General features: G+C 34.8%; 3 protein-coding genes, 1 long non-coding RNA gene and 1 other non-coding gene across 5 annotated transcripts; 4 read left to right on the top strand and 1 right to left on the bottom strand.

Moving 5' to 3' along the window:
• Positions 1–983: 983 nt before the first annotated feature.
• On the bottom strand, positions 984–3,655 carry LOC139685741 (uncharacterized). Its single transcript, XR_011700218.1, has 3 exons — positions 3,542–3,655; positions 1,302–1,455; positions 984–1,219 (listed from the first exon to the last, which is right to left on the bottom strand). It is a non-coding gene; the product is annotated as an uncharacterized lncRNA (long non-coding RNA).
• A 113-nt stretch (positions 3,656–3,768) lies between these two features.
• TRNAT-AGU (transfer RNA threonine (anticodon AGU)) lies at positions 3,769–3,842 on the top strand. Its single transcript has one exon. It is a non-coding gene; the product is annotated as a tRNA-Thr (tRNA).
• Positions 3,843–7,375: 3,533 nt separating this feature from the next.
• LOC139695211 (uncharacterized) lies at positions 7,376–8,461 on the top strand. Its single transcript, XM_071594275.1, has one exon. The coding sequence runs from the start codon at positions 7,376–7,378 to the stop codon at positions 8,459–8,461; it is 1,086 nt and encodes a 361-aa protein (XP_071450376.1).
• A 1,546-nt stretch (positions 8,462–10,007) lies between these two features.
• Positions 10,008–46,545, top strand: pn (exopolyphosphatase prune). The gene is made up of 7 exons (XM_071582814.1): positions 10,008–10,208; positions 10,374–10,621; positions 15,400–15,677; positions 19,696–20,024; positions 25,483–25,719; positions 41,567–41,789; positions 46,269–46,545. The coding sequence occupies exons 1-7, from the start codon at positions 10,173–10,175 to the stop codon at positions 46,286–46,288; spliced, it is 1,371 nt and encodes a 456-aa protein (XP_071438915.1). The 5' UTR covers positions 10,008–10,172; the 3' UTR covers positions 46,289–46,545.
• An 8,888-nt stretch (positions 46,546–55,433) lies between these two features.
• Positions 55,434–60,920, top strand: LOC139691884 (uncharacterized). Its single transcript, XM_071589817.1, has 2 exons — positions 55,434–55,633; positions 58,363–60,920. Exons 1-2 carry the CDS (start codon positions 55,577–55,579, stop codon positions 58,780–58,782), a joined length of 477 nt encoding a protein of 158 aa, XP_071445918.1. The 5' UTR covers positions 55,434–55,576; the 3' UTR covers positions 58,783–60,920.
• The last annotated feature ends 11,169 nt before the right edge of the window (positions 60,921–72,089 follow it).

The following is a 72,089-nucleotide window of genomic DNA, read 5'->3' on the forward strand; positions in this document are numbered from 1 at the left end:
TTGTTTTTATTACATATAATAAAATCTGTGGAAAAGTACAAGTGTTTCCTTTTAGTATGGATAACTTATTTTTATTAAGCTCTACCCTTGCCTATTAAAGCGATCTGAAAGTTTCTCGTTAAAACCTCAAGGTTGACAACTAAAGTTTTGCACATAACTATAAGCTAATTCATCCTAGCAATATTTTCATATGACTATACATTTCTCAGTTCTGAATGGAGTCATTCCTGGTCACCTAATTTTTTCTAACAACTTGAAAGTTGAAATTTTCCCTCATGTTCGAGTCGTTTATTTGAGTGAGAAAAAATCACCTTGGTAGCATCACCTTTGGCAGAAGGGCTATTCAAAATTTTTTGCATACTTTATTTTTTTCTTAGTCAGTATGCATGTACAATCATTGCTATGGTTCGTTAGAAGTTTGGAGGTACACATTGAGGGATTAAGTAACGAGATATACTGCTAAAGTATAAGTAAATATGATTATGCACTCAAATACTAGAAAAGGATTCACAAGCCTTTATACTTTCTAGCTCTTTTCATTTTACTGAATGCTGTTATTCTGAAATGAAAAATTTTCTAAATCTATTTCTTTTAACTTATTTTTTATCCCCCCTCTAAATCTGTTAATTACAAAATGAACTTTTACATACATTTCATTGCTTTGTATTCCACATATAAACTCTGATCTTGTACAACTTTAATACAATATAAATAATATTCCTCATGTATAAATGAAAGTTTAGGCAGAAATATTGAGGCAGAAAATGGAGTCTAGTTCCTTGTGGAAAAAATTTTACCAATAACATATACCATGGCCATAAACAGCAATCAAGAGGAGTAAAACAGGAAACGACAAAACTGTCCTAAGATGAACTGACTAAAACCTCTGTGATACTGAAAATCTAGAAATGACTCCAAGTTCATCTTTAATGACTTTTATTATAAGACCACTTCTAAATATTATTTCCTACATTATAAAAATCTTGAAATTATAATGAAAAACCAGATTTAGGTATTCCAATCAAGTAACCCAGCAATCTTCATCCAGCTCTTCAAGTTTAAAGGCATTGGTAGTTGATTAGGCCACAAAACATATGAGTCTGCAAATACCTTTAAAAATTAGATGTCTTCCATATTACATCAAACTCCATTGTCTCATCAATTTCTTACTTCTTTCTATTTGTTTACAGGCATATATTCTTTAAAGGACTCCCTCAAACTAGAACTCAATTAGTTTTTAATGTAATAGTATCCAATTCAGTAATAGCAAGGAAGTTCATTGGGAATTTGTATTTATTAACCTGGTTATATAACTGCAGTAATAACCTAATGATTGGTTAGATAGATGATGTTAAAGCTCACACAATACTAAGCCCATCAGTGTGCGAATGTCACACAGCAGGGAATAGGGATAGGTTCCTTTCTCTATGCTGTTTTCCTGGGAAGATCTGGTACCTGAAAAATCACACAGTTTGGGTAAAGCTGAGGGTACCAAGAGGAGCGACTGGAATCAAACTCTGGCCCTCTGGTCAGTAGTCCAGTGCTCTACTCACTGGACCCATGGCCATGAAATTGGTTAAATAATACCACAACATTGAATTCCATTGAGAGTGATATTTCAAAATTGTACATTTGATGGATCATGGATACAGTTGAAGCATGGAAAAATGTAAAGGAAAAAGTTTCATACATTTTTCACAGAATCAATTCCCTAAAAAAGCTTCTAACATTACAATTAGGTAAGGAAAATTGGAGGCCTGAGTAATGACACCATCGACCTGAAGGGGTTCCTGTAATTATAATTGTAACTCCATGGCAACATTCTTTTATTCATGAGATTATCATGGAGAATATAAGAAAATAAAAGAATATAAATCATGAAATTCATATGACTATATAAATAACCTTTTTCTCATAAAAAGCACTGGGTTAAGTTGTGCTAAATCTCATGACTGCAAAAGCAGATGAATTTAGGGTGAAAAATTTCGTTTGTGTAAATGATTAAAATTCTATTCTGAAACATATGTACTTTCAAAAATGATTTACACTAAAGATTCCTACCTTCAAAAATGAAAGTGTATTTTTTAAATGGGGGTTTAATCTTCTAATCAATCTAGGATTTCACCATACACTTTGTTCAAATCTACTTTTGATACTGACAGCCTTTGGGTTAAGTCATTTCATTATTATTTCTATGCTAATTCTACTTCCCTGTTGCTATGTAAACATCTATTTAAAGCCAATCATTTTATCTTCCATTTCTATGAAATTAGAGAAAAGCATTAAGGAATAACCTTTAAACTAAAATTACAATCCGTTTGACAAATTATACCTAACACCTTAAGAGGGTCAAAACAATGAAAACTTATGTTAACGATAAATGGTTTTCCCTTCGTGTTGATATACTGCATTTCGATTTTTGATGACAAACATGAGACGAATTCGCACAAGGAAAAGTGGCTCTATTGCGTATGTACTTTTTTTATTTTCAATGTAAAAATATTGTAAGGTTTCGTATCCACGTGTTTATCTGACATCTTCAATTGTGCTTCATGAGCATTGGGTAATTGCCTGCTAAATGCCTGAAATGTATGACTTTAATAATTAGATAGCCTTTCTATTGCCATCGTCTCTAGATGGATAAATTTAATGTTGAACTTAAACGACTACCATCACATGAATAATAAGTACGCATTAAGAAGACTTTCCTAGTAATGATTATTTTGAAATAATAGCCCAACCTAACCCGTGGACAAAATAATGAGATGACATAATCTACTTATGTATTGAACGACCGATAGAAAGTCCCTCAGAATAATTTCATGTCTTGCTCTTAAGGCAGAACTGAGAAATTGCAAGATTAACGATAAAGTTGTGACTTTTCACAAAATATCCCTAATTACAAGATTTCAGCGATGAAATATATAAGTGAATTACCGGCCGTACCATGATGTGTATGGCCGTACCATGGACGTAAACAGCATAAGATCCATTTGCACCACTTACACAAACATTAAAATTATAAATTTACGTGACCATCCTCCACGATCCAGACGTGAACTACACGCATCATCATTTGTAGTGTGCTCAACTTAAATTTCTGCTACGCAAATATTTCTCTTTTTTATACTGATTTCAGTATTTTTATCACTGCATCTTATTTTGAGTTAAAGATAAGACCCCAAGGCTTTTCCTCTTAACTATTCCAAACTCTCCGAAGTGTATTTTGCTCAAATGGATATATAATTTGGATAATTATTTAGACACCCAATAATGCGAATCATATCCATTCAAATGTTGATTAAAATTCCGATTTGAGTTTCACTAAGAAGAAAAATTAATAGTATTGTCGCAAAACATTAGCTCGGTAAAATCGTACGTTAAAGTGAAGAAATACATGATAGAGAGGTAAAATAATATTATAATTGAAGTAAAAATTCTTATAGGATAATCTACTATGTAACTAATATTTCCAATGACAAAATATTTTCATATAACCTCAAATAAATTGGAACAAGTTGCATACTGACTACTTGCTTACTCAATATCCTCGCTATCGTCCATAACGTCCAGAATACAAGCGCTGGATTAAGTAACGGCTGTCTCATTGAAGATCATGCAACAGGAAACAAACTATGTTCGTGCTTGGCTATTACTTTCATCCACATAAAAGAAGTAAAATGAAAATTTTGCAAAAGAAATAAAAAAAAGGTTGTACTGGAATGATGACATTGGCTTATAAATTAAATACTCGCCCTCTCCGAACATGGCGCCGTGGCTTAGTTGGTTAAAGCGCCTGTCTAGTAAACAGGAGATCGGGAGTTCGAATCTCCCCGGTGCCTTTTTTTTTCCCTGTAGGCCCACATTGTGAAGATTACTTTAGCTGGCGGTAGGTTTTAACAAATTTGCTGAAATTTCATTTGCCATTAATGTTGAATTTTTATTTTGAGTTGAAATGCTTTTCCATCAGCGCTCTTATTAGTTATGAGTGAATTCGTTTACGCTCGCCGTAAGTCTTAATTTGACAGGAAGGTGGAATCCACAACATTGATAAAGATCAGGTTCTTTGGTTTAGCAATTTATTCACAGCAATGTACAAATATAAACAATAACATAAAAGATTAAAGAAACTATTCTATGACTTCATATTTACATAACAACGCGCATTGCCATTAATACTTCATAACAAGATAGAAATTTAAATAGCCTGGCAGTACGAATGATACCGCATTCTGTGTTCCGTTATTCCTGGAAGCGCCGATCAATGTTTCCTGCAAAGGAGAAAGTTTGAGGTTAAGAAGAGCCCCATTGGTTCATAGGGGTAGGGATGGAGTACAATCGAGCGACAGTGGCAAAAAGGGTACGATTGACTCGGAAATACCCGTACCACACTGTGTCTGGCGCGAATGATTCAACGGTGTTTCTGGGACAATGGCTATGAAGATCACAACCGTCTTTCAAGGGGCATTTGAAAGAGCATTACAAGCACGCAACCACTCATTACTTACCTTACCTTACTTAACCACTTACATTAAGCAATAAAGTAAGGAAATTGAACAGTACACTGAACGATGTAACATTGCAAGTTGATTTTATTACACAGAAAATATACCGTCTAAAAATAAAGTCCGAAAAAGGATTTTGTAATAAAAGATTACGATACATAAGATCATACCGCCGAATCAACTTCTAATTTTTCATGAAAGTAGAATGACTTCATCCGATTATGTATTTATATTCGGTTTAACCAGACCTTTGACTCTATGCCAAGATAATGATCAATAAATCGAGGAAACTATACTATTGAATTATGCGCCTACGACAATGAGTGTATGCCAAATACTTATAGTAAACTAAGTTCAGGTTACTATCTGAATCATGTTTCTCAGAACCGTCCTCATTCTTATTAACTTTATATTTCTATACTTTATTTATATTCAGAATATTTAATTATGTGAACTCATGTGTGATAAAATCCCACCTTAAATCAAGGTTGACGTAATATTATTTTTTTAAGTCTTGCGGCGTGAGCAAAAGCAAGAGTTCGCAGTGGTAACTTATTAGAACAAGATATGTAACATTTGACCAGACATGTAAAAAAATTTACAAGTGTTAATCGTGAGAATTCCATTGCATTAAAGCAATTTAGAATGTGACAAAAAATGTACGTATCAATTCGAAACCTTTCTTGCCGACCTAGAGAGGTCTAGGATATAAAACAAATTATTCGAAAAATGTTTTGATATTAAGATTGACATGTTAAGAATTAGCCTTAAAAGTAATATACGAAAACTAAATGAGTACTTTGCCACGCCCACCCGTGGGAAAATGAGAATAACAAGAGCTTTATTTTGTGCCACGGAAAGGAAATGCCCGCCCGGCACCACTTCTTGCTTGCATATCACTGAAATCGATAGTCCGCGTAGTAGCTAATACATGTAAGATGCTATTTAATGTGTGGCCATCACACGCATAATGCACACCGTACAACTATGGAACACGGATACTCATCATAATATCTGACGGACAAGGTGACAATAATCGGGGAGAGAAAGATGTCGAGGGAAGAGGTCATTGCAGAGCGAACAAGTACCAACCGAGTGACGTCCTCGGGACTACTCCGTACAATTTAGGCATTTTTCTCTGTCGAGTGATGAGTGAACCTGGTTGGCCAACATATCGATGGTAGAGAATTCTTTTTTCTATAACAGACTGTATTTAGACATACTGGAACTTAGACAAGCAAGGTATGGGGAGGAAAAGAATGGGCAATATGGACGGAATGAAGCAAGATAGAAATAATGCGGCATTGAAGAACAGTTAAATGTAGTTTCGGGTGCCAGGGTATTAATTATTAGACGGAGCTAATAAATATAGCCATTTAGAATCTCTGTGCCTGTCGGTCCACCCATGACCTGCCTGAAATGGTAGAACACCAAATTCATTCAGAGGTTCTAGGGGAAATTGACAGCCGATAGCCCACATATATAAGTGTATTCCAGTAATATAGCCATTTTTGGGCACCGCGATGAACTATTTAACGTAAAAAAGAAATTTGCCCACACGTTGGAAATAAAAGGCTTTTCTCAATCAAAATAAAGCAATCAAGAAATCAAGGTATAGTCTTGCGGGCACTAGACGAAGGCCAGCCAACCGGTACCATGAACTTGCACCATTAGATTTAATACTATACTTATGAAAAAAATAAACGTCTCTACGACGGAGTAAAATTGAATCGCCCTTCATCATAACTCAAGTGCAATTTGTCAAAATAAAACAGAATGGCAAATTACAAATGACGGAAAAGCAAATTATTCTCCTGGTGATGCAAAATCTCGTGTGTTTCTATAAACTGTCTTGAAAAATCGGGTGATTTTTTAAGACAGTTTAGACCGTCTAATCGTTTCTTGATGCGACGAAGCAAATTTCGGTGTGCATGTACATCTTGCTGTCATATTCGAGACTTTCACGTTTTATAGACTTCTAGAGTTCGTAGAAAGGGTTAATATTTGATTTCACTGTCGCAGTCATTGTCATATCATTGCCAAGGTAACTCTTAATAGCAACATTATATGTTTAAAATTAAAAAGTACAAGAAAATTATGGTAGCATTCCTGCCAAGTTAACTAAATGTTCTCTCGAACATTTTGCCAATAATTTTCAGAATTAAAAATATGGCAGCTCACTCATATTTACTATATGTAATGGTTTCCGTGTTCTCGTCATTGTACTGGCATAAGCTAATTTGCTAACGGATATACTGAGATTTAAATAAATAATAGGATTTTAAAAAGACAAATTTTGGCATTTTGGAAAGAAAACAAAATTAAGTAAATTCCAAGAAACTGCGGGAGGTACAGCGACAGTAACTTTTAACGGAATCATCCGCTAAAATGTGCTTTACAGTTCAACAGTTTCATAGCGTAAAATTCATTCACTTTGACCGGTTTTCGAAACCGGTCAATACGAATGATATTTTTCTGAAATTTTTGCATTAAAATTAAGTAACCCCTTGTTGTTGATAGCCCGAAAGAATTAAGTGAAACACCGACCAATGGCCTTTAACAATTATCTGGACAGGAGTTCTTGGAGACAATTTTTTTGTTTTCTCAAGTAAAAAATACACTGTTGACTTCATATTTATAAAGTTATTAATTTAAAAATAATCATTATAAATACCTCTGAATTAACAATCCGGGAGGTGAAAGTGCCGTCAGTTTTTATATTCACTACTCTTTTCGTGAGGGGTGCCGTAACTGAGGCTAAATTTGTATGCCGATAATTTTCCGTAGCCACTACCACTCTTTGCTCCGCCTTTTCCACTGCTGGCACCTTTGTAACTTCCACCGTACCCTCCTCCGTGGCCGCCGCCTCCATGGCCTCCACCTCCGTGACCTCCTCCGCCCCCTCCGTGGCCCCCGCCCCCGTGTCCTCCACCACCACCGTGCCCTCCGCCTCCCCCGTAACCACCTCCCCCGTGACCTCCACCCCCGTGCCCTCCGCCTCCTCCGTGCCCTCCACCCCCGTGTCCTCCCCCGCCGCCATGGCCTCCACCACCGTGTCCACCACCTCCGTAACCGCCGCCATGCCCACCACCCCCATGTCCTCCTCCTCCTCCCCCATGACCTCCTCCTCCCCCATGTCCACCATGCCCTCCACCCCCGTAACCACCTCCATGCCCGCCGCCCCCGTGTCCACCGCCACCATGCCCTCCACCCCCGTGACCTCCGCCTCCGTGGCCTCCGCCGTGTCCTCCGCCTCCATAACCTCCACCATGTCCTCCGCCCCCATGACCTCCGCCCCCATGACCTCCACCACCATGTCCTCCACCACCATGGCCTCCGCCCCCGTGCCCTCCACCCCCGTGCCCTCCACCTCCGCCTCCGTGACCTCCACCATGTCCTCCGCCACCATGTCCTCCGCCTCCGCCGCCGTGTCCTCCGCCTCCGCCGCCGTGTCCTCCACCCCCATGGCCTCCACCTCCGTGGCCTCCACCTCCGTGTCCACCACCTCCTCCCCCGTAACCTCCTCCATGCCCTCCACCCCCGTGACCTCCGCCACCGTGTCCTCCACCTCCACCGTATCCTCCGCCCCCTCCCCCATGTCCGCCTCCACCGTGACCGCCTCCACCGTGGCCGCCTCCACCGTGGCCACCTCCACCGTAGCCGCCTCCACCATGACCACCTCCACCGTGGCCGGCTCCACCGTGGCCTCCTCCACCGTGTCCACCTCCACCGTGGCCACCTCCACCGTGGCCACCTCCACCGTGACCTCCTCCACCGTGGCCGCCTCCTCCTCCTTCGTGACCCCCGCCGCCATAACCACCATGTCCCCCACCGCCCCCGTGACCTCCTCCTCCTCCCCCATGCCCCCCTCCGCCCCCATAACTGAAGGGCTCTCCGTAAGTCAGACTCACATGTCCATATCCCCGGTACTTGCTCCCACCACTATTTCCAGGTAGACCATACTTGCTACTCGTTCCGAAGCTTTGTGGACCGTAAACGCTACTTAATTGATGGCTTTCTCCGTCATTCCCTCCTAGAAAAAGATTTTAAAAAATATTACGTCAAATAATTACCATCATCATTTGCATCTTTATTCTTGATTTTAATACCCGTGACAAAAGACTGCGTTTTAGGAATTGGTACCTCCTGGATATTAAGAGATTGAGGAAATAGGCTTTTGCAGCAAGTTATCTATTAGTAATCAATGGAAGTCACAGATTTTTATTATTATTTCGTTAAGGGAGTAACACTAACTTACTATCTGAATATTTTAGATCTTGTCATCATACACATTTTAAGGGTTTACTGGGACAAGAAAATATTTCCGTTGTATTCTTTCTAATTTCGATTACTTCGTAGTACAAAATGGAGATGAATGCTGATATAGCTATTTCAACCTGTACACATCTTAACGACCCTGAAGTCATAAAGGAAACAAAAACACCTGTTAAACCTACCAAGAACCGGTGGTTCTGAGGCCGATAAAGTAAATGCAGCAAGTAGAATGCTCACTCGTAACATCATTATTTGCAACTGGATAACGCAGGACTTGTAATAAAAATATATATGCAGTACATCCAAAGAAAAAGGAAGTCTTCAATTTATTTACTACAATGCATAGGCGTTGTCACTCACACCTCTGTACTCAAGACTTCAAACGGTAGAGAGAATGCTACCTAAGTTGGTGTGAACCGTAACCGGTAATGTTTTGCCGGCTACTGATAGATGGATCTCCAAAGGGGAATATATATATATGCGGAAAAATTGGAAGGGAGAGAAAGTCATCTTCAACGAATCGGGTCAGCTACTCCGTCCATGTCGATTTAGAGGGTGCAGAACAATGCCACAAGATGCAGATCTCCCTTTGTTCCGCTCGGTAGGAAAGGCGGGGTTGCTGGATATAGCCAAAAAATATTTTACTTGAGGTCTCCCATGAAAGTCATCCAGATACAAAAAATCAACATGCTCTTAAAGCGGAGAGATTTCGGGTGTAGTACCGATGTGTACCTGACGGAGGTAGAAATGTTCCATTCACTCAACTTTCTCAAATCTTCGACAGGGAATCGCATAAGAAAACGATTTCACTCTCTACCATTAGTGATTGATAATTCACACCTATTATAATAGGTTGAATTGTTCACTTCTTCTATTCTTTTCATCCTGAATGTAATCGATACCCTAATAATTATCGGACTGAACTGTTTCAATTGACTATTATACCTAATGTATACAGTAAAAAAACAATCCCCAGCAGAGTGGTGAACTTTTATACTCGAGCAATTTTAAAATTTCCCGCTAAAATGGGCCTTTCAAAATATTTTTCCTATGATCGAATCCGCATTTCCAGTCTATTTTTATGCTAGTAAACCAACGTAAATTTGAACAAAGAACGCTCATTTTGCGGGAAAGGAAAGTTGTCAATAAAATCGATTATGAAATTCGCTCTCCTACTTTCAACTACTGGGGGTGAGGTTCTTTTTTAAAATAAATGAACAGTGGAAGCGTGTGAAGTCGTCATGTAGCGCAGAAGTTGCAATACCGTTGTTAAATTAATATCTTTCCTATAATGGGTACTTTAGTTTCGAAAATGAGTAAATATTCTGCAATAAGTTTACACTAATTACTTAACTACCGGCTATAGTGTCGTGTCTCACCATATGAGAAAACATGAATGAGTTTTTGCTTGGGGCTCGAAGAAATCTCGTGAGTTTGTGTTACACAACAATTTTGGGCTTATTATCTTAAATATTGATAAAATCCTTTCGGTTTGGCAGTATTCCTTTACTAAGGGCCACCTGGCAGCCTCTTAGTTCCCATGATTTGCTCTACTTCTTGGTAATGTGTTGAATCACACCTTCTCGATTACAGGGACGACTCGATGAATTTGACTCGGTACAAGTGGTAATGGGAAATGAATCCTGCGATCTGGATTCAGCTGTCTCAGCCCTTGTTTTCGGACTCTATTTATCTCGAACAACTAGTGTAGGAAATGGACCGGGCAAACGTGTTGCAACACTTCCTCTTCTCAACATACCCCAATCAGAATTGCCTTTAAAAACTGAGGTTATGTTCTTCTTCAACGAAAATGACATTTCTGTGGATTTGTTAATTTTCAGGTATGTTTTTTTTAATGCTTTCACTTTCGTGGATGTTTAATTGTGTACTTAATCGTGTGAGTTATGCTCTCTAAGAAATGATAACGTCAAGGTCGTCGAATATTGTTGCTAACAAAATTAAGGTATCTGCGGAAAAGTTACAAGCTCAAAAAATGTCACTGGACTAATTAGTTTTCCTTAAAAATCTTACTTGTCATATCTAAACAACAATACTGCCTTTGTGAGTTGTACGTTGAATAGCTGCATTGGCATGCTTTTATGCAGTATAGGTATTTTATATATTTGATTTTAAAGAGCCAGTTTACCAGCATTTACTCACTAAGAGACGAATCACACCTTTCAAAGTATTTTTCTTTGAAGGACCTTCTTTATGATCTGCCACCTGTAATGTGCATTGTATTGGCCTAAACTTTCCCAGGAAAAATTAAAACTTAACTATCTGATAGCTTGGTCCTTTCGAGCATACATCTATGTTTTTCTGATTACTGCTGCATTTAAAAAATTCTTCTTGAGAATGCGGTTAGAGTATTTATCTTTTAGTATTTTAATGTAATTCATATATTGTATCAATTTAATTACCGGTACCAACAAATTATGGTAGTATGCCCTTAAAATCCTCAGGACCCATGTGGATGTGTAATATTATTGTGTATTTGTCTGCAGCACATGAGTAGTGTCATTTTTCAGTAATACAATGGGAGTCATTTTGTTTGGCTCAGAAGTTAATTCAATCTCTCCAATAATAGAAAATCTTTAAATATGAAATACTAAGTGGAAGAATTTAGGGCATCAACTATAACCATGTACCTTGAACCGTTAATTTAAGTACCTTTGAATTAATTAGCTAATGTATGCTCTGTAAAAGTTTAAAGAAGCAATTTTTTTAATATAAACTATTTTTGCTTGTATTAATTTTATATTCAATAATAATTGATTAATGCTTTTTCAGTTATGAAAAATAAATTGCATATCATTTACCTTATTACCAATATTTTAAGCAGTGCATTCATTGCGTTAATGAGCATTTAATTTGAAATCAAACAATAAATGTACACCATGTTTTCAGTGACTTGTTATTCATTGTGATATTTTTGGGGTGTTGTCAAGTATTAGTAGCTGTATCATTGCATGGGTCGAGTATTGCATATTGATCATTACTCTTGGAAAGTATTCGCCAATCCCTGGATTAACTGGCCTTGGCTTGAATATTATCCAGCATTGTCAATGTCATGCTAAAAACAATTATGCCCTCTGTCTTGAATTTTCTTGCTATTCACTTGTCCAATATTTTCTTCAAACATGTAAGTAGTCTTCAATTTGAGTCATTAATGAATTTTTATATGTTCTTTATGGAAGAATTTTTTTAAGGTTGGTACTGTAACAGTCGATCTTCTTCAGACATCTTAACAGACACTACACAGCTTAGGGTTTGTCAAGACTTTGTATGTGAATGGCACCAGCTTGAAACAGCCTCTTCAAACAATGGCTGCAACTTGATGCGCCATAATGCGCAAGTATATTAGTAGGCAACATAAATTTTACTCATAAATGTAAAAGGCTTGGTCATTGCGGCCTTTATTAACTTGATTTGAGTGTTAAAGTTCTGGTGTATCTGAAAATGGTGATAGGTTTTTCTTTAAAGTCAGTACTGACATGGTTGACATGTTTAATGAATAAACCAATCACTGGGCAAAAGGTTTCATGAGCCAGAAAATGATGATGGCCTGTGGATGATGATTATGGTGATAAGCTGATGGAATGTATTAGGGATATGAAGCATTAATACTTTTAAAACTTGTCCAAGTTAGATTTATGGGAGTATTTCTGGGTTTAGGAGGTTTACTATCTTAGTTGAAATGTTGAACATGAATATTTGTGTGTTAAGTCATTATTATCTTCTGCGATTTCCACCCAAAAACTGGGTCCGATTGTAACATTAGCCTATCCATCTCTTCTTGTCTTCCCTCCAGTTCTCTGTTGTTGATCTTTCTCAGTCCTCTCCTTTACCATGTAAACACTTCTTGTGGCTCCATTTCTTGCATCCTTATGAGTATTCTCTTGTCTTCAAAATATAGTCTCAAGTGACCTGGGAGTGATATTAAAACTAGTGTCTGAAATCTTCAGATTAAGTTAAAAAAGTGGTTAGCCTAGAGAGGAAGTTTCTACGAGAAATCCAAAAAAGAATGAAATAGTGGGTGGAGGAATTGAATCAAATGAAAGTGGAATTTTGAAGGTTGTGGTAGCAGAAGGTAGAATGATAATTAAGCAGGCAGGAGGGAGACAAATGATTTTTGAACAACAATAAATGCAGGGAAAAGTTATGGCGATCTTAGGAGGTAAATAATGTAGAGAACACAGCAACCAACAAAAGGAAAATCTCACAATGTGTATGTAGAAGATCTTTAGGATCTGCCCTAATTACTTATTTAATAGATAAAATGTCTTGAATGAATGACCCCAGTAGAATCCCTTCGTGAGTTTTCAAATGAAGGATTGTCAAAAATGGTGTTTGAACAAACCATACCAATAAATTGTTTGGAAAAAGGCTGTTAGTTAGGTATTCATAATTATTCTTTGGATGTTACAGTTCACTTATTTACATTTGGAAGATTTTCCCTTTATCGCATATTTACAGTATGGCAAATACTTGAAAAAATGCCATATTACAACTAGGGGATGAAACTAATATTTATTTGCTTTTAGTTGGCATTCCCAAGAAAATGGAAAGCCCTCAAAATAACTGGAATGGAGAAGTCAAAAAGAAGTTAATTGTAATAAATTTATTGAATTAATGAATAGTCCATGAAAATAGGTTCATAAGAAGCTAACTGTTTATCACATTTAACAAGGAAACCAAGGGGGTAACTTTTCACACTCTTGTTCAAGATTTATTTTTGATATAAGCTTGTAAGAGGAGGAGAGAAAATGTGGATAAATGAGGGTACCCTTTGATGAAAATTAAATGATTTATAATGTGCTTTTTGGTGATATTAAATTTACCAAGGCTTTAAAGATGCTAATTATATAGTTAGGAAGTTACTTGAAGAATACAAAAAAGTGGGGCTTAAATATAAATTGGAAATAAGGAACTTGAACCCCTCATTATTACTAATAATATTGTTTATGGTGCAAAAAATATTGTAAAGTAATCAATAGATCTTCCCTTGGAGATGAAATGAGAGGAGACAAAAAGTGAAACAACAGAAATGGGCTATTGAAGAAGATTGTTGAAAAAACCATGGGATGAGAGTATTAGAAATGCAGCAGTTAGAGAAATAATGTGACCAAGGAAGTACATTAATTAGAGTCTAAAAAAAAGAAAATGAAGATGATGCAAACTCATCAAAAGATTGAAGGTTGTTAGAAATCCAAAGACTACTCTAAAATGGGAACCTTAAAGGAGGAGGTGAAGAACAAGAGATGATTGGTTAAATGAAGTAAGAGAGGAATACCTTGGATTGAGATAGATGGAAGAGAATTATAGAACAAGAAACTTAAAATTATTTTACAATGCAACAATTTCAGATTTTAAAAATTCTTTAAAATTATTTTGTTAAAATGACCTAATCTCAAAACTATTTCTCACATAATGACTGCTATTAAGACAAATATTTGTATAAAAAATGAAAAAAAGTATATAAAAATCAGGGTAACCCAAGGCATTAATTTTAGGTTATCAAGTACAAGCAAAAGGCATAGCACAATTCCCAGATCATAATATCCAATGTTGTTTGCCTTGCCAACAACACTAGAGTAGTATTTATGACTCTCCTTGCAATATTGTGATACTGTTTGCCTTGATTTTAAGGACCATTGAAGTTTCTACTCAGTATGTTTACTTCCTTTATTTACCTTTTGGTCAACCCTGTGCCATCTCCCTGGCCCTACTTTAGGATGCAATAATTTCAGGATGTAAAAATCATTTGCCTTGGCCAGGATTGAAATGCCTATGCAGTTTCTTTGTATCCACTGTGAAATGTTACCTTCAGTTTGTTTTTCTTCATATGGTTGCTTCTTTATGGTCATGTTTACATGTTTCCTCATTATAATCTACTAAGAAAATCCCAGAAGTATTTTGTCAGATGGATTATTTCAATGAACTATGGGATTTACATCACATAATTGCAAATGCCTTCTAGTCCTTAGATGGCTTGGAGTAAGGTTTTAGCTAGTGCCTGAAATCTTTTTTTAAACAGCATATTTTTTTATATTTGCAAAAATAATGCATCAGTAATAATCATTCATCACAGTAGAGTATAATTGAATGGGAAAATATGAGGAAAAATGAACTGTAATTTAAAATTTGTCTGGAGCAAAGTTGGTGCTAAGAATCTTCTACCAAACTAATAATGTGAAGGTCATTTTGTTTCCAGAAAAGGAAGTAAGAGAGGAATGAAAATGAACACATTTGTAATAGAAATTTGTTTATGATTGAAGTTGGGGAATAGATGGAGTTGATGGGAATTTGAGAAGAATAAAAATGAGCTTAGTTACCTTTTCCTTCACATGCTATAGACTAATTTAGTCTTTTAAAGGGCATTGTTCTTGATACATATATTACTTCTTTCCAACAGTAACCAGCTGCCACTTTTTGGCATTATGTTTTCTCCCGTAGCTATTATTTTACTCTAATTTAGTAGTAGTGTATGTAGGGCATGCTTTTAGTGCACTCCATCAAATGCTAGAAATGTATGTTTTGTTGATATGTTATCGACACTGCATTTTTTGACAAAGAGACCCTGCATTTGATGCACGTAAATGATAATTTTTTTTCATAGGGATGAATTGGATCTCCATGCACTACATGCAGGCAACAGATTGGCACTTGTTTTGGTGGACCACCACTCATTGCCTCCAGGTGACCGCACTTTGGCGCAAAGTGTGGCCGAGGTGCTAGATCACCGCCCACGAGATCCTCATGCTCCCCCATTTCCCCCTCATGCTCCAGTCGATCTCCGCCCCGTAGGATCATGCTGCACCCTTGTTGCTGACAGATTGACCGCCACAAAAGCAGGGCAAGCTTTGCTAACTCGCCAAGTGGCAATGCTTCTTTTTGGTAAGTCACCCAAATCCCTTGAATCTGCCAAATGAAGTGACAGTAATGACATTTCACAAGTGACATCAGGTCATCCATCGGGAGTTAGAATACATCGTAATTTTGATCCACACTGATTGATTTGTCTGGAAGCCGTTTTAGATCTATTTCTGCCTATTAACATATAGTCTCAATTCATTTTGACAAAAGCCAAGATTTCATTTTCCTCTTTTTACTCTATCGTGCTGTAAACCAGCTGTGAATGGGAATTCATCGGACGCTATTTCGTCAAAACGTGGTTTTACCTTTCCCTAGCCAATTTCACAAGACGTAGTGGTTCTCCTCGGTAAAACGCGGTTAAGATCACTATAGCTGAAACACTTTCAAATTTCACGCCGCTTTAATTCACGTCATTTCATGCTTATGAAGTTTAACTGAAAAATCCTTCGAATTCGCTCTGTTCGAAACGGGCTCATTATATCCTATGGCATTATTTATTTATAATGTATATGAATGTATAGCAATAATGTTGTTGTGGCTGGAAATTATTTTAATGTTCATGACTCTTAGACACTTTTCAAAATTTCCGGCGGGCAGTCTGTATTTGTATCGGTCGCCAAAGTGCGCTTTCCACTATTCTTAAATTATCCCAAAATCTACTTGAGGGCGTCCTCCTTGACCAATTGCGAGGCAAACAAGTGTTCTCACGGTCGAATACCTTGGTTCACAGTGTTCCTTCATAATTGCGTCATTTATTGAGTTTCGTAAGATATGTTTCAATCGGAACTTCTACAAACGATCAAAGCGATGGTCCACGCTCTATAGAATAATTTGTTTGCGTTCAATTCAGCCAAAAATAAGTCCCCCGTTTCCATGCATCCTTTGTTTCGCTGTCGAATACTTTTCCGGTCTCGAGAATTTCGCTAGGCTTCTCAGCCCACTTCACATCTTAAAACAAAGACAAGTCTCGGAAGAAGCGGAACACTGGGGAGTGGGGTGGATCGATTATAACATTTGTCGCAATTCTAAATGCCCCAGGGCGGAAAATTCATGTAGCCCATGGCTGTGCAACTTTTGACGTGGTAGAGCAGCTTTTGGAAGTAGTTAATCGTGTCAAACTTTATAAAATAAAAAAATCCCCGATCTTTTCGAAATGAAATTGAATGTTGAAAATTTACCGTAGATCAGGTGAAAGTCTTAAAACCCTGCCGATTAATACGTAATTTCCTGCTTAAAAACTTTCCTGGCCAGGAAATATATTATTAATTTATGTGTCAATACAGTAAACCCTTGCAAATCTGGGGTTATGGGACCAGAGGTTGCCCAGATTAACTGGATATTTTACACATGTGATTATGCACGATGAATATTTTTCCCCTCTACTCTTTTGTTCGCTTAATCCCCTTGAACATGAGATTACTTTAATTTGTGCATAGAACATCTTATATAAAGTTAATAAAACCATATTTGAATAAAACTCATCGCAGAATGGCCTCAGAAGTTTGCGTGGTTAATCTTAAGTAACATCAGTTAACACTTAAAAGGGTTATTAGCCTCATGCTCAATGTATTTTGGTCCTATTTATTTGGTCTTGCATATATCCAGTGGATTAGCCTGGTTTTTATTTAATAAATGCGAGTTTATCTTAATAAAATTGTACTCATTTTTTTTAATTTTAGCAGTGTTGATGAGAAGCTCAGTCAACTCTGTTCTCTGGTATGCTTAAATTATACCATCCACAGAAGAAGCATGCAAGTATAACTTATCTTGCTGAAATATTCAGCTGGCAGTTTTCTTTTTGACAAAATTATATGGCCAATAGAAATTTAATTCCTTTTGATTTTATCGAAGGTTGCAGGATTCTATGCATGAATGAAGTTGACCAAGCATACTGCTGTTGACAAATTAATAGTACTGTTGGAGAATTGGTTTTTATTCTTGTCATCATTGTGGTGTAAATTAATTATTAACAATTTCATCATGTAATCATTTAAAGTACTACGTATAATAATACTGAAACAATGTTAAAAGTATTTATTGATCAGCTTCTAGTACTAGATGACTATTTGATCGAAATTTGAAACCTAGGCACAGATGTCTCTTTTTATGAATGAATTCTATCCTTAAAGTAGAAAAATTAGATTGTATAAAATTATTAAGGAATTCATGCAAAGTAAAATTAACAACCACAATTTGAAAAAATAATTATTTTAAAACCACACTTAGACAAGATTTAACCATTATAATAAGGTTCAAATCCTGTTAAGTGGAGATAAACCTCATCTTCATGCAACATCTCTTCCACACATTTGCAATAGTATATTGTTCCACCTTTCTCAAAGAATCAGCCCTGCTTAGCCCAGCTCACAAATTATAGTTTATTAAAATAAATTATAATTTTTATGGTCAATATTGTTATTTAAAATAACTCCAATAATTAGGTATGTGCTTCAGAAGTTAAAAAAGCACATGGAAAGAATAACATCTGTCTGGCATGTGTGTTAAGATTATGCAGTATGCAGCATTTTGATGACCAAGTGAATTATTTGTTTCATGTAGTATTGGTAATATCTAATTTACAATACTACTAGAGAAATGATTTAATACTTACAAATGGGTTTCATTCATGTCCAGAGAAACTTGTTAGCAAAACATATTTTTCAGTGATGTACTGCAGTGCAGCCATCTTGTGACCCCCATAATAAATCATCCCCACTACATGGCCTGACTCTGTCTAGATGAACCGGGTCTGGACTAGCAAGGATTTACTATATTTAATAATATTATTTTGCTGCACTAACATGCCTGCTTCCTCAATGCCTTGGAAAGTCAAATAAATTCAGCCTATTGTGTAACCCATAACACATGCTGAGCTCCAAGTCAGGATTGTATCAAGTGTGAAATAATTCAATATTTCTATGGTTTCAAGGTTGGAATTATGCTGTTTTTACATACTCCTCAGTTTAAGGGGATTCTTGTCTTAAGAGTATGTAATTTAGCATCATAATTAGTGATTGTTTTGCTTTAAAACTCTTAGCTGCATATTCCATCATAATAAAAACTTCTAATAACCCTACAAGTCTCTAAGTCCAGTGTGCCAATCAGATTAAGGTAAATTTGTTTTCTACAAAAACACCCTCATGATGAAAACTTTTGTCTATTACCTGTAAAGGCAAGTGAATCTTTCTTCTCCCTCTACTGATTTTATTTTGAATGGTTACATTGGATGCATTCTTCTTTTTTTTACAATTATTATCTATTCCAAAGCTACTGTTCAATTAATTAGAAACCAAACTGATAGCCTGCTAGGTGTGACTCCATTTAAGTGTTCCCACCAATGACATAATGTTGAAACCATTTTATCGATGATCTTCTTGGAAGTTATTTTCTTAAATGATTTGCACAGTACTCTTTTTTGCTTTTAGATATGAAATAGATTTTCAGCAACTTAAACAATAACGCTCTCTCTTTAGTGTGAATTTCAGTGGGAAGTGTTTTGGAACACTGCTGGGATTAAAACATTATCATAATTTTCATGAATACTAATGAAGGTACAATTTATCAGTGGAGAATAAAGTTATTCGCAGATACTGTGAAGTATGAAAAATCAGTCCACAGCTTATTCCACTTATTTTTATTAGGAGTTGACTGTAATTGCATATTAATGAGAATTCAATCTTAATTTTAGAGCCAAGAATGAGAACTGAGATTTCTCAATTAAATTCCTTTGAAATAGTACTATTTCTTAAACTGTAGTAGTAGTAAACAATAATTTAAGCACTAATTGTAAGAAAAGGGATTTTCTGGACTGCAAATTGAATAATTCAATGGAGGCTGCCACTATGAACTATCATCCATGCAAATTTCAAGTGTACATTTTATAAATGTGCTCTATCTATTCTCATTGCACAATTTTTTTACATCACATGGCATCATTAGGCTAATGTAAGTGTACAAGCAGGTCTTTAAGTATTTGCATATAAGGTATCATCTCTATCATGGCATTAAAATTTTTATCAGGAGCATCTTTTCTTTGCAGGACCTATTCTTTTAGACACAGCCTGTTTGTCTGAGGCTGCTGGTCGTGCTACTCGGCTGGACCGGGAGGTAGCGGCGAGACTCCGTCGTCGTCTAAGGCAATCAACCCCATCTCCTTCCCCTTCTCCTTCCCTCTCTGAAAAGGTTGGGAATTCAATAGATGGTGAGGCCAGTGGGGCAGCGCCATTGGGAGAGGAGGAGCTATTTGGACTTCTTGTTGCAGCACGGGCAAACAGTGCTCTTGCCCTCCCGCCAAGACAACTGCTTGCCCGGGATCTCAAGGTTGTTGAGGCTCGTGTTCCAATAGCCTCTTTGCCGATGCTTGTTGAAGTAAGTTTGTTGAGAAATGAATGGAAACTTGATCTATTGACCAGCTGTATTCTATAATGCCATATTTCCTATATCTTTACTAGTTTATTGATTAGAAAATGTAAATATTTTGGTTTTCACACATTTTGCTATTGATTTCTGAATCTTAATTTAAAACCAGTGAAATTATGATAATTTTCAGTTATAAACGTTTTAATTATATAAAACATTACATTTTGGTGCTTTTTAATTAATTTGGCTTTGCAACGGTATCATTTTGTTCAGTTAAATAATGATGAAATCATTACAATTGGTATTAAATCTAGTGCAGTAGAACCTTTTTAATTTGAACTAAATCAAAATATGGTAACGGAAAAAGCTGAATGGTGGTAAAAGTAAATATGTGACATTTAGGTAGGGAAATCATTTTCATAGTTTTACATGGGATTAATAAAATTTAATCAAAAAGATGAACTTTTTGTGCCAACATAGATCACACAAGGTGTGACACATTTTTGAGCATTGAATTTCAGGAAAAATTTACAAATTGCAATGTATCGATTCTTAATGGGAAAAGTCGTAGCATATTCTGAAGATATTGGAACAATAGTCTACAATTTATTGTGGAATATTCATTTTTGTAGGAGTTGATAAAAATAAAATGTATTAATTAATTACGATACATTAATATTCTGTTGCCAGAAGAGTGCCTAAAAAAGGGATGCCAACAATAAATGATCATTTGAAATAGCATCTTCAAAAGATTATATCAAATTAAAATTAGAAGCTGAACAAAGTAAAAAATCCAAAGAATACATAGAAGAAATTGAATCTATCTAATTTTTGTTGATGCCACAAGTCTCCTCTGCTGAATACTTCTTTGTCTTCATTGCTATACCGAACCAAATGGTCTTCGCTATCATAAGATGTATTGAAAATTAAATGCTTAGTTGAAAATACTTAAGATAATCAAGTTCTCTTTGATTTAATTCTATAATGATTCCTTTGAAACTTTAATTCTTCCCATCAGTGTTGTTTAAAGAACTGCAGTTATTGTATATTCTGAATACAAACTCTTAAAATGAAACATGAAGGGACTATTGATGCAGAAATCATATGGTTTAAGTATACAGGACCTGTAAAAGTCATTCTTCCTGGACTATTTTTGTCGTTATTTGTGTTCCATGTGTGGAGTGTTTCTTTACATTCTTTGTGAGATGGTCATAAAAACTATCAGACACTAGCATGTCATGGCATTGGAGAAGGGAAACTTGATAGCATTCCCCCACATGCTTCATTCAGTCTATTACAAGATAATTATTCGCCTTCTTTTCTTACTACTTGATCCCTATTTCTGCAGGGAAATTTTCCCAATTGGGAGTGTTTTCCATGTCAAAATTATGTATGTGGAAACTTTTCTCTGTCCACCAATACTGTTAGAATGAAAGTGTATTGTTGTTCCTCTGAACCTGGGACTTGTAATTGAACTGTTTTTGCCCCAGCATTATCTACTGTATTTTTTTATGACATTTGAAAGTTAACAATGTTCTGCTTAATGAAAATTTTCCTATAAATACAAATTATTAAAATATATAGATATTGGGGATTGGGATAGTGCAGTGGCTAATGAACTGGCTTCCTACCCAGAGGGCCCAGGTTCAAATCCTGGAGATAACAACAAATATTTTTCAGTGGGATCCCAATCCCTACTTAAGGTCCTTTGTGGAGGGCACTTTGAGTGAGTACGACATCCGTAAGATGGGATGTTAAACTGCAGACCCCTTGGCGGCTTTCGACTAGAGTAGGCTAATGCCGATACCGGGTTTCTCTTTACCATTCCTTTTCCATCCATCCATAATGGCACAAATAACATTACCTGTCAGTCGCCTCCCATAAAAACAACTGCGTGCATATTTCTAAGGCCTGATGATATTCATTGAAATCTCGTGAAATATGCCTCAGGTAAGCACTGTGAGATAGTTGATTCTACTCCTTATTGTGAGGTCATTCATATGCAAAAAAAGCAATCCAACCTATATTCAATTAATACTAAATTCATCAAAGATTACACCCTGCTCGCATGACATATGTAGAGCTTTCATGCGACAAATATCTGATGATGCTTGTCTTAGTGAGAATGCCCGAATAAAGCCCAAATTAGCATATTATCTCTTAAGTATGGAAGTTTTCTCTGTGCCAGTCCTTAGATTTGCTTCTAAATGCTCTCATTAGTCTTACTACTAAGAAGTGTTTTTTATTCCTCCAGTTTTGTCTGCTAAATTCTTTAATGTTATATTTACATCCAGCTGTACAATTGCTGACTTCTTCTGGTTCTGCTATGACTTTATTTTTTGTTTTCATTTTAATAAATTTTCAATCCAGAAAGGATGGGTTTGCTGTTTGCATTTGTGGCCATAAACAAAAGCAATTGCCTTACCTGACATGAAATTGTGACTAAATGATATGAATGTCCTAGAAGGAAAATATACAGCTTGTAATAATGTCTGGTGGGGCATTTTAATTAGATTTATTGGATAGTCAGGGGAGTAATCTTGGTCAAGAGCTTAACAGTTATAAGAACTTTTGTTTAATTGTATTGTCAGAATCTTGTTGATTTGCCATGTAATAATCCTCTATCAGTGGCATAATTAGCAACAACATTGTAACTTTTGTGCATAGATACAGACAGGAAACAGTTTCAGGTAAGTTTATGGACAATAATATTTCATTGGTCCTGAATTCCATTGCAAAGGGAAATCCTCACGAGATGTACATCATATTTTTTTAAAGTGATAATAATGAAAAGGGTATGCACAGTACAAAAAATTATAATATTCCAGCTGAACTCATACTAAATATCCAAGTATTATTTCTTCCACTATCTTTCTTGTAAAGGGAAACACTCATTGGGCAAAACAATTTTATCCATGGAATACATTATTGTATTTTACATTAATTCAAAGTCAAAAAACAATAAATTAGGTGCAAGTTTTATCCGAGGAAAATCATGAGGGTAGTTTAATAAATAACTTGCAAAACTGGATAGAGGCAATGCTATCCGGGATTGTCAAAGTAACTTCCTGAAATTAATTTCATTTTGCTATATATTCACTCTTTACATTCAGACTCTTAACCCATCTCTCTACTAGATCTTGATAGCCAGCAGCAAAGGAGTCTTTTGTTTGCAATTGCAGCCAACATGTAACATCTAAGGCCTATGAATACCAAATGTTTTTCTGGTGCTCTGAACAGATGAAAATCCCTGGGGGCTAAGTCGGGACTGTACGGTGGATGTACCAAGCATTCCAAATGAAATGTTTGCCGCAGCTGTTCTTCTCATGTTCACTTGTGTATGCTGTTCTTCTTGTGTACACACATGCAACACACCTACCATCTTGCACTGGCTGCCTCTGACTGACCACAATATACCTTAGAGCTTGCATGACAAGCATACATATGCTGATTTCTGCTGGAAAAATATATGCTTGCTAACTTAAATGTGGTATGAGATAATTTGACGTTTGCAACGTGTATTGACTTTCCCTTGTATATAGAGGGTGTGGCCAGACAAAATTCCATTGAAATTCCCACCATTTTATACCACATGTAGAGGATGCCATTGGTGCCCAAATGAGCTTGACGTGTGTATTGAACAGTCATAACCTCAAAACAGTCTCAATGCTGAGAACTAGTGCAAAGTATAAGCAAAGAGCTGCGATTATTGAAAGAGTATGTGCTGGTCGCTTGGCAATAAATTATTCTGTTCTTTGAGTACCCGTTCTTTGAATACTCACAAAATCGACAGTATATGATGTTGTTGAAAAATATAATGAGTTGGACGAAATAATGATTATGCAACACTGGTGAGGAAAACTCACTTGATAGAGCATGTTGTTAGGATGCCTGATGTTATTCAATGTTTTCAGGATCTCATTTTTAAGAAACCAGAACAATCGATCCAAAAATTGTTGTCGGTGTGAGTGAAAAGACTATGGATTGAGTAGTTGAGGAGGATCTCTGCTACTAGTCTTATGTATCTGTTAGTTAATTCACGCTCAGTTTTTCCCTCTTTTTAATGATATTCCTTTTCATTTCTGCTATTATTTTTATTCTCTTAAAGCTGTCTTCTAGCAATTTTCTTCAGGGCATTTTTCAAACTATGCCCAAAAAAATCAACTAATATGTCTGAACACAAGTTTGGAAAAATGTGTGATCAATAACGACAGTAAGATGCTATCAGAACAAGTGCTAAATATAGACTAAAGCTAAATAAAACTAGTCTGCACGCAATCATTCTGAGGATTCCCTACTCCTTGTCATTCATTATGCCAAAAGTCACTTGTTAAGCTGGTCATTTTTTGGCAAAATATTTTTGCTCATGTGAATTTCAAACTATGAGAGGTGCTCGTTAGGTGAAGTTCCATTGTATTTTGCAATCAAGTACTGCATTTTGGCCTATTATTTTAACTGGAAAGAAATCAAAATATGTCCACTCATGGCAAAACCATTTACTTGCTATTCTAGCCAGTAATTGTTCATTGGAGAAGGTAAACCCAGGTGGGAATAAATATTGAGTGACACATTTTTTAATATTTCCAGACAAAATGCCGAAACATAGATTTGGGCTCAAGAGGCATCTGATTTATTGATACAATATGTGCAATAAGTTTTCAAAAGGTTTTTGCTCCTACTGTGTATATATGCAAGTAAATTTGTATTTATTTTACATGCATTTAAATCACATTGTAGTCTTCAGTAAAATTATCATTTCATAAAGTGGGCATCATCGATGAAATTTATTTTATAATGGTATGTATTTTTATTGCATAATTATCAATTTCCTTCAAGATTCACTAGCTTTTCTAAGTGTCAAGTTGAGGAGGATCTTAATTAAATGATAAACAAAATTGTATTATTTTAACACTAACTTTGTGTATTAAATGAACATTCTGTGTGTAACTATGTAAGCTCAATTCAATTCTGATTCATATGAGACCGCTGATTCATTTTGAAGGATAATTAGTGATTTTCTGCTCTTCATAGGTATTTTGGAGAATTGGTCTCATGATGAAAAGGTGGGGACTTACAGTACTTTTTAATATTCTAAACACTTCAGTTAGAAGGAAAACAAGAGAGGCTTATTCTTCAAGCATTAATAAATGGTTGTGTGCAATTGTTTCTGTGGGTTGCAGTAGTCTAGAAGTAGAGCATTGGACTACTGACTGGAGGGCCCGGGTTTGATTCCCAGGTAAGCCTCTCTGAGCTCCCTCAGCTCCACCCAAGCTTTGTGATTTTTTGGGTATAGGATCTTCCTGGGAAACCATATCTGGATCAGGGAAAGGAACTGGCCCCTCTACCCTGATGTGTCCATTTAATGCACCATGTTGGGCCTCATACTGGGTGAACTCTACTTCACCTATCAAAGCTACCCTTGGGTTGATTACTGTGTTTATGGTTTTTTATTTTCAATTGTTTCCAGGAGTTTGCAGAACTCCCAGACGCAGGTGCTGCTATGGAGAGCTTCTGTTCAGAACGACGCTTTCCAGCATTGTTACTAATGGGCCTCCGAATAGATACGGAGACAAAAGCCCTGCAGAGAGACATCGGCATATTCTCACCTCGTCCCAGACCAGCCACCCCTTCGAATGCAGCATCTGGGAATTCTGGGGCCTCCGCCACGGCCTCTCCCACTTCTAGTGGGATGCTGGCCGAGCAGGTACGCCCAGGAAAAGGCCAGAGTCAATCCCCATCTGCCCTACCACCTACCCCACCTACTCCGCCCACTACCCCACAGGAAGCCAGAACAGCCACGTGCGAGCAAAACCTGAAAACCTCTCAGCCCTGAAAGAAGCTCTGTCCTATATAACTATAGTGTCACCAGATTTATTGCCCCGGAAGTGTCTCGTGCTGATATGCGCATATTGTTTTCTTATTGATTATTAGGCTGTCATTACCATTTTTTCTTAATGAAAGGGAAAAAAACTGACTGGCTCAGCTATATACAGTATTATCCTCCATAAAATTAAATTTATTTTATAACTTTGAAATTACTTTTGTTGTGTTGGTATTTCTCTGTAGATGATTTCATAGAAACTTTATTTTTGATAATAGATGGAATGATAACTTGTAATTAATTTGTGATTTATTTATTGTTGTTTAATTGATGCACCTATTAATATTATTGTATTTTAGACACATTTTGTATTATGTTACTATGGTCTTGAGTTTTATATTTGTAATTTTATACAGTTTATAATTGGTATGCATCATAATTGAATGTTAAACAATGTGGTATTTTAAACCATTCTAGTGAATGACAATTTTTTGCGATTATTATCCTAGCTTCAGTGGGAATAATTATTAAGCAACAAATTTATATTAACACAAGACAAGACTTGTGTTAAATTAATGCAGTATTATTTCCATATTATTTTAATATTGTGTTTTTAGAGAATAGGAGTTATTTTAAAGAAATTACCATTTATTTTCTTGTTCCTACTAAGTTATACCAATTTGTATTAAAGTATACCAAGGTGAAAATAATCTTAAAGAAGACTTAATTTGCCATAATCTTGTGTTATTGGTCTTAAACACCGTTATCTTGTCTATGAAGATTTGAATATTCCTAAACTTGCATAGAGTGACCACATTTGCTGTGTAAATCTGTAAAATAGACATTTATTAAATTGTCTCCTTCAAGTAAAATAGGTTTAACTCAGAAGCAGAAATGAATTATGTATGATTCATTCGTGGAGTCAATGCCAATGTTAAATTGCATGCTGCTGCATTAATTAAGACTGGTTATTAGCCATCAGATAGTCTGGCTCGGCATACCTTCGATTCTCATAATATGTCAGCATTGGTCACAAAGCATTGGTCACAAATTGTGAAATGGGATTAAATTTTTAAGCAAATTATGAGGAATAGGGAAAGTACTTAAAATTTGCCATCTTTAATGGTATTTAAAATGACAAGGTTGACAAGATGAGTATGAATACAGAAGAAAGTGTGAAATTATTTCAGTTAAAAAACTAAATTTAAAGGCATGGACTGACTGGGAGGGAATATCAATTGGGAATATAAATGGACCACCATTTCCTCTTATGTATGAACTTCCTCTCAATTTTTAATATTGTATTGCCAGAGAAAATATTTCATTATATTTTCTTCATTGAAATTTATATTAAAGCAGTTCCTCTAAGTTTTAAATAGGTTACAAATAGTCACATTTGGTGAATTGTATCATATTATGCTTAATGATGAAGAGACTGGTTCCAATAGAGTACACACCCATTTTGAATTATTAATATATGCATTTAATGCAGACTTTTATCAAATTCCGCAAAGAACTTTTATGGTCTTTGAGTTTTTTTTCCAATTTGAAGATGCAATAGGATTACAAGATAAAATGAAACAATGGTAAAATTAACAATTTTAAAGTTCTCAGATTATGCCTTTTTTAAATGAGTTACACTTGCCAAAAGTTCTGTAGAAATGAAAACTTCCCTTGCCTTAGAATAAAATGAGTGCCTTCAAATACTATGCCATAAATCTTGTGCGCCACTCTTTCATGCCAAAATAGGTAATTGAAATACCAGGATGAATCTTCACCCCCATCATATTATTATTATACCATGTCCCTAACCAAGTTTTTCAGAGTCATGTAGCTTTTCGCATGGAACCTACACTTAGCTGGAAGCCATACATTTTGAGAATTTGAATATTGATTGTACATTACTTTGGAATGGGTCTTATTAGCATATTATAGGTTAAAATATGACCTTTTTAGTCATAATAAGGTATGATCTAGAGCAGGTCTGTTATGTTTACATCTGAAATAATAGAATGGGAGGTGATATTGGTATTTGTATGCACCAGAAAGTGTCTTTGACCCCTGGTTAAGAAACCCTGTAAAGTCAGCTTTGTTGTAATTCATCTGATTGGTCTTTATCTATCTCCTTAACTTGAATACATTCCTTTACTTTAGTTAGCCCCAGTAGTTATGTGTGGTTTTTTTCAGCACTTGATCCTGTGATATTAAATTCATAAAGTTAATATTAACCAACAGTATTTTTATGATTTTTATCCTCAAAAGAAAAAAAGCATGCAGTATGGTGATAAAGAATTTTTAAGTCAAATGATGTAGCATGGCAAAAAAGCAGATAAATAGTCCCAGTCATAAATAGATGGATAATGTGAAGTGCAAGATTTATAAAATTTGTCAAAACTTTATTCAATCTTTGCTTACAATTCTCCATTTTCAAATCCAAATGTTTGTTTGTATGGGATGACCGTAAAAATATTCACATACAATCTCTCAATAAATAATAATGTGTTGAATATGGGGCCCTGAAGTTCAAAAGAATGATAGAATTTGAAGTATCATTTTTAGGATTTATGCCAGGAGTTCTGTCCACTTCGAATGTGTGTGTGCTTATCATTTCTGAAAATGCATTAACATACTAAAAACATGAAACTCTCATTCATTGCCATCTCTATTAGCAAATAAACTGCCCCTATCTCCTGCTAGAATGAGATCATCATATGAGTCATCAAGTTCGTCCATCAGGAGATCATCAGCAAAATCTGTGTTAACGTCAAACCTTATTTCACTAAAAGCATCATCTAATCCTAAAGATCCTCCCCACAATCTCATCCCAAGTCACTAACTTCTTCCAGGGTAATTTACTAGTAACTATTGGACGAGTCGAGAAATTTTTTTCCATTGTATTTTGAAATTTGACATTCATTATGAATAACCTAGGGTTTAATTATTTTTGACATATTTATGGTAACTCTTTGGATTCATTCAGTCGCTGAAGAATCTACTACTGCTAGGTGTCTGCCGGGCCAGGTGCTCACTATGGTAAAGATGTGGTACAAAAGATGGGGTTTAAGGGAGATGTGTAGGAAGGACATTTCCTGTGTCAGTAGGAAAGAAGAAAGTAAGGCTCTGATCCCAGTGAGCTACCATTCCTCTTTGACGCTAATTTTCCCCTGCGTACCACTCCTTTGTCTCTCCCCATTTCACAATGGAGGGCCAATTCTAACACCCCTACTTAGTCTTTTTTTTCTTTGATTATACACTGAGGTACCAATAAGTGAATAGGCTCTTCTTATAGATTAGCAAGTCTGAATTTTTTTCAGTACCTAAATGAATTTATCTAATTTTCGAACATTGATATACTTTAATGGCTTGGTTCACCTAAATATTGAACTGTTAGGGAAATTCAGTCCTGCAGATGCAGTACATTTGCCAACAAAGTAGTTCTATGCGTAAAAGGTAGAACATAAGAAAATTGGAGTGTTATTCAAGGTGAAGAGAGAATGCATTGTTACACTTCTGTATTCATTACTCAGGAAAATGTTCTTTTATAATATGCTCCTTTCTTTAATATGCAAAATATGTGCACCAAATTTTAGGAGTTATTAGGAGACTATTAATTTCATGTAATTTTACTCATGATTTCCTTACATTTTCTCAGAATTTAATGGTCACTCTATGCCAAGTGGTAGTGATTGGTGGTTTCATATGTGCAACATTATTTTATATTTTATCAAAAGCATTGAAATTTCAGCTCATAATAACATTTGAATGTGTCCATCAATGAGATCATTGATTAATATATGAAATTGATTCTAAATTAGTGGTATGATGAGGATGAACGTTTTCTATGACACACAAAAGCCTTAAGGAATCTGGACAATTGAACTGTATTTTTATTTTATTTATTAGATATCTGCTTTAAAAAACTACCGTGAAATATGGTTAAAGCTAAAAAATATTTCCTGGAATTCTATTACCAATTCACTCGTACATTTAGATATTATGAAAAACCTTTCAGTTACTCAGTTCTTGCTAAATTCACATAAATATACATTATTAATTTAATTACTTATTTAAATTAGCTATATTTGTTTCTTAAGAATTGAATTGTGTAAGCAGTGAAGAAAAACTAAGAATATGCATTAAATATTATGCAATTGAAAGCCCCTCTGCGATAACCTTCTTAGTGATAATGCCTTAGTTAGGTTTCTTCATAATCAAAATTTTAAGGCATTGCATAATTGAACTAATCTACTTAAAAAAATGTTGCATGTATTGCTCCGAAAAGTTGTTGGGCTAGTAACAATTGCTCAAAATATAGTTATTAATTAGGGTGGGTCTTTTTATTTGAAATACATAGGTTCTCATCGAGTGCCAATCTGTCACAGCAAAAATTTTGGATTCAATAACATTTAGGGATTATTTAACTAAAACTATCCCAATAATTGATGGTATACTCCTGCATTTCATATTACTTTTAAAATAATTAAGCCTTTACTGCAGAGGAGAGGAGCTTATTTCACAGCAATGGGAAGACAAAAAGTATTTATGGATATGCATTGGTTCAAAAATATTATTAGCTATGAAGGCTTTATCATTAGTATACATCAAAAAACTGTCATTAATGATTTTTTAAAAACATTTATGCCTGCTTGTTAAGTAAAATATTTTACTTTAGACCTTTAGCCTTCCTGTTACAAGTGTGATTGCATCCCTGGTTTGATAATTTGTGCCTAAAGCATTGTTATCTGTCAAATTATCACTTTGTGGATGGTAGCAAAAATTCTGTGCAAATAATTTTCCATTTGGATGTACACTTTTTACAAAGTGCCATTGGTGAATGATATGGCACAGCGAATATGATATGACGCCGTGAATAGCATACTGGCAATAATGAATCTGGTTTGACCGAAACTAAGATATGCTAAAAATTATGGAAAACAGTAACCCTGATGACTGAAATTAAGGGAAGAAAATCCATGGATACAGAGGTTATAGTTGTTTTCATTCCTAATTTGAGGCTTGTACAATATTGGGAATTAGAGATATAGTATAGCACTGGTATTGAATTGTGGTAGTGGCATATAAGAATATGCTGTTCCATATTTTTAATGTTTATCACACAAACCTTGGATTTCACAAGAATATACTTGCACTCATGTATCAGCTTGCTCAGTCCAGTATCCAAGGTATATTACCGTACTCTCCTTCCTCTTACGTCAGCTGTGTCGATTGAATTCAATCATTGGGCTTTTCCTGCGTTGATTATGCTTTATTTATCCACAATAAATGATAAACAATTTTTTATCGAAGATTAAAATATGTTGAATTTTTCAAATTTTAGTATAAACTTGAAAAATAAATTATTTTTAAGGGTAACTCCCCTTTTACCTGGATCTCGGATTCTGTTATTTATAAAGTTACCCTTTTAGTGACATTTATTTCTTTATTTTCAAAAGGTGGCATTATAGTTTCAAAAATGATGATGCAGCAATGTGTTGAAATTGTTCACTTTGAATGAGATGCAGGCTAAATTAATGGATTAATTCTGGATGGTTATAATTGTTTTAATGTAGGTTAGTTATGATCCAAAAACTCCCTATTTAAGGTATTATTATTATATTAAATTGCTCCCTATTAAAAAGGTCCCTATTTAGTCCCTTATTGTGGTCGAGAGTCCTAAGATTGACCTACACCACTGTCTTGACATAGATTCTTCTGTGTTGTTTGTACTTTCTTGTCACCCATCAACTGAGCATATAGTTATGCATCAAATCTATCATTAAAAATCGAGAAACCATTTGCAAAATTAAGATTACAACTTCTCCTTAGAATTTCGGCTATCATAACATTTCTAGCACAGTTCAATTCAAACCCGCTATTTTTGTCATATCAATGAAATTGTAGGCCTACATTTCTATAATTGAGCTGTGTTTTCAAGTTATATATTCAAATGTAGATAACTGCTTATCTCATGAGAATTATGCAAAAGTTTGAATTACTGCCATGAGTTTTGATATTATTTTTATTACTTAGAGTAAAAGTGTCTGCAAATTTTAATTCATTCCTAAATTCAAATCATTAAAATCACCCAATGTCATTCTAATGGGGGGAGATACAATTTCTGTAGTTTTTGAAATTGAACCCAATCCTCATAAAAAGGGGAGCTTTCTATTTTAATGATGGTTCCTCCTCAAGAGCTGTGATTCTTTAAAATTTCACTTGTGGTGTGGATGAGCAACTCTTGCCTAAGAAGGCAATTAAAAATGGTCATTTCAGTCAAGTCAGTTAACCACTTAATGTTGCTGAATCCAAATTAAACTTAAGTGAAAGTTATCTTCACTGATTTGCACCAAGTATGAATCCATCCATTTGAAATTGCATTGTTTTGAAGTACTCAGGATTACATTTGATATTATCACAATAGTAAACAAGTTCATGTGCAACACCATGTGCATTTTTTCATAAATAATTTCCAAGAAAGTGTTAATTTACAAAAGTTTGACAGAATGAATTATTAAGCTTCAATTGTTATTCTATATTTTATAAGGTATAAACTCCGAACAGTTAGAATATAAGAGCTAATACTAAGTTTTCCATTGATGTGATTGAGCCTAATTGGTTTTGGCCAGATATAAATTGGGAGATGACTGTGATTTTTTTATTCCAGTTGTTTGTAAATATGGAATTATTTCCCTTTTTAAACTATTATTTTATGTATTTTTTCTAAGATCTGGTGTCTTATAAAATAATTAGTGCAAATATTTTGATAATGCCATAGTTGGTTGTGTTGTGTATTTCATGCTAAGTACCTAGGTAATAGAGTCAAACTCCTCCAGTTTAGCCGTAATTATTGGTAAATTCTGATTAATTGATATATATGTTAGAACAAATTGTAGTTTTTGGACATACAAATGCAGTAGCATTGACTTACAATTTGTTATGCATTGTAATGTCACTGACCACTTTCCATACATTATGCCTTGAGGCAGATTATCATTTCAACATTACCATAAAAATATACCCTCCCATAATTCCTGAAAAATTGATTGGTTTTGGGTGATGGTTATGGTGCTACTGGCAGAATGGTAGGCAGTAGGCTACCCATGCCCTTGCATGTGGTGTTTCTAAATAAGGTTGACAAGTCTCAAAAGTGATGCCAAAGAAGAAATTTTCTTACTATCAGGATCACTATTATAATGTGACATCTTCAGGGATATCACTTCAGGGAAAATTTCAGATGCATATGTTGCTACATATGTTTGTCATCCGTGTTTTTAATGTGTTATTCTATAATTAAATGCGTCATCATTATGACAATGCTCTGATATATTGGCAGCCAAAATTTGATTCCATGATAATTAAGGGAAAAAAATTTGCACATAGCAATTGAAATTGATATTTGTGAAATTTAAAATATTTCAGCTTCTTAGGGGTCAAATCGGCAGTGATTAAATGATGGTGTAAATATGTATAATGGTGAATAGTTTTCTCTTTCTAGGGTTTCATCCAAGCTTATTTATTTTCAATACATTTGATGGGCATTTATGCTTGCTTCTTCAGGTGAAGTGCAGCATATACTTTTCACCAACCCTTTTCAGCCTACTACACACTTACTATACGTTCTCCAGTTCAATTCTCAGATCACCCTAAATTTGTACAATTTTCTGTCTACCAGAAATAAAGGAAACACAGCACCTCACCTGTTAAAACCAACCTTTGGGTTTAATACTGTGGTGTGGTTGAAGACATTGGTAAATTTTAATCTCTTGTTTTGTCAGCTTCAGGAAGTGTCACTGTTCTTTGACCTTCACTTTGGCATTTTCGGTGATGAGAGTAGGTCATTTCCAAGAATTCTCAGTCTTCACAAGCCAGTAAAAATGTGAATAGTTTGTTGATATGCCTACTGGTGATATTCCATAGGTGTTGATGTTTAACCTTAAGTAAATCATTCCAAATGTGATTGAAGTATGGATGGTTCATAATAATTTCAAATTAGTTTCTTTACATGGTCACTTTTTCAATATTCTTGTGTTTAAACTGTAATGAAGATGTCAATCTTACCCGGTAACAAATAGCATGAAAAAATGTATGTACAGCAATACAACCGCGTACAAAAAGCATTATTCATTCTGGAATCTCTCTAGTAAAGCAAAACATTCATTTAGGGTTACGATTTAGTCAAAGAAAATTGTGTATATATATTGTTTAGGATTGTGGATTTCTTCTATCATGGAGTGAACCAACCTGGAATGCGAACACAATGTGTAAAAAAAATCAAAATCATTAGTTTGTAATATATGATACATTTCTTGTACTGTTTTACTAGAAAGGTGCCTGGCGATATTTGTTTTTGCCGACGCTTTGGAATTTTGTGAAAATACGACTCAGCATTATCATTAACTAAATCTCTACTGCACATAACCACTGCCTTATAAGGGCAATGCTTTGTATGCACACTACCATGGAACAGTTTCCCATTATTTCCATATCACATTTCGCCTGCTCTTCTAGACTTGACCCTTCTTGAAGGCTCATTGAGTTTCTGAAAACAAGCAGGGGTTTAATTTTCAAAATGTCCCTGGCATTGACACAAAATAGCTGTGTGAGGTGGCCTTTTATTGGCTCTTGGCTGGGCAATGCATTCTTCTCTGTTGTTATATGCCCATATATTGGTTCACTTTGGCAAATTCTTCCAGAAGAGGCCCATCTTGTCATAATTAAAAACCTGTTGCGGCTGGTAACCCTCAGAATCTACAAGCATCTTGAAGCGGCCAATGAAGTCTTATGCTGCATATGAGTCAGAGTTTGCTTCTTCACCATGTCTTACAACGCCATGGATGACAGTTTCTCTCTTAAACTTCTTGAGCCCTCACAGCTTCGTTTAAGTACTTCTTCAGCTGTTGAAGATCCTGGCATCTTCTTAACAAGGCCCAAAAAAATCACTTGAACTCTCTCACATACTATATTCTCGTTAATGGTGTCACATTGGAATAGCTATTCGTTTATTCATTTGAGAAACAACCTTTCAACATCATTGAGAATACATAACCATTGTGTAGATATCCTTTTCACTCTTTTTGAAGTATCTATTTCCTTAATGTTGTCTTTGTTCCCAAGTATAGTGCAAATTGCTGATGTAGGCCGATTGTGTGTGTGTGCTAGGTCAGCCATGCTCACATTTTGTTCCTGCTTTTCAATTATTTTACTTTTCATTGCCACTATTATATGTATTCTCTTATGGCTGGCTTCTTGCCGCTGTTTCTTTGGGTATATTTTTGCAAAAATATTGTTAAGCTTCAAACGAAAAAGCACAATTTTTGAATACAAGTTTGGGAAAATGTGATTACTAGCAACCCTAATATGCTAGTGGAACGATTGCTAAACACAAAGTGAAGTAGCATGCGTGCAATCATTCCGGGAATTCTCCTCTCCACGTCACTCATTATGCGAAAAGTTGCTCGTGAAGTGATCATTTTTAGAAACAATATTTATGCGAATTACTCACTATATGAGATGCTCATTAAGCAAGATTTGACTGTGTGTAAAAATGAGAACACACTGGAGTAAATTCTAAATTTAAAAAATACTGCACTTCACCTAAGAAACAAAAGCTGAATGTCAGGAAAACTGTAGTTATGAAATTAATATGGATGAAATCCCGAAGAGAAATTCCTTGTGATGAACAATGTTCTGTGTAGGCCTTCATAATAATCATTCAATCAAATTTACGGTGTATGTCATTTTAAATTGACATGAAAATACTTGAGATACATGACAAGTTGTAAGCATTTTCAACTTTCTTCAAAACTAAAAGCACAATTAGGTGTTAGTGTCCACATAAGGGCTCCTAGGAGTAGAGTAGAGAAATATTTGTGAATTATTGGGCTACATAAAACTTGGCAGTTTGTGCTTTTAGTGAATATGTATCTGAATGTGTACAAAACATCATGTAGAAGTTCAAATAATTTTAAACACATTTCTTTTGACAGCATTTTGTATGATAGATGAAATTTCTTTTATATTCTTCAAAGTCCAAGCGATTTGCAAAATTTCATATTAGCATAAAAAATGCAAAGGTTTTCATTTCCTAAGCCCTTAGGTTGCAATGTACAGATACACCATTCTAGTATGTATATCTTCACAACCTTTTCACAAAGTGCTGTTTTGATTGGTGACCGACTGACTGTTTTAAGATAGAAAATCAGTTTAAAGAAAAATATTCTGAAAAATTTTAAGTAAAACCAAATTTACTTCTGTTTTTTGTGGATAATCATCAGAAATCTAGAACCAACCTAAAACTTCTCTATATACCAAGGGTTAAAAAAATGGTCAAATGGTTGGGCACTACATAATACTTTAAAGAATGACATTTTGAGTACTGTTATTTGTTTGACTATGAAGTTTTTTCTTTCGTATAACTGATGAAATAGTAATTTTTCTCTGTCAGATTTAAAACGTGGGAACGAATACTATCATGATGGTTTGGTAGAGGGGATTTCCAATCTATGATGGAATGAAAATCATTGTATGGAAAAGTATCTTTTAGTGACTGTTTTTCCCTTAAATGGGTATTAAGAGTGTATGGGTGTTAAGATCTTGATTTGAAACTTGAAATCATCTTGCTATTTGATGAAATCAATTACATGTTTGCTGGAGAAAAATACTGGTAAGTGTGGATGTATTTGCATAGTTATTAGTCTCCAGCAAATTAAGTGTTTATCTGCCAGTTAACCGAACATCAGTTGTCGAAATTCAATTTGCATTAATTGTTAAAGTTATTTTTTTATGGTGTGTCCTTTATTCTTATTAATAAACTAATGATAAGTTTATGCTTAGATATTGACTCTTAATATCAACTATCCTATTTTTTGCTTAATACTACAATGCTTTTGTATTATGGTTAACAATTTAATCATTGTTTGCATCTTTTATTTCTTTGAAAATTTTGCTCATTATTTATTAATAATAATTCTTGCATTATACACTATTTTTTATGGTACATGAAGTCCTCTGTGTTAGTGGGCAATAAGATATTTAGTATTATGATCTAGTAGAGATGAAATTCTAGTTCATCTTATAAAATATACGCACAACTTATGTATTAACTTTTATATCAGATACAGTTTTGGGTCACTGAAAATGATCTGAGTTAAAATGCACCATATATAGCAAAAATGTATTGATGTGAAACTCAGATAGGTAATGTATCTATACGTAAATGTAAACTTGCAGTAATTAAATGCTTGAAGTTATGTTGGTTGTGATTATAAACTCTGTACATTGCCAGTGGTATTGCCAAGGTCAGAGAGTGCTAAATGGTGCTTTTGTGAGCATGCCGTTCATATTCTTATGAATCATGTGTCATGAAATTAAAGAAAGTAAGGGAATATATGGAATTGTTTTTGGACATGGATTGTATTCTGTATAATGGTATTTTTATGAGTGTACATATTTAATTTAATGAAGCTTAGAAATTATACACACACACACACACACACATGGATATATATATATATATATATATATATATATATATATATATATATATATATATATATATATACACACACATATATATGCATATAGTATGTGTGTGTATATATATACACACATATAGTATATATATGTGTATGTGTGTGTGTGTATATATATATATATACACACACACACACATATACATATATATACATATATATATATATATATATATATATATATATATATATATATATATATATATATATACATACATATATGTAAAAAAACAGACATACATTCACATATATAGATACACACAGACACTAATATTAATTGTGCATTGTGTAAAATGATTAATGTAATTATAAGGCTATATACTGGAGTCAATAGTCTTTTGTGGCCTTAGACTTGTGTCAATTATGTGGCAGAATTGAGTTGGAGGCTACCTCTCAGGCAGTCTTATAAGCCTTATGCTGAACTGCCTGAAATCTTGAAGTTCTGCATTGCGATTGTTGAAACTTCCTGAAGAATGGCAAGACTGATGGAATAATCAAAATAGATTGGAAAATTCAGTGTAGTATCTTTTGTTTTTTTTGGGCAGTCATTCTCATTATACAAACATTGATTTGTATTTGCACTCAGGTATGCCAGCACTTAAGATGTAATGATAGTTGACATGTTTATTTTTTTGGAAAAAAGTTTTGAGGAAGTGATTCCATTGTTTATCTTCAGATTTTCTACACTGATGCTGCTAAGCTAGTGAAAAGTTGTTGTGGGTTTTTACTTTTATCCATTTGTAAAAGAATAACCTGTGAGCTATATTTTTCCCATTTCTGTTGCATTGCCTTTACTTGTACAGTGTGTAATGAGATGTTTTGTGTGCAAATTTTTAAATTGGTATGTTGTAAAAGCTCAACCTCTACGGCTGTGCTTCTCTGGTAAAGAGATGTGCTTATTATGTACCTGAATTGCATTAACTGGAGTAAATGCAGAGCTAATACTTTTTAATGTTGTTTTATCTTAATAAACCGATACTCTACAAATTGCCTTGCTCATGTAAGCAGAAACGTCAAATGAGAACTTAGCTGTTGAACATTGTTAACTTCCTTCCAAAAAGTTTAGTTTGTGTGCTTCCCATTCGTACTTAGGCTTTTATTTCATTCCAAGCATCAGCATCTCTATTTTCATCTGAATTATGAATGAATCAGAATTTGAAATAATTATAAAGAAAATTAATTTTTCTACTGGAATAACTACTTTTATTTGTCATTGATAAAAATTGTATAAAAAGTAAGAGTGAATCTTTTTTTGGAAAGTTCCTGATCAGCGATAAGAATTTGCCATTAAATTCTCCTTATTTTTTATTTTTGTTTCACAGCAATGTAATTGAATATTTGTTTTAATTTTCTCGATGAAGCTGTACATAGTACACATCATGCCATGATAATAATTATTATCATTTTTTTGGTAGTCTACTCGTTGAAATAGATTTTGGGTGGACCCAACCTCGACGCATATTAGCCTTGCCCAGCAAGACAAAACCTGACACCCCACAATACAATAAATTGCTCTTCAATTTCATGTACATTCTATCAACTATCATTCTATACAACATCGATATCCTTTTCCTACCCCTACTTTTCCTACCTAATGTCCTCCCTTCTATCACAGTCAAGCATTCCATGCCAATTAAAATTCTCTGCATCCATTTTAACTTTTCTCTCCTTCCTCTCCCCCACATCTCAAAAGCTTCCAGTCTATATGTATCATCTTGTTTCATTGACCAAGTTGCTGAGCTGTATTAAACCATACTATGCTAAGTTTTCACTAGTCTTTTACAAAACTTCTTATTTAGGTCCATGTCATCAACTCTCTCCTCGTTATTGAAGCTTCTTTTCTCAATTCAATTGTTCCTATATCCCTACTAATGCAACCAAATGGGTCCAAAGCACTTCTAAGATACATAAACTGGTCTACATGCTCCTATTTTGTCTTTCTCTTTTAACATTCAATTTAGATTTCCTCTTTTCACAAACCCCATAGCCTTTGTTTTGCCTCCCTAATTTTCATCCCATACCTAAAGCAATGATTTTCTAATGCACTGGACAATAACTGTAACCCCTTAGCTTACTGGCTAACAAAAGCTTGATTATTCCCAAAACTATCTGATTTAATGATTTTGTCATGGACTTGGTAATTTGATTACTTCTATGAGCCTCTCCCCCTCCTGAACCCAAACTGATCATTCCCAAAGTAATCACTAGTGCTTCTCTTCATCCTTTTATTGATGATCCTAAGTAAAATATTCACTGCATGTGAACTCAAATTTATTGTTCCATAGTCCCCACATAAAGACCATGAATCAGCCCATAAACACTCTTCTTTCCATGTTTTCTTCAACCATGAAGCAGGAATTTTATCCTTCCCTATGGCATTATTTGACTTTATTTCCCTTAATGCCTTTTTTATCTCGCAATCAAGCATATCTGGTTGGATACTATCCCAATCTATGTCCTATTGTCTTTCTATGTAATTAGCATTCTCTTTATATTATTTCTATGTCTCTTGAATCTTTCCTGGGTCAATTAGTAATTTTCTGTCATATTTTTCATGGTGTGCATTGAATCTTATTTCCAGATAAGTCTTTCAGCTTTCAGTACGATGCACCCATTTCACCCTTCTCTTGTAAACTCTCAATTTCCTCGCACTGTGTTCTTCACCATGCTTCTTTCACCTCATAAGTTTCCTTCATCAATTATTATTCAATTATGTATACTTCCTTCTCTGTAATTCTGTCAACATCCTTCCTTTCCTTTTCTCATCTACTTTCCTAATCATCTTGTCAGTAATCCATGATTCTCTTGTCCATTTCCTATTTACTGTTCTTATTATTTGCCTTTGGCTTTCAATATCCCTCGCTTAATATGTTCCCATTTTCTTTTACTGTTCCTGTCTCTCTGTCCTCACTCATTTTTCCTATTACCTCTTGGTACTCCATAATATTTGTCCCAGTTAATACTTATAAATTCATTTGAGTGTGGTTTTTAGAAGTATATTCTTAGGCATTTTGAATCTTTTTATCCTTTGATTTTATCTTTTGAGTTAATAACATCCTCATAGGAATTCTCCCAAGTTAAGCTTGGTGTCACCACCTAAAGCGGTTGGAGAGGCATCAGATGAGGCCTCATACTGTCAATTGGTTTTTGGTGAAGAGAGCAGCAGACTTCAGACACTCTCTTGGAAATAGCCGAGCTGAAAATCAGGAAATTTTATTTCAAATGCCTTTGCAAATGTTTTAATTGTTTGATGGCTCTAATTCCAGGCTTAATTTTTAAGTTTCTTTTTGCCATTTTCATTTCTGTGTTTTTTGTGCTCTTAATGTATTATGTAGTTTTGAAAATGAATGTTGAATGGAGTGGGTAAATTGCATTAAATGTAGTGGTAGAAGTCAACTCTTGGCAGTACTTGTGTGTAGCTCGTGTTTACTGTTCTGTTTAAATATTGTCTTTTAATTATAAGATTCTTGTTCTATATCTAAAGTGCTTGAAAGAATGGATTATTTGTTAGCACAATATATTAATGAAAATAAAATTAGCAAGTAATAGAAAATCCTTCAACTCCAACTTTTTCAGTTCGGATTTATATAACTATTTGCTGTGCATGAAACTAGTTTGCAGTGTGGCAGTAAAATTATTAAATTTTCTGCTGATTGATATTTGTTCGATTCTCTTTCTGTAGTTGAACTGAAGCATTGCTTCCATGTATTGTAAGATGCATGAATCTGTTGAATGAAATGAAGCTTGCCCAAGCATTTTTATGCCCAGATCCTGCAGAGGTTTCATCTCTGTTTTAGTTTGTAGGCCCTAACAGAGACATATAATCTTAGATGGTTCTATTTTCATTTTTCATTTGCATATCATATATTCAAAAACTTGTGATTGTCTTAGTTAATTGTTGATTTACCTAACAAATACTGCATATTGCCAGAGATTAATATCACTAATTAAAGGAATAGAAAATTTTAGAGTTCTTGAATGTTGGTTCACCTTTCGTGAAATTGAAAAGTGGAATCATTTCATCCTTTTTTCACAAAACTTTTGTTGTGAAAGTAAACTTTTTTATTATTTCCTTCCTCAACATTTCACACTGTTTTCTTTTGTCCATTTTTTACGTACATTATTTCAAATCCATGGCACCTATCATCCTTGCACCATGTCTCTGAGCTCATAGAGATATTCTTTCTTTAACACTTTAGTTGGCTTCACTTCTGAGACGTTCTCGAGAGCCTCCCCTGGAGCTTGAGCCTGTTCGTTTAGGCAAGAGTGGAGCACCTCCTCCACTTGGACTTTCAGTCTTCCGTCAAGGCAACCACAGAGCATCACGTAAGCAGGTCTTACCAGTTGTACGTGCTCACCTTGCTTCTGCTATAGATGATGTGGATGTTGGAGCAGGATCCTCTGTTGGAGGTATTTCCTCAGGTAGGAGAATCATAATTATTCTCTTTTATTATCAAATCCAAATGCTAAACTTAGGTACCTTGAAAACTGGTTGTGTAATTTTCGGTAACATTGTGTGCTTTTCCTTTAAAACTTTGATGTATATAAAATAGCATTCTTTGTTCCAAGGATACTCTGTGGCAATATGTCATTTTAATTACAATGGGTAATAAAGTTTTACAAGAATGATGTTCTAGTAAATTTACTAAGACCAATACATTTTTTTGCCCTGGTACTTTGAGTTTAGCCATGTCTACACTATGGTATCCCACAATTTTTTTACCTCTCGTTTCCATTTAACTAGCCTCTTTGTCCATTTTCACACCATAAATTTGATGGCAAACTACAAATTGTTTTGCCGTCAAGTGCAATAGTTTTGAAAACTGCCTTTTTGATCTATTTCCTGAATTAGTTTTCACAGCTAAAAATTAGAACTGGCATAAGTGAGGTCAAGATTAATAAAAACCAACTTGGTAATTTTGAACGATAAAGTTAAATGTAAAGTGAAACATTGATTTTTGGTAACCATAAGTTCATATATGCGCTCATCCAATGTATGCAAGTTTTTAGTTTACACTAGTCCCCACATCACTATACATTATTACATTATTTATATATATATATATATATATATATATATATATATATATATATATATATATATATATATTTTGCTATATACATTATTACATTATATATGTAATACATAGCATTAAATATCACAATCTCAATTTAACTTGTCAAAAACAAGTTTGATACTCCGAAAGAAAACATAAATCCTACATTTGCATAATACCCCGCAAGCCGCCGCAAGGGCTTATGGCGGGGGGTGTTAGGTCATCAACCGTAAAAAGGAACAATACCAAACGCAAAACAACAACATGGAAAATTACATCCACAGCAGCGCACACACTCATGCAAAATCCCTTCGTGCAAACACATATACCGTAAACCAACAAACAACTGTACCCCAGGATGCAGCACGAAAGCCATCCAACAACACGCAAGCCAGGACACAACAAGCAAGAATGTGAAACACCACCATCACATGAACATGCACCACAAAACTCTATATCCCCCGAGGGGACTGTGAAAGGCAGGGAATGCAACCCAACGTTACAGGTCCTCCTAGGTTCTATATAAATCCTAGGTTTACTGTAGGTGATAAGTTAATAAGAATGCATGGGAAAAACCAAAATGCCATAAACTCTTCACAAGAATGGATATTTAGATACTAATACCTTTGATCAACTTATCATAGTGGTGTGTGAAGCTTCATTTTTATTGACTTTGAAGTGAATCAAGTAAAAGTTTAGCAAACCAAAACGTGTTGAAAAAGATTTGTGAATTGAAATCGGAAAACTGGCTGCATGCATAAATTTCAGACATAAAGATTGCAACTCATGATTACAAAGATTTTCAAAAAGATTAGTAAGATTGATGAAAAATACCTGGATAACATTAGCTCCAGTGGTCATATGACCTCTTCCCATTACTAATTGAATATATTAACTGCATAGGCATATTATCTTATTCACTTACTGGTAATAGTTAGCCAAATAGTTCAGAAAACAAAATTGAGTTATATTTGGTTGATGAAGTCTTCAGGTCTTCTGTCCATTTCACCTTTTCTATCCTTCTGTACACCCACATTTCAAGTCTTCAATCTATACCTATTATCTTGCTTTAATGACCATGTTTCAATGCCACTCTAAACCACGCTCTATATCAAAGTTTTGATGAGCCACAGTAGAGCATTCATTGGGGAGTCGCGGGATCACATGGATAATAGCTGGCCATATATGGCGAATGCACATTTAGCACCAAAAAGAATACAGCATCTAGGAGCTACTGGATGACTTATTTGTTTCATGTTGTAATTTTTTATTCATTATAACCCTTATTTTAACGTAATATTATAATTATTTGCATTCACATTCACAAAGACTTGCCAGCAAAACCCATTATTCAGCAGGTCAGTGATGCCTCTTTGAACACCGTGATATGCCATGGCACTACATGTTACAGCATGGTTTTACTGTACACACTAAAAAATTTCTAGCAGTACAGTAGATATCACTTGATATAATATTTTTTGCCAGATATATTATTACCTCTGAAGTAAACTTATGTTTACTCTTACAAAGCAAGTAAAATAATAGACGTAGAAAACTTATAAAAGGTGCAGAAACTCAAATAGTGAAACCACGTGATTAAAGCATGAAGAATAGGCTCATTAGTAGGAATGGAAAAGCTTTATTCTGCAAAAAAAAATTGACCAGAAGACTTCATTAGATCAGTGTTAGTTCTTATTCCATAAGAAGTATGGATTCAACGTATGAGAAGGCAGCCATATGTGAGGAGGACTACAGAACAATAAGCTTAATTTTATGAGCAGCTAAAGTGGTTCTCAGGATCAGCAACAAGAGGATGGAGAGCTGAGCAAAGGATTACTTAGGGTATGATCAGTTTGGGATCTGAAGGAGAGATGCAAACATGATGCCATAGCAATAATGAGCTCACTTAAAGAGAGGAATGTATAGTACAATCAGCATGTAATTATCTGTTTCGTACATGTCGATCAAGTGTTTGAGTGGATTGGGTAGAATTAATCAATGTTTTGCAGTAAATAGGAGTAGACTAGTAGGATTGGAGAGTGAATGGGCAGTGTTAGGAAGATAGGTAAGACAGGGTTTTTCTAGGAAGAAGGCTAAGTTAGATGCTAAAAGTGGAGGTCATAAACTAGAGCAGGTGTAATATTAATTAACATCTATTTTGGAAATGTTTTGGACCAAAATCGTCAGTAGTAGGATCATAATTAGAAGAATTGCATTAGGCCACCAAAGTTGTTCACTGACCTTATTTTAAGATATTTTTCAGTAAGCAGATGCGAATGTAGAAAAGTTAATGGAAAGTTGAATAACTGCATTGCAGACCTTATAACAAAAGAAAATAACATTCCCTAAGCAGTGACTTAGGAGCACCGCTTTTCACGATATATAATTATATGCTATAGTTATTTTGCAGAAATTTAATGTACAACTCTAGTTCTTATTTAAGAAGCTGCACTTTAGATTCCTTAGTAATAGGTCTTTATCTATATTAATTGTATCATCTTGTATAAAAAGAATTGTTGGTGTTTATATTCTTTATCACAATCCTGTTAGATATTTCATAAAGAATTAAAGTCGCTGTTCTCTTAAAAGCATCAAATTAATATTTTGGTGGGTAGGCATTGAGATGGCCAAATAAATCAGTAGGAGTTAATTATATTTGGGCCCTGCAATAGTTGTGGCTATGTTGTAAGGTTTAATTAACTTTTTTGTCTTGAGTAGATTGTATCAACTACATGATAACATTAATGTGAATTGCATTGCATTTCTGAAGGAGGAATACTGAAGGAAACTATATTTTTCTTCATTGTTATCATAGTTTTTCTGTCGTGTTAAAATGCCTCTGGACCAGCTAATTACTAAAGATAATGCTTAAGTTTGAAAATTGTTTTCAAATTGATATTATTTCATTGTTCAGAATCAGTAAAAATTGATTCGGAAATAATTTTTACGCCTGAAAATGTCTTTACAGTCTGGTGGATCTCATTGTAACTATAAGAGTAGGAGTGCTATGATTTATTTATTAAGGTCACAGAGCCTTTTTAGTTGTCTCCACGTTTGCTCCCCTTAAAAGTATGAAGCAATGTTAAAGAGAATCTAGATTTGTTAGACACCAAGTTTGGTCATAGGTAGGCATAGAAAGCAACTTCTCTATCTTTCTGAAATGCTTTCCCAAATTGTGATTTTAAATTAATACAAAGGAATTCATTTTAACTTTTGCTTGGACAAGCAAAAAAATATTTAATATCAAGGTTTTAAATTAAAGCGAGGTGAAGAATTCAAAACCAAGTATGTTCTAGGTTACCTCACAGGGTTTTGTAACAATGAATGTAAACATTAATAAACTGTTTAAAACTGGTAGAAAAATAATTTCATCACTAGCAAATTAAATTTTATTACTTATATAATTTATTTATATACTTAGGGTTTACAGTACTTGTAGTTTTTGACAATCCGGTAAATTTTGGAACAAATTTCAGTATAGAGCAGGTTTTAAATTGTGTACATGTTAAACCAAGCGTTTGTATAATTTCTTTAATTTTGCTTGAATTTAATTCTTAACTTACACTCAGCCAAGACAGGTTTTGGAGGTAGGGAAGGAGAGGAGACATATAACATACATATTATTATCTGTCCTTTGCCATCCTCCCTCCCTTCCCCTTGTCCCCTTCACTCCCTCCCCTGTAACTTCATACCTAACTCCCTAACTATAGTTATTTGCCTTCTTTTATTTATGATTTGTTGGTATTATTTTCTGTTAAGTATTGTATGCACTATTGTTTTTGCTTTTATTAAGTTGATTTCATTGTTTTAGAAAAATGTTGCAATTTTCCTTATTTGGTTGCAGAACCTCACCTTCCACCTTGACTGGAGAATTTATAACCAAGAGCAAAAGTTGACATTGTATGTGGGCATCCATCACTGGAAGTGATTGCATCTCTTCTCATCGGAAAATAAATTGCAAAGTATTGTTATCATGTTAAAAGTTAATACCAAATCTTTCTGCTTTATAAATGTTATTTTATGATTTCTTTAAATTTGTTTGTTTTGTTGCCACTTAATTAAAAACATTGTAATGATATTATCACTCAGTTGTATCTTTTTTATTATTATTAAATAGTTCATTATTAATTGTATATCTTCAGCATATTCATCTGTCTACCTCAATATGCAATCCCTTTTTACTAGGTGTGTTGCATTTGTTTTTAAACATTATGCATAGCAAGGGTTGGTGAAATGGTTAAATGAGTATGTGTGTGTGTGTGTATATGTGTGTGTGTGTGTGTATGAGTGTGTTTGCGTGTGTGTATATTATTAAGTAATCTATCAGTTAAGGTAGGTTTTGAATGGACACAACCACCAACTATTTTGTGATGGTCCATTTCACCTTCTCCACACCCACATTTCAAAAGCCTCCCCTCTACTTCTATCATCCTGCTTCAGTGACCATGTTTCCAAGCTGTACATCACTACACTTCATATCAAAGTTTTAAGGCTTTAAGTCAAGGGTTCATTTCTAAGTTTGAAGTATCCCTGTCACAAGATCTAAGCTGGTTTTCTCCTAATGTATTGATCTAAACTACGATGAAACTTCATGCGCTGTATTAGTGAGTGTTAAGTGATAGTAAAACAGTAAAATTGTAAGGAAACCACAATGATAGCAAGAAATTCCAATAATTAACAAATTTTTGTCTCACCAGAGATAATCCTGTGTTTATATTGATGAAATTTAGTATTCTGGTAATTTTGGATCATAAAGCCTCAAGGGCACCGTCGAGTGGCAAGTCTATTTTCCAGAAAAAGGCTGCTGGAGCAATTGATTTATCTTCTCCAAGAGTTAAAGGATCTTTATGCATACATTTTTTAAAGTTAGTCTACCATTTCAGATTGGTCTTGGATGATCAAAGAACAAAATACATAACTTGACAACCCACACTACAATAAACCCTTCTTCAAGCCTGCATAATTTCTATCTACCTACTATACCTATATATCTCCCTCCTATATGCCTAATGTTCTCCCCTCTATCATTGTTTTCATCATTACTTCACCAATGAAAATGCTCCATCCACCTTTCTTGCCACAATTAGATATCTCCCAGAAGTTCTCTGTCTTCTTCTAACATTCCTAGCTCTTCATTGGTTTTCCTTTGTGTCCATTTCACTTCCATCCTCTCCACATGCACTTTTCAAAAGCCTCCAATTAATGCCTATTGTCTCCTGCATCAACAGCCAAGTTTCTGCACCAGACAAAATCATGCTTCACATCAAAGTTCTCTGTAATCTTTTCTTCAGTTCTTTACTCAAGGTCCTTGACTCCTTTTGGTAAAAGCTTTTCCTTCCTCATTGGGATCAATCCTGCAAACAATCCTCTTTCCTTTTCCACTACATCCTTGTATGAATTCCTTTCTGTCAATTACACCTTTCAATCCTTTACTACACCCATATTTACTCAAAATCCTCTAAGCTATGCCTATCCTCTAGCCTCAACAGCCAAATTTCCAAACCATGTGAAATAATACTCAATATTAAATTTTTCATTAATCTCTTCTAGTTGATATCTAAAAATTACAATAGTAATGATCTTTATCATATACAATATACAACAGAACAAATCAATACCAAATACATTTACATACAATCTTATTCATATGCAATACGGGTATAATTTTCATCATACATGATTTACAACAGAAACTTTTCAATTCAAAATACAATGACAGATAATCTTGATTGTATATCATAGTAATATGATCTTCATTATACACAGTAGTAGTATATATTGAATATTATAAATGGAATACTAATTCTGATCCTGCTAAGCCAGTCAGTTCTGGCTTGGCAGCAGGTGCCACCTAAACAAAAATTATAGCTTAAAATGTTGTAATAATAGGCCTACATATATATAGTCAAGTTTTGGCTAAGTCCTAGTCCCTTCTGTGTAATAACCAGTCTTTTATTCTCCCTTTCTCAGCATTTACTGACTGTAATATTCTTAAAGTCCTTGGGCATTTCATTAAAATTAGAGGTAGAGTAACCTCTTATTTTCTTCTACCTTGATTGGTATGATTTTTTTGCTATACTATATTCTTAATATTATCACTTAATGGTAATTCCTTAATATGTAAATAAGTTATTTTATATTAGTTTCCTTTTATGATGCCACATCTCTACAGGCTCCATACAGGTGGAACTCCAAATTTTTTAAAGATATCTCTTCTATCTAGAATATTTGTATTTTTTGACCTAACCTCAGACATTTTCTCTAGGATTTTTTTAGAACTAGTAGATCCCCATACAGTTAGTTATTCCATATCCTTGAATACTCTCAAACAGTACAAAATTCAATGCCATTCAAACTTACAAAACTAGTAATGTAGTGAACTTGACAAAGAATGTAAATTAATTTGTTATTTATTTTTAAAATATGTTCACCAAAGTTAATATTTTGATCAATGATTACCCCCTTAGTAATTGTCTTTATTCACTTGTTCCATCATGGGGCAATTACAGTTATTGGTGAGGTAATGTAGGCAGTAATGTGAATGAATTTGTATTTGAATATCTATAATGTCAGAGGTTTCATGTTTCACAAACATAACTGGATTTTTTTCTCAATGATAATGAGATTATAATCATGTACCCTTATTATTATTGTCCTTAATTAAAGTTTCTATCATCAACTCGCATCTTTCTGAAAGTGTCTTGGCATAATGCAATTCTTCTACATACAGGCTGGTCGCACATGCGTTACGCGTTTTCGCAGGTGTGTCAGTGCTAGCACGTAAAATGCAGTATTTACGGTCGTTCCAGTAGGTCTAAACTCCTTGTGAACAATGCCACATCAGTTGAAAGAAACAATCGGTATGATGTTGATTTTGGATTTTGACATTTGAGCTTTTTTCAGACACGGGGACCCCTGCGTGTGCCATTCTGAACTTTGACATTTTGTTTCTGGGTCATACTGGAACACCCATGTTTCATCGCCGGTAATAATGTTGTCAAGAAAATCTTTATCTTCCTGGACGCAGTCCAAAATTTCTTGCAAAATTTCCACCCGCGACAGTTTTTGTTCCTCGCTCAAGACTTTCGGCACCAGCTTCGCGCACACTTTCCTCATCCCAAGATCCTCTGCTACAATGGTGCGGACGCTTCCGACTAAAAGGCCGGTCTCCTCACTGATAAGGGCGATGGTTGAACGCATATCATAGTCCAAAAATTTTTTCACTTTGGCCACCTGAGCATCTGTTTTAGTGGTCGTCGGGCGTCTGACGTGGTGCTCGTCTTCTACGAGCTCCTGGCCTTCCTTAAGCATTTTGTGCCACTCAAAAACTCTTGTGCGGCTTAAGGCATCATCCCCAGCAGCCTGTTTAATAAGTTCAAGGGTCTCTGATGTGGATTTCCCAAGTTTAATGCAAAACTTCACAGCGTAGCGTTGCTTGATAGTGCGCTCCATGCTGGTGGGACGACAGTACAAATAATCACACGTCACAAAAATCCACCTCCTGTCTCAACACATGCCTGGAGGCGACTAAACTAAAGTACGCCTGAGTGGTGGGGGAACCCTCTACCAAGTCGACCAGTTGGACCCCCATCCACCACTCCGTTGAGGCTACTATAGTGAACCAGTGCCGATACTTATTGAATGGACCTCCATTCTATTTCAGCCATCATGGCCCAAAAGGCTTTTAAGATAGGTAAACTATTTCACCTGCACTCATTTATGCCCTTGAATTATTAAATTAGAGTCTGGCTGAGTGGGCAATAAAAACCTGATCATCTGTAAATATGACTCCCACTGGCCTCCATTCCATTGGCCTTCCCAGCTCTCCCCTGGCCTCTTCTACAATTTCCTCCTCTTGTGTCTTGAAAAGTAAGACTGTTAATGGGCAGCCTTCCTAACACGGTCCATTCTGATCATCTGCCACACATACCTGGGCAGTCTAAGACTTGTACATGTTGTGTGTATCAAGAAATATCTATGAAAAAGTATTGCTTAATATCTATAATTTGTGCCATACTGAAAAAAAAAGTTATAAATATTGATTGATGTGGCCTATTACAGGCTCGGCAAGTGCCTACTCTATCATTGCAACATCAATATAAAAATATTTAATGTGATTTTTCATGAAATCAGGTCAGTGTATGTAGAAAATTCATTTGTATTTTGCACTCATGACTTCCAGTTCCTATTCTCAGAATCAGATTTTTGGATGCTCAGACTAAGTTAAACATGTTTTAATACTTATTTTGGTGCTCTCCCACTTGGTAACATGATAATGTTGAATAATGACGATAATAAAGGTAATATGGCTCCTTTGCAGTCTTAAATCAGCAGAGTGCAAGGGAACTCCTCTTAATCAACTTATCTCTGTGCAAAGAATTGAATTTTGAAAGTAATCTATGCATGGTATTATTTCATTACTGCAATCTCTTGATAGGAACGTGTTTTCATCAGCAAAATGAACAATTCTTGCAATTGTTCATATGAATTCAGAAATACTCGTATCTCATTCCAAATGATAAGAGCAAATTTTGAGATGAATGTAGTAAGTCCTTAAGAGTCTTAGATCATTAAAACTTTGAATATTTAGCATATATTTCAAATATATTAAATGTCTTGATATAATGACAATGAAGTCACCTTATATGAGTTTAAATAGACTAGATCAATTTTATTCATTACCATATTTCGTGGCCCGTGAGATGTACGAGGGTAAGTCAATATATAAGTCTCAAACATCTCTTACAAACTGCTATAAGCTGTCACCAACATTTCCTTTGGAATGCTTGAATTATCCACCGTTAAGTTCTGAATTAGCCCCTAATGATTGTTAACCGTCCAGGCCCCAAAAAAATCATTTGGGTGGCCGACGTTTTGAAAATGATGTTGCAGAAGTCCAAGAGGTTACACGTAGCTGCGACAGTCAAACAGAATACTTCTTTGCTGCTGTCTATTAAGGACTTTTAAAGAGATGGGATGAGTGTTTTAATGTAGAGGGTCAATATACATTAAATTTAAATAAATTTCAGGAAGTTACTTTGATGTTTATCACCTCTATCCAGTTTTGCGAGTTATTTATTGACTTATCCTCGTATTTTTTACTTCAAAATGTGGTCAAAAATCAAACTTCGTCTTATGGCCTGAGAGTGTATGGGCATCACTTTGACCTATTAGACCCAAGCTGATTCATTAGAAAAAATACATATATATTGTATCTTATTATTATAAATCAAATAAATATATTTTAGTATATTATATTGATAAATACTTAAGTGTAAATAGGATTAAGTATTTTTTCCTGGATCAGGAAGAGAAAATGGTTGCCTTTATTACATATGTTGAAAATAACAATGTTTTGAGCCAGTGGTAAAGAGTACAGTGATAATAAATCATACAATTACAGTTGCAAAACTTCTATACATTGGTCTAACAGGGATAATCCTCATTGTATCTTTCCAATAAACTCGAGAGCCTGCATGCACTTAACCTTCAGCAGTATGCGAGTGTTGTAAATGCATAGAAAATGGTTGCCTTTGATACAAATTTCGATGATATCAAAATATTTACAGAAAACGAAATTGGCATATGAAGTTAAAATTATAATAACTTCATGGGATTTAAGGAGAGAATATAGTCATACAGTATTGCGTTTAAACTTGGAAGTCATGGCATGCTTCAGGACACGGAAACGGCTGCTGGAAGGCAAGGTTCAAAGTTGGCCACCTCCAACTGAAAAGATGATAAAAGAGTGGAGGAAATAAGGATCGAGATAATGCGGTGGCTAATGTACTGGATTCCCACCCTGCGGGCCTGGGTTCAAATCCCGGATACGACATTTTTCAGTTGTGTCCCAATCCCTACTTGAGGTGCTTTGTGGAGAGTACTTTAAGTGAGTACGCTGTCCGTCGGATGGGATGTAAAGCTGCGGGCCCCTTGGCACCTTTTGTCGAGGGCAGGCTAATGCCAACACTAGGTTTATCTCCACCCTTCATCCTTTCCTGTCCATCCCTAATGGTAGAAATTACCTGAGCTGTCGATCGCCTTTTTTAAAAAAACAGAAAAGAGTGGAGGAAGCAGAAGATGGGGTCAGTAAATGCAGTTATAAGTAAAAAAACTTTGTTCCCATGTCCAATAATGACCAAAGCTTGAGGAACATGTTAAGAACTGGATAATGCATGTAAATCACAGGAAGTATGGGATTATGGTTTCAATGAATTTGATTTTAATTAAAGCAAGAAAATTAGCAAATTGTCTATTGCTATAGATTCATTTCTCATTTTTTTGGTAAAATGTAATGGTGTGAGATACTCAAGAAGAGCAATAGTCTGTGTATGCATGCCAGAACTATAGCAGCACAAAAACTACCGCTTGAATATGGAAGAAAGGTTATGATGCACCAACTCACGGTGTCACAGCAGTGGGAAGAATTAAACAGCCATCCATTTCTAGTTTTTGTGATTGGTTAAAAAAGTCCTCGCAGAATCTTAAAAGTGGACTATCATAAGTCTTTTTGAAAATGTGAAATAAGCGGTGGAATTAATGGAAATGAAGATAATATTGTGAATAAGGAAAGTGACAATCCCTGTGGAAGTGATTCAGCTACAGTGATTAATTTCTGGGATTCAATGATTAATGTTGGCATAGCTGCTATTTTTTTTATGTAAAAGGTCCATTTTTTTGTAAATTCTAATTTGAAAAATAACAGTGCATCTTATGAGCTGGGAATACGATTCTTTCACTGAGCATGCCAAAGCCATTTTTCTATGTTTTATTATATTAATGGAAATATTTACGCTGATTTTAACTATGGTAGGCATTATAGCAATTTATTTCATCTTTACTCCTAGTAATTTTTTTCAAGACATAATAAGAAGTAGTTATGTTCCATAAGTAATGGAAATACAATTTTTTTGTACAAAAGTATGCAATGAGAGGATTTGATGTCAAAAATACACAATGTAGGTAAGTTATAATTTCAAATTTCTCTGTATTTTGCAGATACAGAGATTTGAGAAATATATAAATTTCAATTGTACTAAGAGTATAAAAGGAAACCTTCTTTTCCTTCATATTGATTGATGTTCAAATGCACAGTTTATTTGTGAATCATAAAAAACTTTCAAATGTCCTTTTAGATTTATGGTCTACAAAGTTCAAGTGGATTGGACAATAAAATCATAAAATGGAGGACCCTGCTTGTAATTGACGTAGGGGCTTGCTACAGATATCAACTTGGGGCTCATTTCTAATAGCAACATATCTCCACTTGTAAATTTTGAAATTGTTTCTCTTTCATTGTCTTTTTCTGCTAATTATTCTTAGCATGACCAGTGAGGCTCAAAAGTTTGTTGCATTCTTTCATATGGTTACTTGTTAACCTTTATGCAGTGATGTCTTTAATTGGTATTCACGCACCCAACTCATTCACAGTAATTACGTAGGTATGCAATACTACATATGTGCATATCCGATTATGGAAGTGGATGGAAAGAGAAATACAGTTCCATATAAATACTAAAGATTGGTCTGAATCATGACATGCATAAAACCTTTCTAGATTATAATGAAAAGTTCTTAATCCCTCATTTTCTTATATATTTCTTCATTGTTAGATGACATTAGCTACACTAAACTTTGGTAATTGCTCTTGATACATTATGTAAATGCTGGTTAAGGTAGATATATGTTTGGTATAACTGCTAATTTCGTACTATGGACAATTGGGTAATGCATATTTTTAAAAAGTTATTTTTTTACAAGTAATTAATGAAAACTTCTATGAGGTTCATACATTAATCATCCTTTTATGGCCAATAGTAATTTCTATTTACGTTTATCCTAGTGCATTCCCTCAAGTATTCACAATTTTAATAGAGTGCAATCCCCCATGCATATCTGCTTGTTTTTACAGAATTCAAAATGAATTACTGAATCTTTGGCTTTACAAAATTTATTATTATTATCAGGTATTTGCATGTTCTATATATTCATAATTACATAATTAAATTATCTATGTTAGGCAGTGACTGCTAATTCTATGTTAAAAGCAAATTTGAGCAAAGGTAAATTGATAGTATAGCTTACCTGAGATTAGACTTTTAGTTTTATGTGATATGCACTGACTGGGAATTTAGGGAATTTATTTGGAAATTTTGGTTGGCTTCTCCTGAATTTGAACCTAGAATTCCATCCAGTAGCTCAATGCTCCATCCATAGGGCTATCATATCCCCAATTTAATAGCTGAATCATGCACTATCCTGGGCGACAGAAGAACCCCATAAAACAATGCCATCAGAAACTCTAGAATAAAATTAGTGATTTCATGCTTAACTTATCTGTGGAACTTTTCTATTACAGAAAGAAGAATTTCATTTTGTCAATTCCACTTAATTTTTGGAATTGGCAAAGTAGCAATGTTTCTTTCTGTCGTGTAGAGAAGTTGTAATGGTAAACTGATTTTAAAACTTCCAGGTGAAATTGCATCAAAAAGGATCATCACTTGATAACAGCTGTGTTTCACTTTTTCATAAATAAGTAAAGTGGGTTGATCAGCTGGAGCTGTGATTAAAATGCACCCACAGAAATTTGTCAATATATACATTAAAAAGCTATTGTAGTATGGTTGAGCAATATTTTGCAATCTGAATTGAACTACTGTGCTGAATTTTCTCATTTTGAAAACTATAGTACCTGAATTTTCTCATAATTTAGTTTCAAATTGTTATTGTGAAACAAATTCCAAAAAAATATCCAGTAATTGCAAAGTTTGATGTTGTAGGGGAGTCAAGGATATTTCTAAAGTGATGAAATCATTGTCAGCTAACAGTACGGATTTTTTATAATACCCCGGGTAATAGAGGTAAGTCATTCACTATTTTTGTTTGTATGCCCAATCCAATGTGTTATAAACTTACAGTTAAATTGGTAGTATTTAGGATGTACCAGTTTAAATACTTATATGGTCAAAACTTGATTTTCCATTAATTCTGAAATAAATATTTTGGCATCTGATAGTTTGCAAACATCAGGAGCACAAGTTAAATTAATTTCAGAGTTATGATTTTAATGTTTAAATTTTAATTTACTAAAATAAAGTTTTTTCAGTTTTGGGAAGCAGCAGTATTGGAAGTGCTTTTGATCGTGCCTCTGCTATGAAGCAACCTCGGATTAGAAATGGTTTCACCTCACCTTTTGGCTTGTATCGCACGGTGAGTACCTTTTGTGTTTTAGATATCAATTGGCCAACTCATTTTATTCATGTTCATTTTGAGCATTCAGAAATTGTAAATCTTGAAGTTTCTAGATTGACCCTAACATGAACCAGAGTTTTAAAGACATATGAACTAAGGCAGACATGATTCCTTATCTAACAAAAAAGGCTTGCAAGAATCTTGTGATGGAACATTAGCAGCAGAACAAATATCTCTTTTTTGTAGTGGCAGGCTTTGTTTAACAAATGGGGAATGACCCACCTGAACGCAATAGTTTAAGTGACATTGAGAGAAGGCATGGTAAGCTGAATGATTCTCATTTGGAATGAGAATTTAAAGCTTTTTAAACACATAAAAAGCTTTATTCAGTTTATTACAGGTCTGGCTGATGAGGCTCTCCCAGTTAAGTTTTGATAAGTATAAATTACCAGTATTTTAGCAGTTTTCATTTCTGTTATTTTTGCTTTAAGACCACGCACAATGTGCTGAGTTGTTTCAGCATTCTAATTGAAATAATTAATTTCAAATTATCCCTTAGCCTGTTTTTAGGTATCTCTAAATAGTGCCATTCTATCTTCTAAATTTCTGCATTTTTTACAAAAGTAGTGCCATCAGCATAAAAAGCTGATTTATATTTCATATTAAAAGGTAAATCGTTAATGATGATGATGAACAAACATTTTTGGGCCCAGCACAGAGCCCTGTGGGGCACTACACTCTACTGTAAAAACTGTAGATTGACAGCCATTAAGTTCAATCAACTGGAGGTTGTCTGCCAGATATGACTTCAATAGTTTCAGTTCAATTGCCAAGGCAGCCAAACTATTCTAGCTCTGCCATTAATACAGAGTGATTAGCACAATCAAAGGCCTTACTGAGATCACATAGTGTCACAGACACTGATTCCCTCTCTTTAAATGCAATAATGACTTATTTCTTTGATCTCCTAATCCTGATGATATCTCCGTGTATCTCTCACCTGTACCACTTTCTCTTCCTGTGCATATTTCCTCATTTGTGCTTAATCCTATGGTAGTGTTTGAATCAGTTGTTAGCTGCCTATTTAACCATTTATTCTGCAAAATTCTTCAGTTTTCATTCTCACATCCACTCTTTCTGCCTAAACTGTATTCTCATCTTTCCTTCAAACCTATGCAGGAACATTCACAATCATTTCCATGCATATATAAATAATTTTATTTTTATTAGTGAGAACAAATGTTGAGTGCTGATTAAACATATGATACTTTTGGAACCGACCCTGGTTTATTTTACAAAAACAAGAAAAGCCAAGTTCCATTATGATGGAAAAGTCTAGAGGAGAATCTTTGACTAAATAGGGGCTCACAAGATGAGATTCTTCTGAAGCCTCAAATCTTATTAAAATACTATATTCAAGGAAGAATTCACTGATATAGTTTAGCTTGTAGTTGGATCTTTACTTGTAGAGTCATGTAACTTACTATCTCATGGCATTCCACTTAACCTTATTTTATTGCATTGGCAGTTTACTTTTGTTTCATTTTAAAATACTGCTAATTGAATTTGACTTCAAATTATGACTTATTTGCAACTGTAATGTTTTACCCGATTGGGAAACTGGGGTTTGAGCATTTGTTTCTTTCTCTTTAATGAAAGTCCTAACCTTGCCACATACACACACTCTTGGGCCCACAGTGATTTGCAAACTACTGTTATCAATCGATGGTTTCAGGCGTTATTTTATGGAATCGGTTCATTCTTAAGCGGATAAAATAATACTTTGTAATTCCACAGATTCCACAATTCTTAAATCTGTGGAATTACAAAGTATTATTTTATCCGCTTATTAATACTGTTATCAAATGCAATTCTCTACAATATTTTATAAATGTAATTTGAAGGTGAAAAAACACTATTTTAGTATTTATCTGTGATAGACACCACCAATAGATTGTGCTAAATTGAAACAAGGTTTTATTTTGTGCTATTTAAGTCAATCACTTCATGGAGGCTCATGTATTTTATTGGGTCTATCGTTGTCATCACAACTAAAACAGCAAGAAATGTTTGTTTCCCAATAATAATTTCCTTAAAGTGTTTCACTATTTTGTAGATTGAAATTAGATAATAGAAAGTCTTGATTAAATGCAGTATTAGAAGTGCATTAAGCAAGATACTGATCTCCACAAGCAAGGAGAATTTGTATTTCAGAAGGCATAATTGATAAAATTGTCTCCTTAAGCATTCCATCCCCGTGAACTCTCCACCCCCATCAAAACCAACCCAATATTCCCTGAATCCCTCACACCAACCACCCTTAAAATTGGGTCCACTCTTGATACATGCATCACCTTTTTACCGTTACAATTTATTAAGTTATCAATTTTAAAGTGAATGGAAAAGTTAATGTTAATTGTGCCTAGCAGAATTGCACAAGTAGTATTTTCAGCATTATATGCTGTATACAAATAACAATTGAGATTATTAATGTGTTTTGATGATATAAAATGTGAAAAATATTAAATCTTATCATTCAACTACGTAATTTAATGAAATTATGTAGTTGAATCAAAAGAATAAAACATTTTTAAAAATTAATTCTTCTCCCCCTCCCAATTGTAAACGATTGCAGTTTGCATCATTAAACAAGTGTGGGCACCCAACATAATTACTTGAATTTATTGAACTGTGAATTTGTTATGTCACAAAGTGATCGCTTTCCTTACTCTCACCCCATGTTTCAGAGTTCTCCGAATCGATTTTCGGAGCTTGCACTAAGACCATCACCCCAGCCACACCAGGTGTCGGCACCAATCCAGCAGCAACAACTTCAACAGCAGCAACCTCTGCTCGACTATGCCACCTCTGACACCCTTCGAGCTCTCCACCGACTCGACCCCTTGGAGTTGGTGGCTCGAGTAGAATCTAAACGCAGTCGCCTTCGTGCCACACGTGAGCGGCAGGAACGTGAAGAGGGCCAAGCGGCAGAGTCCACGGGAACCGGAACCATTGGGGCTGTTATGTTAGGCACTGAACCCGGTGGGAGAGTTGTAGTGATGGGTGTTGGGGAGGAGTGGAGGAGCAGTCCAACTATTGGCAGGATAGCTGCCACATCGGGAAGTGGAACCATGTCTGAAGAGAACAGGACACCCTTGCCTGAATGACGGGTCCTTTTCCCAATCCCCTTCCCCTCGGAACCGAATAGGTAGGGCAGCAGGCACACTAGTGTCATGGGCCTCATGACCCATAGAGGGATGCCATTTGCTTTCATCATTTGCGCCTCCCACGCATGACCCATCCTTAAGGTTCCTATTTGTGGAGTTGTTAAAAATGTTACCACGGCCAGTGAGGAGGGATTTGACCCTCATTTTTTTGTCATAGTTGATATTACTTCCAGCATGGCACATGTACCATGTGTTTGGGGATGCTGGATGTATCTCCAAATCCTCTTGCCATGTGGGTGTCCATCAAATGATGCAAATATCATGTGGTTTTTTTAGGGTATTTGAATCGGTTTTGAAGTCCTAAATTCAGTGCAGAAAGGATCAATTTAGGCAACCACTCGTCCCACTATACTTTCTGTCCCTGATTTTTGGAACCCTCACTCATTTTAAAATATGGCTAGCAGTGAGGATATGCTTGGTTGTGAAAAATTGAGGAAAAAGGCTGAAGTTGGACTCAACAATGATTATGATACTCAACCTGAGAGAAGACAAAATATTTTTTTCCATTTCCTTTTTATAATGTTTTCTTGTGAATTAAAATAATTTTGTTGGTATGCATGATTTCTATTCAGAAATTCACAATGTGGTAGTTGAGGAATTTTATTGATTCCTGCAATGAGCACTAGATTTGAAGTACACATTTAATTTGACTTGATATTAAATTCACAATTCTTTATTTTCTGTGCATAAAATATCTAATGGGGAAATTGAGATTTTTTGGTGAATTATTTATTGTTTTGTGGCAAACTATGGTTGTAAACAAAGCCTTAGTTGTAAAATTTGTTAACTCTTTGGAAGAAGGAATATGAATATCATGATGTATCTTATTGATAATGAATAATTGAGTACCTAAAATCGCGTTACAAATATTATTTTTTATCACTGCAGGAATGAATATCCTCATATATTCAGTTATTATTTTAATGCTGTCTCTGTCTAATATGTATTTAGTTTCTCCATTATATAAGATAGTGTACACTAGCTGTGGTGCCTTGATTTGAAATATCCTTTAAGGAATACCTGTTGTAGAAGAATTACATGCAGCTATTTAAAAATTTTAGGAACAAAATGCCTATTATTAAGTATGCAACTGCCACAGTGAAATGATTTCTGGCCAGTTAAATTGTTGAGGCCAGTAATGATGGTTAAAGCTGCCTTTTTGGTATTTCTAAACTTTGAAACTTATAATACCTATGCCATAGTAAATTTCTCATAATAATCTAATAGTAAAGCAGTAATTTTCCAATAACTTCAGATGAATTGATAAAATACTTATCACTTAATTTGTAAATGCTGGTTATGCAAGTGAATTCTTGAATCCAAATGGTTTGTTGTCAGCTGTTTATGATACATCATCTGAACCTGACAAAATAGTCGAAAGGTGTGTTGTAATTCTCAAATAATAGATATTTGAAGAGATTTTGAGTCTGATCCTGGTTGGTTTCAATTTCTAGTTCTGACATATGTGTGTGTTGCTCATGAAATACTGTGTATTATGTAACGGAGACATTGTTGCATGTAGGCTTTCAAAGAAAAAAATGCACTACCCTATGCATCTAGTTGCCCTGCATGACCGTGAGACTTTTGTGATGTCTCCCAGTTTTTTAACTAAACCGAATAACTGTGTTGCCTGGAAACATATTACTGGTCCTGCTGAGAATTTATTAACCACTTTTTAGGGTTTGGTGGAATCCACATTAAAAAGTATTGGTATTAAGAGAGCTATGACATAATATCCTGGGAGGATGATTGAAGGATAAATGTAACACCACCAAAAGTAGTCAGCATACCTTGAGCTGTTGCTGTGTATTCCCGCAGTGGCGTATTTAGTTGATTAGATTTTGAGAGTGGTATTGTGTAAAGACACACTGAGAAACAGAAACCATCCAGTAATGGATTTTTTCTCGGTGTTAAGGCTGTAGAATAATTTGTAAGATGAGATAAACTAAATTCTAAAATCTAAATGTAAAGTAGCGGAGAATATTTAGATCACAGAAAAATTTCAGGGCTCAACATATTTGGATGCTAGGTTGTCACATTACCTATTTTCATCATGGTGCCTAGTATTTTTGCAATTGTAATTCATTAATAGTCATGCTATCATGGTAAGGTTGAAAGTATTGTGACTATGAAAGTCACAATAATGAATTGAATTTATACTAAATGCATTTTCCATGCTAACTGAAAAACTTCCATGAATACTAATGGAGTGCAAGAGTTTGATCTGTCAATCTAATTCTTGTACTCCATTCATCACTATTAAGCAATACACTTTGGGAGATACCAATGTTGTTGTAAAATTTAATCCATCAAGACTGCAAATTTATCAAAATATCAGGGTAGGAAATAATTTTAAAAATCTTTCCTTTAGGCTTAAAATAAATAAAGAAATTGAAAAGTTCAGGAATCAAAGCCCTGGATCACAAGAATAACATACCCTGGCTCAGCATTTCAATGGACCTAGACCAATATAACTAATATTTCTCATCTATAAACTTGCGTATGGCAACATAGCATTAATGAATCATTGTTTCATGCAAAATAATTTCATTGGGTGGGTACTTTTTTACTCCAAGTGAAAAATTGTACATTGGCTGAAGAGAAGATTGGAAGGTTATATAATATAGGGCATATTAAAAACTATGTAATTAGCCAGAATTAAATTTTTCCTGAGGAAACCTGACAAAAATGCATGCATGGCACCTGACACACTTGGCTTCAAATATTTAGTGCACTGTAATGTGACAAAAACCCACTGCATACCCTTATCAGCATGGGTTGTAACATCATAAGTCCCTCTTCACTCAAATACGCCACTGTATTCATCCCCATAGGGGTATATTTCCATCTTCCTCTGTCTCTCACTCCCCTCCTTCCCCTCTCTCTCTCTATCTCTCATTTGGTGCTATATAACAGTCAATCATAAACACCTCCCTTTGCCAACTCCACTGCCTTCACATGTAATGTTGGGTTCCCTTTCTCCTCCTCATATCTCTTTATCCCACTTTATCTCTCTCCATGTACCCAAATATTGGAAGTGCTGAGGTATTTAATTAAGTGAACAAAGTCAATTTTGGCATTACTACTTGGGACACTTGAAGAGAAAGGAGAGAAAATGGAACATGGGTGGCATTAAGGATCAGGGTTGTGTGTAGATGTATGTCATTATGAGCTTTGAAAAATATGGTATCATAAAAGACCATGGACTCAATTGTTACTTTTGGCTGTTATTATCTCAGTCACTATTGCTGAAAGCTACATTGAAATGACTTTCCTAATGTGAAATGTAAAGCATGAAGCGCTTCATACACTGGAGTTCATCTGTAGTGACAGAGTTCATATGGCCTTTGAATGTATTACAGAGGTGCATTTCAGACCTACTGGGAAGTGATTGTGATGTAGGCTTGCTTCTTACCTGTAAAACTATAGGATAGGGAATTCTATATAATTTCTTTGTTTTTACATTCCTTTTTGCAGAAATTAGTGACAATTTTGAAAGAAAATAACCAAATCTGCATTAAATTGGTTTTAATCAAGATTGTGTAATTTATATTGCTCTTAATTGCTCATTAATTGAACAGTTATGAGGAAATATTGTATTCCATCTATGTTAGATGCAGTAAAAAAACTGTCTATTTAGCATTAACATAAAGGGATTTTCAATATTCCCAAGTTCTTCCTTATTGTTGAAGGATGTTGATGTATGTTTCAGAATTAAGACGAGTAACTTTAATCTCTTTTGTGAAATATTCCCAAATTCCTTATTTATAATGAGTTTTAACTTGAAATGTACTCGTAGTTAAAATCTGTGTTTTTTTTCATTGACCATCCCATACCAAGAGCTTATGCTGCACATCTGCTGATTCACTATGTATTGGATTTCTAGAAAATGGTTGGTTACACAAGGAGCACTTAACATAAAAGATAAATGAATTTCCAAAGTCAATATACATAGTCATTTTTGTACATACCACGGCCACATTTATGTTGTGTGTGGCCATGTAAGCTCCATAAGGCAGCTGGCATTTTTAGTGGAAAACTATTCGTAAGATAAGTTTTCTCTTCTTGTTGCATCTTTTCTTTGACAGTGACTCTGTTGCATGGAGGCTCTCCAAGGCTGCTCACTAGTATTAAAAAGAAACAATTTACTTACAAATATATTTAAGGAAATAGGTTTTCACATATATTCTTACAATTTTGTGATTGCGTATTTCTGAAATTGTTTTTCCATTTAATGAGAGTTATTTTTACCAATTAATTTTTTTGAAAAAATATATTCTTCCACCTCTAAAATTAACTTATTTTTAAAATGATTTAATAAAATGGATATGAATACTTTTGTTCAGTGGCCTCCATGTTGATATCTTTGTAATAGGCCTTGAATACCTCTATTTATACTGTATTTCTAAGAAGTACTTTCTGGTTGTTTTTATTTGAAAGAAATAAAATTGTTTATTATAGTGATGTTATATTTTATAACCATCCCTACAGCTGTTGTTTTCTCATTATATTATCACTCTTCTTTTTTATGCAGAGTAATTTTTACAAAGAAAAAAATGCCATTTTGGATATTGTCTAAGAGGTCCTTGAACTTTGGGGCCATTGGTAATTTGTAATTGCAAAGTATGACTTAGGAACAAGGGAGCAAGAATTACCTCCTCCTCAATGCTATACCAATAATTTATCAAGACAAGTATGATTTTTAAGGGAGCAATAAAGATTAAGCAATTCATTAATATAAAATCAATGGGTCCCATAAGGCGTAGCATCTGTGAATACTGCGGAAATGATGCTCCCTATGCTAGTGGTGCAATAACCTAATTAGCAATACTGACTGATGACAGTGGATGATTAAATAGAATGAAATCACCGTCATATTAATTAATAGGTGATAGCATAATTATTCATTTACAACTTGTCTTTTCAATCGTAATTCAGCATCCTCTGTTTCTGTTTATATGATCCCTAGTTGTTTCTATGGCCTTATCATTAGAATTGCTTCAATTAATTTATTCAGAAAAATTGAGAAGAGATTTGATCTCATTTTATTCCAAATTTTTGTGGAGTTAAGTTCAAACTTGATATTGTATTGTCCGTTTCAAAATTACTTTAGCTGCATAATGGCAGCACACCTTCCACATTTGAGTGCAGATGCCATGCCACTCTTGGCTAATTCCTCACAACTTTCTTTATGCTTGTATTTCATTCAACCAGCTGCTAAGTAACTTCAGAGTGCATTATTGTTGATTGTGTGGTCCAGAGTTCGGTTTATATGGTTGAATAATTTGCTCAATGTATCATTACATATCTTAATTAGTGAACTGTACACACATTTTTGTGTCAGGATGGAATTTCCAATGACTGGTGCTAAACATTTCTTGAAGATATAGTAAGTTATGTAGATATTGAAAATATAGGTCAAGTGAGCTGTCTTGTTAGTCAGAATTAGGGAATAAATAGCCTCTTATTTTCTCTGTGCATTTGTATCACATGTTACTCATCTATGAATTGATTAACAATTATTTATCATGTTGGTTAATGATTGCATTGTACAATGAATCAGTTATAGCCATGATATAAAAAATTTCTTAGAGTGAAGTGAAAGGGATTTGTAAAACCCTATTTGATACAGTGGAAAATTTTCAACTACCTAAATTTTGAATCTCTTTAGCATAGAATGATGACATTTTGAGAGCATTTTGTTTAATCGTAATATGTGGTGGTCTTTCCGTTCATCTCATGTGTTTTTATATATTACCTGAATGTTGGCCATTGTACCAATTTTTGTTAAAATAATTTAGACTTGTCCATTGAAATAGCAATAATTGATTTTTCATCCCACATTTTCGTTATTGACAATTACAAGTGGTTCATGACCAATTTCCTCCATCTGGGTATGAAAATCATTTAAATTTGTGATTTCATTAATATGTAGAGAGAAAGTGCTCTGTAAAGTTGTACTAGCATAAATAAACATTTCACTTTGATAGAAAGGTTATTTTTCTGCATTAGTTCAATTGCTAGTATGTATCAAGTTAGCATCTCATTTCATATCAAGTTAGCACCTCATGTGGCCCTCATGTCACCTGTGGCCTACCTCATGCTGCTTTGTAAAAACTGAAATTTTACTAAACATTTTAATTTAATTGACTTAAATTTATTCTTTTTCAATTAATAAGGTATTTTGTTATTTGAATCATGTGAGAATAGCCCTGATATAAATCCCAGAGAGTGATTTGTGAAATTCAATTTGATATAGAGGAAAATTTTCAACTATATACCTAAATTGTGAATTTCTTTAGCATACAATAATGATGATGCTATAATCTACTTCAATACTTGTTAAGTAATAAATGGGGCATTTTCAATTAGTTATTAGGATAGGCTGTACAATATTCAAACATTAAAAGAAGTGAATGGAGATTGGAATCAACCAGTAGAGTACTCGTATGTAAACCAAATATTGGGTCACTCTCTAGATCACCATAACTTGTCCAGTCAAAATAGAGAGATAAAAAACATATTGCTACTATTTAAATATACAAATCTCTATTTGAAAAATGTCTAATCTTAAGTGTATGAGAACGAAATAGATATTCAATGACTTCTGGTTGTCAATATAGGGGTGGCATGCCATCAGCCTCACAATATAGAAGTAGCCATGGGTAAGAAATAATAAAAGAAAATAGTATTCAACTATGATCAGCAATCCCAATAGATGGGTTACTGCACTTGAGAAACCTCATGTGAGCACTGTTCACAGTAATTGTTGATAGATAATTCATGCAGTGAAATCGAATTTACTGTGTTAAAAATGAAAATTACTTTGGGAAGTCTCATGCTCACAGAATAATATTACTAAGCTCAATGAAAAATCTTCCTGATACTTACATCGTAGTGTGTGTTGTGGCAAGTAGTCATCAGCTAAAATACGAGGGTCATCCGGAAAGTAGTACCCGTTCGTGCCGCATGAAGTGCTGACGACGCGAGTAGCCGCTGGACGAGGTCAGATAGCTTCAGTGGCTTGTCTGCCTTCTCTGAGCCAAGTTGCGTGACGCTAGCATTGCCTGTGTTGTTTCTGTGATTGTTTACAATGTTTAAAAAAATTGAGAACGCCGCCAGTTGTGAAGTGAGGGCAGTGATTAAATTCCTCAATGCAAGAAACGTTCGCCCATGTGATATTCATCGCCAATTAAAGGAGGTGTATGGAGACAATGTAATGGACGAGTCGTCTGTTCGGCGGTGGTGTCGCAACTTCAACATGGGGAGGGGGAACACACACGACGATGAGCGTTCGGGGAGACCGTCTGTCATTACAGACCAACTGGTGAGCTCAGTTGACGAATTCGTGAGGAACGATCGGCGCGTCACAATTGATGACATCTGTGAGCATTTTCCCAATGTTTCTCGAACAATTGTTCATGAAATTGTTAAACACCATCTGCATTATGCAAAAATTTGTGCAAGATGGGTCCCTCGCGTATCTCAATGAGCTGGCGGCGAAGGACTATGCAGCAGGAATACAGAAACTTGTCACACGTTATGACAAATGCCTTAATTTGCTTGGAGATTATGTTGAGAAGTAGTTTAAAGTATCCTCTTTCAAATAAAATTTTTTATGTTTGTTAATATTTACTTTTGTGTCTTTATTTCACGAACGGGTACTACTTTCCGGATGACCCTCGTATTTACAATTGCTTACTAACCTTACATGTATAATTTGTTCTTGGGTCTTTTCAGAAAAATAAAAAATGTATTTCACCCGTTAATATCTCGTAAATGAGTATCTAAGTAATTCTAAAATCTGTAACAAAAGGAGGAGAGTAATTGCACTGATGTGTCACTGCAGTAGTCATTTTGAACTTCTGAGGATACAATTTTAATTGGAGTATTTTTGGAGCATACTGAGGGAGTTTAGGGAGCAACTGCCACCTATATCGTTAAGATTATGCATATTAACAATAATTGAAACTTCATATAATATGGTACGTGATGACATCATATCTCATCTCGTATAATTTGCAACTCATATGACATAATTTTCAATAAAAGTAAATTCAACTCAAGATAATGGTTGTTATTTGACTGGGTTTGTAATATAAACACTTCATTGGTAAAATGTATAATGCCAGTGCAATTATCGAACTAGGACCTTATTATCCCTTAAACTCACTTCAGGAGCTATTAGTATTTGACTTCACAACATTCATACTAACATAGTAGGTATGCCTCTCAGCCAGTAATATTATCTCCTGATAAACCATTACTTTCCTTCATGAAAGTAGCTTGATTATGGAAATAACTTTACCATTTAGACCAGAGGTGGAAAAGCCATTCAAAAATGCTGATTTAAGAGTACAACATAAAGAGCTGCTATAACATTTTTTCTTTTTTATTAATTGCAATTAATTATTCCTCTAATAAAATTAGTAATCATAGAAAATGAAAAATGTTTTTAAAAGGTCTTGTGGAATATTGATTGATTTTTAAATGCGTTGTATTTCCTCACAAGTAGCTAATAAAATCATAGACATGGAAAACTTATAAGATACAGATAAACTATAAATAAGGAATCCACATAAGTAAATGAAGAAGAAAAGGCTCATTAGTAGGAGACGTAGATCTTCATTAATACTGATTTAAAAGAGAATCAGCGAAATATCTAGCAAATTTAATCATTTTGAAAAAGAGTATTTTACTAAAATTGGTAAGACTGATTGCATGGTCTAAGACTCCTTTAAGCACTAAATTTTGATTCAATTAAATACTTGTCATTGAAAAATTATTAATATACTGATAATAACCAAATTTTAGAAATTGCAAAAGATTGTGACTTAGGAATATGAATATTTTCAAGTGGAGTAGTGCTTTTAAACACATAGAAGGTATTTTTATTATTAGGTAATCCACTGGTGAAGGTAGGTTTTGGATGGACTTATATCTAACTTTTAACACAGATCTTCCCTTATTACTTCCTGATTGTATTTTAACCTCCTCATATAATGCACCAATTCCACCCTTCTTCAGTAAACTTTCCACATCCTCTTACTGCTTCTTCCACCATGCTTCTTTTCTTTATTTGTTACCAACTCAATTTATTATTTAACTCTTTGCACTTCCTTCTGCCTAACTCTTTGTTAACATTCTTCCATTTCCTTCTCTCATTTATCTTTCTAATCATCTCATCTGTGATCCATGACTTCCTTGTCCTTTTCCCAATAACAGTTACTTAAGTTTCATTTTTCCTCGCTAGTACTCAGCTCTTTTCCCTCATTCATGATTTTCTCTACCGCCTGCTGATACTCCTTCCTTGTCAATCCAGTTAATGCTTCTTCATTCCATTTCCTAACCCTTTTAGAATCGGATGTTACACAGCAGGAGCGTCAGTTCCTCACTGAGGAATAGAAGCTGCATGGACTACCTTTCATCTGGCTCCTAGCCTTCAACCTATCTGGCATGGGTGACTCTAGCAGGAGCAATTATGAGAGCTTACCCGTTCGCATATGAAAACACTGATCCAAAATAGGATATTAATACTGGATTATATTTTAAGGAATAGCATTTGATAGAATATTATTAAAAGTACAGTATACCTGAATTTTGTTGAGTTTAGCTAAATCAACAAACTTGGTCATTGTTGGAGATGGTGTTCAGCAGGAAAGTGGTGTTAATCATAATGAACACTTGGTTTAGACGCCACAAAAGGCATAGATAATGGGAAATGCCTGGGAATTCTGGAAGATATCAGATACCAGTAATGGTTATGCACATATACAGGAACAGCATCGTGAATCCGCCCAGTATCCCTGGAGTGGTTGCAGTCTCAGTCATAGTTAGTAATAATGAAGTTTAGTGCCCAATTGAAAAAGATAAAACTGGGTGCCAAGAAAGGAGCATCGACAGGCTGTAGAGAAAATTGTGTGTGAGAACAGGGAGCTGGGTGCTATATAGGCAAAATAGGAATAAATAAAAATTGTGATATCAAAAAATGTAAGAGCGACAATAGGAATAGTAAGTAGGAAAAGGGCTAGGAAATCTTGGGTTGTGGATGAGATGATTAGAAAGGTAGAGGAGAGACGAGGAATGGAAGAATGTAAACAGAAGAGTTCAGTAGAAGGAAATATAAAGATTTAAATAACAAGCTGAGGTGGGAAACATATAGAGTGACAGAAGTATGGTGGAAGATGCGGTGTGAGAATACGGAAAGTTTATAAGGGAAGGGTGAAATTGTTAGCATTGGCATAGTTTTCAACTTTTTTCAAGTTGAGCAGACAGTAAAAATTATTTTTCTATAGTATAAAAATCTACTCCATATTATAAGTATCCCCATGTGCTTCTGTTTCCAATATCTAATTTCAAGTTCTTGTAAATTTTTCATTAATGAATGGCGTAGACAACAAATTACCGAAAATTATAACATTTTATCATATCTGTGTCATGTACACCGCATTTACGATTATAATGACAATAATATTAACGCTACATCTATATTATGGTGATTTTAAAAAACCTGCAACGACAGCATATTTTGGATTTCTCCAGGTCAATGAATTAAACTGTCTTATCCCAGCAATAATATAAACTTTAATTAATTAAACCAAGCAAAGTAAGGTGAAAATCATAACTAAAATTCATCACATCATCCAAGTAATAACGTACAAATTACTCGTAACTCATTCCATACGCAAACGCCAAAATATCAACGTTACTGACTGTCTGGGAGCGAGTGACTTCGGATTCTAACAATTCAAACCGAGCCACCTGGACTCATCGGACATGGAAATACTCGTTCCTTATGATTCATCGCAGCAGTCAATCGTATTTGTTTGACTCGCTCACTCCATCCTTCTAGTCACCAAGTCCTTCGATTCTCCGAGTCATGGGAAGACACACTTCTTTTGAATCAGCAATGCCGTCAGCTGTCGCAAGCATTTCCAACCACCAAATGTTCACTAAAGACTCGTTGATCTCATTCACTCGAGTAATCACTCTCACTTGAGAGACTCGTTCAATTAATTGATTCGTGACTGATCATCTCTTCCCAACTCTAGTCCCTAATGCCTAACCAGTGTGAACATACCTTAAAAGAATAGACCATGATGTCTTACCAGATTTAACGCATCTGTAGTGAGTGTCGTTTTTGAATACAGGATTAAACTCCCAATGAGATAAAAAACGATCAGAGACAGATCATTAGCTTAAAAAAGGGCAAGTGTTTTTCCTAGTGTTATCCGTTTGATTCGACGCGCTTAAAGACTGTTATTTGTTAATTGTTTACTTTTATTACCTTCTGAGATCTTATTCAGTGGATATCATCTGAGAGGAAAATTGCACCTAACTTTGTAAATTCTATTGCCTGGATTGCATTGGTGATAATGACTGTATGATTATAATAATGGATCCGATTCATGAAGAAGTAATACTTTGATGAGTATTTGAACTTTTTTAATCCACGTTTTCGGGATATGATTGAGTTGGAAGTAATATTTTTTTTACGTAATCATCAAAGGATTGCTAACAATGACGCAGCTGTTTAAAGGTTTGACGAAGTTTCATTTTCTTGTGCCTCATATCTCTTGAAATGGATCTTCTACTACGGTTAACATTTCTTATTTAATATTTGTAGATTGTATCCAACGGTAAAGATGTACATACAAATGTTAAAGAAGACTTCTGTTAGCAAGAATATCTGGCTACTTTTGTGATGGGATTGCTAAGGCATTGACTAATATCCTTCCTGTGTGCCTCATAATTTACCTTCTAGTCGGTGTTTTCTACGAGTTCAGTTTTATTTTACTTCAAAATTCTAAAATATAGAAAATTATTTTGCTCCAAATAAAATTAATTCAGAAGCTCTGTTTTATCGCAAATATAAGCAATTGTTCATCACCTAGGTTTTAAATACTTCAGCTACTAGTTAAATAACCTCCGTTATTCATTGGTTATTCAAATAAAAATTGACTCCTGATCCATGGAGACATTTTATTAGGAAACAATCTACTGTGGGTTAATCAACAAAAGAATATTTAAACTTTTCTTGCCATAATGCACTCAACTCGTTCACAGAAGTACATAGGTTTAAAAAGCAGGTATTCTTTAAGATTATGCTTGAAAGTGTTTGAAGGAAATGCTTTCATATCTGGAGGGAGCAGGTTAAAAAATCTGCTTCCTACATGGTATGGTCTATCACCACTCAAATTAGACAAATTTGCCTCTATGTATATGTTAAGCTTAGTACATGTATCAAGATGATGGATATTTAGGTGTTGTTCGCATATATGCATGTTATCCGCGGTAAATAAGAGTAGATTGTGTGCATAAAGAGCAGCCAGTGACATAATTTGCAGCTATTGAAAATGAGGCCTGCATGGGAGTGTCTGAAAGATAAATTTGAGATAGCTCTAATGTCCTATTTCTGAACTTTAATATCTCTTGGCTGTGGTTTGAGCCACCTCAGAATATAATGATATTTGATAATCGAGATTCAAAATTTGAATGTTAAAGACATATCCCTCCCATGGACTACAACCATGCCGTAGTGGAAGGGCTTGTGCATTCCAATGACCCCTCGAGCTGTGCTGGCAGGAGCAATAATAATTGCTCCTGGTAGGGTCACCCATGCCAGATAAGTGGAAGGTTAGGAGCCAGATGAAAGGTCTGTGCATCCTCAGCGAGGTAGCTGCAAAGGCATCTGACCCAAGTGAGGTGGCTATAGAGTGATAGTGTCACATTAAAAACACTATTGAGGAAGGAAACGAGCAGACACCTCAATTATTATTCCCGAGATTTTTATGATGGACAATATAGAGAAAATCAGTCCCGGCAACTAAAGGGCTCTGTCCAATCAGCCACATAAATGCTGTGTGTTGCACAGCAGTGGGAAAGGCAAGGCTGCCATGGTTGTCATCTCACTAAGCCTTCAGTGCCTAAGACTTCAGTGTCTAAAAAATAATTAGTTCTACTTAAATGCATGCTCCTCCACTAACCTTATGTGTTTTGTTATAATAACCCATTCTTTCCGAATGACCTCATTCGTGTTCTGTTCATCTGTTTTTAAGTTTCCCTTTCAATCCCTCGTCCCTCTCCGCGGGGGGAAATTCCTGCTACCTGCAACGTTGGGTCGAATTCCCTTCCTTTTACTGTCTCTTTGGGGGGTTGAGTGTTTTGTGGTGCATTTTCATGTGGTAGTGATGTTTCACATTCTTGCTTGTTGTGTCCTGGCTTGCGTGTTTTAGGATGGCTTTCGT

Source organism: Hetaerina americana, unplaced genomic scaffold (genome assembly GCF_022747635.1).
Source record: "Hetaerina americana unplaced genomic scaffold, ioHetAmer1.1.p SCAF_1, whole genome shotgun sequence".
Taxonomy (NCBI): domain Eukaryota; kingdom Metazoa; phylum Arthropoda; class Insecta; order Odonata; family Calopterygidae; genus Hetaerina; species Hetaerina americana.

Excerpts from the sequence above, each read along its gene's own strand:
- LOC139695211 (XM_071594275.1), top strand. The coding sequence starts at position 7,376 with ATGGCCTCCACCTCCGTGACCTCCTCCGCCCCCTCCGTGGCCCCCGCC.
- pn (XM_071582814.1), top strand. The coding sequence starts at position 10,173 with ATGAATGAGTTTTTGCTTGGGGCTCGAAGAAATCTC. Across the intron at positions 15,678-19,695 it reads AGTGGCAATGCTTCTTTTTG|GACCTATTCTTTTAGACACA; the intron begins GTAAGTCACCCA and ends TTTTCTTTGCAG. Across the intron at positions 20,025-25,482 it reads CTTTGCCGATGCTTGTTGAA|GAGTTTGCAGAACTCCCAGA; the intron begins GTAAGTTTGTTG and ends AATTGTTTCCAG.
- LOC139691884 (XM_071589817.1), top strand. The coding sequence starts at position 55,577 with ATGAAGCAACCTCGGATTAGAAATGGTTTCACCTCACCTTTTGGCTTG. Across the intron at positions 55,634-58,362 it reads CTTTTGGCTTGTATCGCACG|AGTTCTCCGAATCGATTTTC; the intron begins GTGAGTACCTTT and ends CCCATGTTTCAG.